This window comes from Lactuca sativa, chromosome 7 (genome assembly GCF_002870075.4).
Source record: "Lactuca sativa cultivar Salinas chromosome 7, Lsat_Salinas_v11, whole genome shotgun sequence".
Classification (NCBI taxonomy): Eukaryota; Viridiplantae; Streptophyta; class Magnoliopsida; order Asterales; family Asteraceae; genus Lactuca; species Lactuca sativa.
This window is the reverse complement of record NC_056629.2, coordinates 150,508,198-150,580,286: the sequence shown is the minus strand read 5'-3', so window position 1 is coordinate 150,580,286 and position 72,089 is coordinate 150,508,198.

The window sequence follows — 72,089 nt, the reverse complement described above, 5'->3', positions numbered from 1 at the left end:
AGATCGACGCCGGTTGGTGTAACTCTTCTGCCAACTTTGAGCAGTCTACAGTCGATGCCTAATTTTTTGAATCCTCTCGGTAGTCTATAGTACTACCTCTGTCCGTCTTATCACTCTATGGCTAACCTCATCCCAACAGACCGGGGTGCGACATCTCCGTCCACACAACAGCTCATAAGGTGGAGAGCCAATGCTCGAGTGAAAGTTGTTGTTGTAGGAGAACTCTGCAAGGTGTAGGTAGGAGTCCCAGCTCCCACCGAAATCAATAATGCAAGCTCTCAGCATATCCTAGAGGGTCTTTATAGTTCACTCACTCTGATCGTCAGTTTAAAGATGATAAGCTGTGCTAAAATGTAGCCGCGTGCCCAGATCCTCATGGAACTTCTACCCTTAACAGGAGGTGAACCGAATAGCATGGTCTGATACGATAGAGATTGGAACTCCATGGTGAGCAATGATCTCACAGATATACACGTCGGCTAGCTTCTCGGCCGATGAGCTCTCCCGGATGGGCAGAAAGTGGGTACTCTTGGTCAGTCGATACACGACAACCCATATAACATCATATCCCTTCGTCGTCCTCGGCAACTTGGTGATAAAATCCATCATGATCTGCTCCCATTTCCTCATGGGAATCTCCAGAGGCTGTAGCTTGACATGCGGCCTTTAGTGCTCGACCTTGACCATCCTTCAGGTCAAGCACCTCTTGACATACCAACCAATCTCCCTCTTCATGCATGACCACCAATAGCTCAAACTCAGATCCCGATACATCTTGGTAGCCCTAGGTGAATAGAGAAGCGAGACTTATGAGCCTCCTCCACTACAATATGTGTGACCCCACCAGACATTGGGACCCATACCCGACCACAACGGGTCAACAATCCCCGACTGTCCTGCACAAATCGGGTGATCTCACCTCTAATCCACTCAAGCTTTCAGTTCTCCTGTTGTACACCCTCAGCCCGAGCTTCCATAATCAAGCCTACGAGTGGAGAATCCACTGATATCCTCGTATATGTAGATGGAACAGAAGATCCAGCTGACTTACGGCTTAGGGCATCTGCAACCACATTCGATTTACCAGGATGGTAAAGGATCTCACAGTCATAGTCCTTGACTACGTCAAGCCACCTGCGCTGTCTCATGTTCAGGTTCGGCTGATCCATGATGTGTCTAAGACTATTTTTGTCCATGTATATGGTACAACGGACCCCATATAGGTAATGTCTCCAAATCTTGAGAGAGAATGCCACAGCGATGCATATGCTATCAGCTACCACGATGTCTCCAAATCTTGTGTGTGGGATATCTCATCTCGTGCGGCTTTAGCTGCCGCGATGCATATGCTATCACTCATCCTATCTGCATAAGGACAGCTCCTAATCCAGTGATCGATGCATCATAGAACACCACAAAATCCTCGACTCCCCCAGGGAGTGTCAACACTAGCACCTCGCAAATTCATTGCCTCGGCTTCTCGAACGCAGTCTGCCGCTCAGGGCCCCACCGAAAATCCACCCCTTACTCGTCAAACGAGTGAGGGGTATCGCAATCTTGGAGAAATCATGTATGAATCTCCGGTAGTACCATGCCAATCCTAAAAAGCACATGATTTCTGAGGGAGATTTCGGAACCTCCCACTGCATAACTGCCTCGATCTTTGTCGGATCGACCAAAATCCCCTCATGGTTAACGAGATGTCCAAGGAATTGAACCTCTCATAACCAAAACTCACACTTCGAGAACTTTTCATATAGCCGTTCTCGTCTCAAAACTCCAAGTAGCTCACATAGATGCTCATCATGTCGCTCTCTGGTCTTGAAGTACACCAGGATATTATCTATAAACACGATGATCGAGCGATCGAGCATCGGTATGCATACCCAATTCATTAGGTCCATAAACATTGTCGGCGCATTGGTGAGCCTAAACGGAATCACCACGAACTCATAATGTCCATAACGAGTCTGGAATGAGGTCTTCTCCACGTCCTCCTCCCTAACCCTGACCTGATGGTATCCGGACCTTAGGTCTATCTTGGAAAACCAAGATGCTCCCTGCAACTGATCGAAAAATCATCTAACCTCGGTAGTGGGTAACGGTTCTTCACTGTCAACTTGTTCAACTCCCGGTAGTCAATGCACATTCAGTGTGAACCATCCTTCTTCCTGACGAAGAGAATCGGTGGTCCCCATGGAGAACTGCTCGGACGAATGAACTGTTTCTCCAACAGTTCCTTCAGCTGTGATGACAGCTCCTGCATCTCTGGTAGTGCCAACCGATACGACGCCTTGACGATCGGGGTCGGACCTGGCACTAGGTCGACCCTGAACTTGACCTGCCTCTCCGGAGGCACTTCGGGTAACTCCTCCGAAAACACATCAACGAACTCTCTGACAACCGGAACATCCCAAACCATAATCTGATCCCTGACCCGTGTATCCACCACATACGCTAATAACTTGCATACCCGTGCTGAAAGTACTGTCGAGCCCTGGCAGCTGAGCAAAACCTTGAACCACTCCGGTACCCTCACCATAGATAATCAGCTCTCCTCCACTTGGGGTTCGAACTTCCACCCGCTGACCCTCGCAGTCAATCATGGAACCGAAGCGACTGAGCCAATCCATAACTGCAACCACACATACATCCCCATGGGAATCACAATCAAGTCTATCGAGAAAGATACCCCGAAGATATCTAACACGGAACCCTGATAGACTAAAGAAGCAGAAATCCCATGTTCGTTGGCGATAGAGACTCGCAACGGACACTCTAGCTCTCCTACTGGAAAATCAAACTCCCTACTGAATGACTGAGAGAAAAATAACCGACTCGCTCCCGAGCCAAATAATACAAAAGCAGGTAAGGAGTTCACTAAGAATGTACCTAATCATAGGTACAAACATTTAAGCAGAAAACATATACAATCAATAAGATAAAGGATGGAAACATACCAGCAACCACATCCGGTGCTGTCCTGGCCTCCTCAGTTGTAAGCTGGAAGGCGCGTCCCCAAGCCTTCGAAGGCTTTGCTCTACCCTGACCCCCGTCAGTAACCCTTAATGTAGCCAACACTGGAGCTTGCGCCGGTCTGGCACCGAGTTGTTGACAATTGGTCTTCATGTGACCAACCTGATCGCAGTGATAGCAGATCCTCATATCCTGAATCGGGGCTGGCTGGTGGCAATCCCTTGCAAGGTGCCCCTCCTTTCCGCATTTTTGGCACACACTATATGATCTACAAAACTCCCAAATGCCCTTCCCTCACTTCTCACAAGTATGGCCGTGCTAGCCCCCAGATATAGAATCAACGATCTTGGGCTGCTATGGTATAGGCTGTAACTGCGTCGGGGACTGCCTCTGCTCCTACAACTTTAACTTAATCTCCATCTCATGCCGTCTAGCGCCCTCTTGTAACTCCAATAGTGTATCAAAATGTTGGGTAGCAACAAACTATCGAATGTCGGTCTTGAGCATGCTCAGATAACATGTTATCTGAGCCTGCTCGGAAGCAAACTCCGGGCAGAACATCGCCAAAGAAATCTGAGATATTAGAGAAATCTACATGAAAGCAAGTAATTTTGACAATCCCAAAATTACAAATATGTTCGCAAAGAAAAATCTTCCAATCAAAATGCGAAAGCTCGTTCGCATGTGAATCCCAATAAATGTTCATACTGTCATTCTTGCAATCCACAAAAACCCAAAAAGAACTTTGTTCAAAAACCTTTTCTTTCAAAGAAGCCCATTGAGAAACCAAAATCTCATCATTCTCATCCCACAAAAGCTTCGTTCAAAGATGTCAAAGGAAAGGGAAAGTTAGTCTCGGATTCTGAAGGTCAAACCAAGAAATCGACTACTTACTCAAAGAAAATTGAGAAAGAATTCATCAAGAATCAAATCAAATATAAACAAAAACAATATGATTCAAAAGAAACAAAAATGAAAAATAATAAAGTAAAAGTTTTCACAATAACTAAGAAAGATGAAACCACATTAGTTAAACGAAATTATACTGTTGATCTTGCTATTACTTTTCCTCTTTCTGTAAAAGGCTCACAAGGACACAAGCAACTTTGGGTTCCTAAATCTGCTTAATTTTTGTAGGTTATACGTGGCGTGCAATTTGAGACTGAATGGTACATCGATAGTGGCTGCTCACGTCCCATGACTGGGAGGAAGGAGGAGTTGCGAGCGTTTCGAGCTCTCAGAGACGGTGGAAATGTTAAGTATGGAAACAACTCGTTTGGAAAGATCAAAGGCTATGGGATGATCACGAATGAAGATTTTTCAATTCGTAAGGTGGCATATGTGGAAGGTTTACAACACAACCTAATTAGCATTTCACAATTGGTTGTAGGACGGGCTTCAAAGTATCCTTTGACGATGAAGGATCTGAGATAATAAAAAAGAAAACGAAAGTAGTTCTCTTAAAGTCGTAGCGAAAAGGAGAAATGTATCCTTTGAATCTGAACCCAATATAAGGGAAGCCTGCAATATGCTTGCTTACGAAAGCTCACTTTGATGATAGCTGGCTATGACATAGAAGACTTTCACACCTCAACTTTAAAGACATCAACAAGCTTGTTCTTGGTGATCAGGTGTGAGGTCTTCCTCTCTTGAAGTATGATAAGGATCATTTGTGTGCAGCCTGTGAGATGGGGAAGCAAAGCAGAAAGAGTCATCCAACTATTGTAAACACGAAAGTCATTGAACCATTGGAACTTCTACATATCGACCTTTATGGATCTTCTGCAATTGAAAGTGTTGGTGGCAGTAAGTACATTCTTGTAATAGTTGATGATTTTTCATGTTTTACTTGGGTAATTTTTTTAAACAGAAATATGAAGCTACTTCTAAACTCAAGGATTTTATAAAGCAAATTGAGCTTCAACTGCAAAAGCTGGTTCGCAATGTTCGCAACAACAATGGGATGGAATTCAAAAAACCAAGCGTTTGAAGAATTTCTTGCTGAAAAGGGAGTCTCACACAAATTTTCTCTTCCTTACACTCCACAACAGAATGGTGTAGTTGAAAGGCAAAACCGCTCTTTGTGTGAAGCTGCACGAACTATGCTCACTTTCGCATGTCTACCTTTATATTTATGGGCGGATGCTATTGCAACTGCTTGTTTCACCAAAAATAGATCTATCCCGAATAAGCGATTCTTTATTACTCCCTATGAAATCGTAAATAATCGTAAACCTAATGTTAAGTTTTTCCATGTATTTGGTTCCAGGTGTTTCATTTTCAATTCCAAGGAACAACGAAATATATTCGATGCGAAAGCTGACGAGGGAATATTTTTGGGATATTCACTGACCTCCAAGGCATATAGGGTTCTCAACAAACATTCAAAGAAGATGGAAGAAACCTAGTATGTTACATTTGATGACAACTACTTGAAGAGGATTCAGTCGAATCAGAGTCAATCAGAGGAAATCTTTCCTAAGCCAAGTCCAGTCACTCTTCTAATCTCCAATTTGCATGACGAATTCATGCTACTCTTTGATGAGCTAGAGAAGGCTATCACATCTAAAGCGAACGCAATTGAAAACAAAGAAGATGAATTGAAGAAGATAATTGATGATGTTGCGAAAGACATGCACAATCAGCCATCAACTGCAAACGTGCCTAAAGACACAAGTACTACATTCCAGGGGGAGAATTTTGATTCCAATTCAATTCCTCATGTGGAGCAATCTACACCACAGGATATGAACATTCCATCACAGGGGGAGGGTTACACTTCGTCTCTATCCTTTGACCCACCCTCTGATACAAACGACTCACCTCCCATAATGATTCACGAACCTCCATTCGCAGGAGATACTTCAGTTCTTTAAGAAGAGAATCTCTCGTTATTCGAGGGGGAGAATAAGAATGAAAATGATGATTCTGACGTTCAATCAAAATTCGAAGAAGTAAACGCTGAATTGGATCCCTCTTATGATCCAAATTATCCTTAACTAGCCAAATGGACCAGAGATCACCGGAAAACCTAAGTTATTGGTGAATCTTCTGCAATTGTTCTCACGAGATCTCAGAGAAAAGTGAAACAAACTGCATTATTCTCTAAAGTGGAATTTTGTATTTTTAACTCATTTGTTTCCCAAGTAGAACCCCAAAATGGTTAATGTTTCTCTCGATCATTTTGATTGGGTGCAAACGATGCAAGATGAACTCAACGAGTTAGAACTAAACAAAGTTTGCAGGTTAATTCCAAGTCCACCAGATACATCGGTTGTAGGTTTAAAGTGGGTGTTTCGCAACAAAATGGATAAAGAAGGGAATGTTATAAGAAACAAGGTGAGACTCATGGTTAAGGGGTATTGTCAGAAAGAAGGCATCGACTATGAAGAAACCTTTGCACCCGTTGCAAGGTTGGAATCTGTTCGCATTTTCTTGGCATACGTAGCGCACAAGAACTTCGAGGTGTTTCAGATGGACGTTAAATGTGGTTTCTTAAATGGAGAATTAGAATAGACTTTATATGTGGAACAACCACTTGGGTTCGTAAATGAGAAGTATCCTAATCACTGCTAGATCTTAGACAAGGCAGTCTATGGTCTGAAGCAAGCTCCAAGAGCCTGGTATGATACTCTCGCTTATTTCGTTAAAATGTCCAAATTTAAAAAGGGTTTGATTGACCCAACGTTTCGCAAGAAAGAGGGTGACCACTTGATGATCATCCAAATTTATGTTGATGACATCATCTTCGGTTCTATGAATCCCAGATTAACAGCTGAATTCCAAAAGTTGATGGAAACTGAATTTGAGATAAGCTTCATGGGTCCAATTAACTTTTTCCTTGGATTGAATATAAGACAGGGACCAGAAGGCATTTTCATAAATCAGGAAGCATATACGAAGACCTTACTAGATAAGTTTGGCATGGTGGGAGACTCTAATGCGAAGGTTCCAATGGCATTCAGAACGAAACTGACACCAACTCTAGAAAAACCAGCTACTGATATGACCATTTATCGTCAAGTGATAGGATCATTGATGTATCTAACAGCTAGTAAACCAGATATTATTTTTTCCGTTTGCTATTGTGCTAGGTTCCAAGAAAATCCTCGCGAACCTCATATGGTGGCCGTCAAGAATATTTTCAGATGGTTGAAACAAACCTCATTACTTGGCATATTGTACCCTGTGAAACCAGGCTTCTTCATACAAGCGTTTTCGGATGCTGACCTTAGGGGATGTGGATTAGATACAAAAAGCACAACTAGAGGATGCCAATTTATCAATGGCAAACTTGTCACTTGGCAATCCAAGAAGCAAACGTATGTATCCTTGTCAACAGCTGAAGCTGAATATATAGTTGTTGCCTCATGTACATCTCAAGTCATTTGGATTCAAAGTTAGCTTTGTGACTATGCCTTAAGCATGAAACGAATCCCACTATATTGTGACTCTGAAAGTGCCATTTGCATTTGTCACAACCCAGTGCGACACTCAAAGACGAAACACATAGCACTAAGGCATCATTTCATTAAGGATCATGTGGAAGACGGGAACGTTGAAATTCATTTCGTGAGATCCTTTGATCAGTTGGTTGGCATATTCACAAAGCCTTGCCTAAAACAATATTTAATAGAATTATTCAAGGCCTAGGAATGATGGAAGCTGAATCTGTTCCAAAACCACTTTCACACACATAATGATTACACTGTGAATTGGTGCGAATGTTTGCAGTAGTTCGTAGTCCACTATTCATTCGAAGTCTACTTTAATACTACGAATTGGTGCGAACGCTTGCAGTAGTTCGCAATCAAATGTTCATTCGTGGTTCAAATTTTCCAATATCCTTTTGTACATTATGTATATTATTTCTTATCCTTCTTTCATCTATCAATCTTTTCTGTTTTTATTTCTATTTCAGAAAATCTCAAAATATAAAAATATTGTGTGTGTTTATTTTTATTTCGTTTATTTTCACAAATCTCAAAAACACCAAAAATATCTTAAGAAGATCTTGGAAGCACAGATTCATATCATATCTAAATTCGTTTGATAGGGCAGGTATAAGTTTCTTTATCTATGTATTAGCTAAATTCACATTAGTCATGAGCTACCTTACTCTTCTCACTTTCACATAGCAGAGGTACATTCGCTTCTCTAGAACCACCTTCACAATTCTCCATTGCCTTCGTACTCATAAATGTAACCCTTGAGACTCTCAGCTACACCACTAAGGTTTATGGTCACACAACTTCTATGTTAATGATCTTAGCTTCGTTCACCACGAACTACGTGAAACCCAAAGTCCAACACACTTACATTAATTGATGGCGAACAATTAAATGTTCAAGTTTTTCACCATGGAATTAACGAAAGCCATTTTTATGGTTTGTACCAAGAAATCTCTTTTTTCTTTTGCGAGATCTTAATGATTTGTTCTTATCCCAATACACTTCTTCCCATAAGATCCATTTTTTTTTTAGATTTCAAGATTTAATCTTGTCACCAACATAATTCCAAACATAGTCGTTTAACTGACTACACTAGTCACACGAGTACTTCATCCAACATTCGTACTTATATCAAGTTCGTTGTTTGGTTAGAGATTTAGCCACCCATTAAGCCTAATTAAATGATGTCTTTCAATGTTTCTCATCAAACACTTGATCGTATTTCAACGGGAAACCACACAGACACTTCTTAGTCTCTCTTGACTTTGAAGGAAGAGATCTTTGCCCCGGATCCACAGTTTCGTGTCTTTATTTATACCTCACAAAATCTCAGTAAAAATATTGTTTTATTTCTTTATCTTTGACACTCTTGCACGAAGATCCTAGTGATTTTCAAAAAGTCAAGTTCGTTGTACTTATGTTTATTTTCAAGTTCGCAATTCAATCAATGAAGTTCGTTTCGATGCAAGACAAATGAAATCACTCTCAATGCGAAAGGGAAAAGCTGATGCAGCAATTCATTGTCGATAAGAATTCAAATGGGTGCATGAAATTTTTGAATCGACAGCTACTTTACCGCCGCATGACGTATGGGACTGACATCTGTAGTTGTCAAGTCACACTTTTTCAGGTGACGTTCCAGTAACTGATGCATTCTCTCTTTGGATTTTTCTCACAAATCAAATGGTATATAAGGATTTTGACGACTCTCTATTCATTACCACTCACAAAATCCTCTCAAAATCTCTGGCGATCAAAGCACTCCTCTATTCATCTTCTTCTTTCAAAAAGCTTCAACAATGGTGGGTTCCTCTGAAAGCATCTCTGCTCAAGATCAAACTACACACTCTTCTGTTCTGGCAGTCAAACAACATCAGGACTTGGTGATTGATCTCGACCCAGTAAAGTATGATAGCTTCATGCTTCCTATGATTGAATGCCTCAAGTATTCTCCACTAAAAATCACACTATCCAGAATAGAGAATGTTCCGCTCTCGATCTTGTCTAAAGCTTATTCTTCTACAAACTATATTAAGGAAGAACAGAGGATCACGTTTGAGATCCACAATTGTAAAACTTCCATCACTAAATCTCGATTATGTTCTCTCATACAGCTTCCTCAAACTGATGACACGATCAACCCTGAGTCGGTATCTAGTGTCGTTCTTCTCGAAATGTTCTATCAAATGGTTTACAAAGAAACCCTAACTGCCGTTTCAAAGCTCAGGAAACCAAATCCGCCTCCTTAGTGGAATGGTCTTTTCACCTTATTGTTTAAGGGTTTTTCTAAAAAAGAAACCGGATCGGATTGTGCAAGCAAGTTGTTCATGGCGATTCTCTATGGTCTCTTGTCACAACTAGGAAATTCGATGCCTTGTAAACATTTAACAATGATAACAAATATGAACAAACAATGTGAAAGCATGTAGGATGCTTATTCAATAACAAAAGAATTTCAATCAAACGCTTCATACAAGCACTGCAAATAGTCATCAAATAATTAGAAACCCTAGAAATCCTTGTTTAAGTCCATTTTGGACTAGGATTTCCTTATTGGGCCCAATGGACCAATAAGCTTCCAATTTGACTACTTTGGGCTTAGAACTCTTAAATGGGCTCTAATTGGACCCACTTCCATTTATTTTAAAATTTTGGGCCATATTGGGCCTAGAATGAAATAAAATACCTAAATGGACCTTATTGGGCCATAACTAACCTAATTTAGCCCTAATAGGTCATAAAAATCATATTTATATTTAATTGGGCCAAAAATCACTCAACTTAACCATAAAATAGACTTAAGCATTCAAGGCCCAAATATTCTTTTCTTCCCTCTCCATTCTCGGCCCAAGTCCAACCCAAGAAGAGGAGTTGACTCTTGGATGCCACCTCACTTTTACACATAGGACTTCTATGCTTATAACTCATATTCCCATGCAACCATCTCATCAAAGTCTCTCTTCCTCTCTCTCTTTCTTGCTCTCGGCCGAATCCAAACACACACACCCACACTTTACTCAAAAATCCTCTGAAGAAAACTCTCTCCACTCCTCTCCGTACTTTCAAGATTTAAGGGCTTTGCAAGGAGGATTCTTCACAAAAATCATCATCTTAGGTAAGTTGATGCTTGGATCCACACTCTAGACTCTTTGTTCTATCAAAAATCTCTTCTTAACTCATATGAATTCATGATCTTGCATCTTAGAACCCTCTAAGTTCGAGATCCATCCAAGAAACTTGCTAGGGCCACAAATAGCAACAAACTCTTCTCTTTTCTTCTTCAAATAGAAACCAACAAGCAAAGGTGAGCTTTATACCCCTTTCTTTTTGGTTTTTATGAGTTTTATGGGGGAGAATACAAGAAAATGTGTAGATCTATGTGTTGATGTATGCTATGTGTGATTTGATGCATGTATGTGTGTGATTTCATGTGTTTTGTGATGAATATGTTACCAAAAAGGGTGTAAACCCGAGATCTAAGACGTGAGAAAGGAAACAAACATAACTTAAGCTATCTTACACTAAACAAGTCAAGAATAATAGCTTATAAGGTCATGATGAACAAATTCTAACATAAAACCCATTTTTGGGCTTAAATTGTCAAAAATACAAACTTGGGGTAAAAATCAACAAGTCACGGTTTCTTGAAGGTTAAAAGGGTCAAAACAGTTTCTATAAATACTTTTCTGAACATTAGGAATTTCAAGGGACTTAAAATGAATTTTTTTAGCCTAATGGGCTAATTATGGGCTTCTCGGCCCAATAAGCCTCAAAATGCGAAAATGATAAGTTTGAGGGGCTGAAAATGTAACTTTCTGTAAAACAGGGGGTAATAAGCATAACAAAATGTTTATAAGGGTCAAAAATGTTTTCCACTATCAAAAAGGACCAAAAATGTAAACTTTTTATATTTTGGGTCAAAACTGTAAAAGTTGTGAAAATGAGTTCCTAACTGTGAAACATTATTTTGAAGGGGCTGAATCTATCAACAAAGTAAATTTTGGGTTAAAATTGTGTTTTCATCAAATAAATAATACAAAAGTGTCAAGAAAAGGGTTTTAAGGACTAAAAATGAAATTCTTTTATATAAAAAGGACCAAAAGTGTTATTTTTATAAAAGAAGGGTAGTGAAAAGGGTCAAATTCCACTTTCAAACAAATTAATTCATTAATACAAAATACAAGATCCACGACTACCGACGAAACGGAAAACAAATACACTCTCAATAACAAATATCGTTACAAAACGAATTGATTCAGTCTCGAATCAATAACAAAACAAAATCGTTAAACCAAAGCATTTCGATAAACACGCGATAACTATGATGAGCTAACCTACAAAATTTGGGCTTGGATGTTTCAAATCATGCTTGTTAGGCCTTGCTAGCCCATTAACATGATCTTTGGGCCCAAAGGGAATATGCTTACGTGTTATTGGGCCTCCTATAACCCAATTCCATGTAAAAGGACTTTCAATGGCTCTAATGTGCTATTGGGCCCTAGTCAAATGCGAGATGGGCCAAGTGTCTTTCGCATTCCCGATAGCCTTGAATAACTCATGGAAATAAAGGGACTTCGTACTCTCATATCTCCTCGGTTGTTGGGCTTATGAGAAATCAAAGTAAACAGATTCAGGAAGATAAACAAGAGTAATCACGGTGGGTGGATTAAGTGAGTAGTAACGCCGACGCCTTTAAGGATCGTTCCTAATCTGTAGTTATAAACTAGTAATTTTCCTTATTGCGTGATTATAATAACTCACAAACCTTAATTAATTCAACGCCACCTGGGCAATCAAAATCATTCGATGTATCAGTATAACAATAGACAAATTATTATATTTTATGTATTGGGAAAACATCGGGTTTTCCTTGGAAGTTCAACATTTTCACTTGCGTGATTTATACAAAGGTTCAACAATTATACATGTTTTGAAAATCAACAAGCATATATTCACGGATCTTCACACTTTTTATAAACAATGATCTTTTAGGAAAATATCGGATTTTCTGGGTTTGTACAGCAAATCATTTTACCTCAACATTACTTATGAACTCACCAACATTTCATATGTTGACGTTTTCCAAAATAACTTTTATTCTCAGGTAGCAGGTAAACCGAAGAATAAGTAACCTGTAATGTCATGGTGTTTTGCTTAGACTATCTATCAGACAGTTTATGTTATGAAATTGTAATGTCTAAAACAATGTACTGGATGTAAACAATATCAGTTGTAATATTTCAATGCATGGTGATGAATTATATTATGATTCATGTATATTCATTGTGATGGTATTCAATTAAAGTCACAAGAGCCCTCGGACGTTTCTGCCGTCTGGTTCGGGGGTGTGACAGGTTGGTATCAGAGCTCTGTTTATAGTGAACTAGCATGTCTAACCACACATTGATATGCAACTATAAACCAAAAGAGGGACGAACGCAACTCTGAACAAAACAAGTAAAACACAACGATAAAACATTGTTACTTGTGAGAATTAGGATAAAGAACATAATACCGAACCAAACAAGATAATGCTAGCATATCGGTTAAGCCAGTACTGCTCATAGTCGTAATCAAGGAGTGGATGTAGCCTGATCAACTACATTTCCTCCAAGGTACAACTATCACATGTCCTGAGGAAATCGTGATGGCTAGGGAACCTAAAAACATACCCCTTTATCACCAAGAAGAGAACATCCGCTCAATCTATACAATAATTGTAGAGTCATAGGAATAATATTAGCATATTTATACACTCTCGCAGACAGCATGGTTGGTTTCCATCACCCCGGAAATCCTTATTTCCCTAACCAGGGGAATAATGGATGGTTGGAAGAACCTAAGGAGGAACCCGAGGAAGACCCTGAGGAGGAATCCGAAGGGGAACCTGAGGCGGAAGCCGAAAGCGAACCTGCCGAGCCAGTGGTGGACCAAGAAGAAGAGGAAGCCGAAGGAAGTCTTGAGGAGGAACCCAGCGATAATGAAGAGGGTGATTCGGACACAGAGTCTGAAGTCTTCAACCCCCCTTATACGATTAGAGTGCCTGCTTACCGGGTGGGCCCCATGGGTCCTACACCCCCTAGGGTATTGATCTTTGGAGGTGGAGCAGACAGCAGAGACAACGACCCCCGTTCAGCATGTAACGCGAGTTCTTTGACCTGAGGGACGGAGGACCGGCCGATCGTGCCATTCCAGTCATGGTGAGACGATTACGGAACACAGGCGACCTAGCTCAGAGTACCACTGATCAGGTACGCCAGATGTGGACTGGGGTTGAGCGTGCGGAGCACGAGACACGAGACGTTCTCCGAGAGTCCCACATGAGGTAGGTAAGGTGGGAGTCCCGACTCCAGGATGCAGAACGACAGGTGGCTCGTCTTCAGGGAGCATCCACTTCCTCAACACCATCCCCTGGCACATCCCACCGCGACTAGGGTTAGCCGTATCAGTCCTTAGTACTAGTACTATGATCTATGTTATGTATCCCGACTCTATGTTTAAGTGATTACACTACTCATAGAGTTGTTATGCTGTCGAACTTGTACCGCTTATTTATGCTCTTTCGAGCAAAATTTTCATGTATCAAAGTGCGGATAATAGTAATGAAAATTTTTATATGATTTACTGTGATGTTATAATCTGCTATGTGTTACATATCCATGATTGTGTGGTAATTTGTGAAATTACTTAAGTTCGTGCCCTCGTGGGGAAATTCAGAAAATGGAACAAGAGCTGTGGAATCTCACCGTCCGGAACGCTGATATAGATGCATACATATCACGGTTTAGCGAACTGTCTCTGCTATGCCCTGGCATGATCACCTCATAAGGAAAGAAGATCGAACGATTCATCTGGGGACTAACCTCCCCGATCCAAGGAAACGTGATAGCTGCATATCCCGAAACTTTCGATAGTGCCAAGAGATTAGCCAAGAAGTTGTATGACCACAACAACAAGAAGGGTGAGAGGCCAGTGGAGGCTGGACTTAAGAAAGAAAATGACAACAAAAAGGGAAAGAACAATAAGAGGAAGAGACGTCAAGGCTCTGAATCATCCAAGAAGCAGCAAACAGTGGCAGTTAATGCTGCAACCACTCAAGATCCACCCGCACCACATGCTTCAGCCTCAGCTACTCCAAGTGCCCCTAGGCCTTATTCTAGTAATCTTCCCAAGTGCAACAAGTGCAGGCTCCATCATAATGGAGAATGTAGGGAGATGCAGTGCACCAGTTGCAATCGGAAGGGGCACACGGAAAAGTATTGCAGAACCTACCCTCCTCAGAACCAACAACAAGGAAACAACAACAACAATAACCGCAACAACAACAACACCGACATTGGCAGCAACAATGCAGGACCAAGCTACACCTGCTATGGATGTGGAAGGACTGGGCATTTCTGTCGAAATTGCCCCAACAACAACAATCCCAGAAATGGAGGAACAGGAAGGGTACTGACCATGGATCAGGGAGAAGCGATTCAGGATCCCATTGTCGTTACATGTACATTCTACTAAACCATACTTATGCATGCATCCTATTTGATACCGGAGCAGAACGAAGTTTTGTGAGCAATAAGTTTAAGCATTTGTTAAAACAACAACCCCAGAAGCTCAATGAAACCTTTACGGTGGAAATGGCTAGTGGGAAAACATAATCTATTGGGGAGATTTATATTGGGTGTACCCTAACCCTAAATCAACACGTCATGAACCTTTGTCTGAAATTATGTGTCACGAGAAGGCCGTTCGCCTTCACCTTCCAAATCATGAAACCCTAGTTATTTACGGAGACAAACCCTGCATGAACCTTTGTCTCATCTCGTGCGTCCAGGCACAGAAGCATCTGCAAAAGAAAGATGTGACGTTCCAGGCGCACATAGTGGATAAATCCAAAGAAAAGGTTAACATTCAAGACATTTCTGTAGCTTGCGAATTGCCAAACATCTTTCCTGAAGATCTTCCTGGAGTACCCCCAGAAAGGCAAATTGAGTTTCAAATTGACCTGGTGCCACGAGCTACTCCCATCGCTAAATCGCCTTACCAATTGGCTCCTGCTGAGATGCAGGAATTGTCCAGCCAACTCAGTTGTAACATCCCAAAATATCAAGAGTAGAGTTGAAAGGCTAAAAGTGTAAGTGTGAAAGGGCAACTCAGCGAGTCCACGAGTGGACTCGGCGAGTAGGGTCGCGACTCTAGTCGCGTGTTAAGTGACCAACTCGGCGAGAAGCTTGGGTGGACTCGGCGAGTTGGTGCTGAGTGGAGAAAACCCTAATTTCGGGGGATGAGCCCTATATAAAGAACATAACACTTCTTCCCCAGCCTCTTTACCTTCCCTTTGAGTTCCATAAACCCTAAATTCGTGTGAGCCTTCCTTGGTGAGAGATTAGATCCTTGGAGGAGGTAATCTTGGAAGGAAATTAAAGAGCAAGAAGAGTGGAGCAAGGGGACTTGTAGAGAATTGGTTCATTCATCAGTGGGAGCCTTCATTTGAGTTAATAATCTTTAGTTTGAGCCTTTGTGCATCTAGATCTATCATTTGTGGGGGGGGGGGGGGGGGCATAAATGAGGTCCATCTCAAGTTTGGTGTAAGATCTGAGGTTGCTACCTCAGATCTAGGTTGTTCATGATCCAGAAAGCCATAAAGTCCATGCTCAAGAGTTGTTGGTGAAGTTCTTTTGTCCCAAACCCTAGCCCTAGAGTATAAAATGCCTAGATCTCCTTGGATCCACGTAAAGTTTGCCACTTTACGTGATGGATAGCTTGTAGAAGGGTAGATCTATGGTTTAGAGCTTCTGCATGGCTTGGAAAGCCTCTGTATGGTTTCAGATCTAGGGTTAGTCGGCGAGTCACAAGGGTGTACTCGGCGAGTTGTTTGAAGATAGGCTAGAACTCGACAAGTTGGAAGAACAACTCGGCGAGTTGGATGAAGATAGGCAGGAACTCGGCGAGTTGGAAGAACAACTCGACGAGTTGGTTGCAAATAGCCTTGGACTCGGCGAGTCTGTTCTTGGACTCGGCGAGTTTGGTTGTGAGGTCCTAACCTTTCTTTTGGTTGAGCTGTGAATCGGTGAATCAAGGGATGACTCGGTGAGTCGAGTGTGAAAGGATTCAGAGTTGTTGGACTCGGCGAGTCTCGGGGTGACTCGGCGAGTTGAGTCGTGGATTGGGGAAGTTTTGTGCATGGGGACTCGGCGAGTCATCGGTTTGACTCAGCGAGTAGAGTCAGTCAGGGGTTGACTTTGTCTTTGACTTTGACCAAGGGTTGACCAGTCGATTTCCAGGGGCATTTTGGTAATTGTTGGCATTTGTTTTGAGTTCAGTGTTTTGGTGTTGGCCAGTGGTGGAGATCATATCAGTGGTCGGAGCAGCTTGGGTGTATCTGTTCAGTCGGCAGTTGCGAGGTGAGTTATCCTCACTATATCAACAGGGTCTACGACACCAAGGCCGACCCTTTATTGGATTGTGATCCGGGTATCGTTGTTATGTTATTGCTTTGCTATGTTGCATCCTGGTAGTTAGGATGGTATATGTTAGAGACCTGGTTAAGGTCGGAATCCTGGTATATAGGATGATGCTATGCTAGTGACCAGTTAGGTCGGTATCCTGGTTAGGACGATGTTATGCTTTGCGATCTGCTAGATCGGTTTGATTGGATGCGAATTGTTATATGTTTGAATGTTTATGTGCACATGGTTGTTTGGACTGGGGTTGGGTTGAGACGGGACTTGCTTAGTGCTGTAGGCCAACATACCCAGGGCGGACCGGTTATCCCGAAGGCCCAGCGAGTGGTCCGGATAGGCTGTAGGCCCCAAGAGGGCGGACCAGACGTGCCGAGTCTCGGAGAGTAGACCAGGCCGATTGAAGGCCTAGTGCGGGCAGACCAATCATACTGTAGACTCAGAGAGTGGACCAGGTGGATTGAAGGCCCGGTGCGGGCGGACCAATCACACTGGAGACTCGATGTATATGGTTAGACTCGGAGGGTGGACCAGGTGGACTGAAGGCCGGTGCGGCGGACCAGTCACACAGTAGACCCAAAGTGCATGGTTGTTCTGTGTTTTGTTATGATATGGCATGTTATGCGTGTATGGTATATGTGGTTGGTATTTTGGGGATATCTCACTAAGCTTTCAGGCTTATAGTTGTGGTTTAATGTTTTTCAGGTTCTTCAGGAGACCATGGCAAGGCAAAGGCGTGATCGTACCGCTGCTCATGATTATGTTTTGTGATGTGATTCTGGGAAGACTTTGAAATGATTGTATTGAAAACCTTTTTGTAATAAATTTATGAAATCGGGTTGTTTTTGAAAAGTTTAAATTGGTTGGAATTTTATGGTCGTTACAAGTTGGTATCAGAGCCTTGGTTTGAGTGAATTGGAGGAACATTCGTGTGAATCTAGTCTCAAATCGAGGAGGGTTTTCAAAAGAGAATTTAAAATGGTTTTCAAAATGAGTAAAGGAGGACGTGGAGGTACGATCAGCCAGAGCCAGTAAGTAACCCCAAGATACCATACATGATATTTGTTTTGAGCTTTGATAGAACAGCATGCTAGTACTAGGCTAGGGATCTTCAAGATTTCATGATAATGTTGCCTGATTTATGATGCATGTTAGCCTAGAGTTTCCTTTGTGGGAGATTTCCAGTGTTCCTCTAGGAGTGAGGGTTGAGTGCTTGTTATGTATGTTTTTCACTAAGGTGTTGTGGTAATACTTGATACAAATGTGGGTAGGTGTGGAAGGTAGTATGGGCCCGTACTACTGAAAGCACAGGACCCATATACGTATCAAAGAGACCATGACCTCTAGGGTTGGGTTGGGGGTTGGTTCCCGGGATAGTGGGAAGTATCTGAGATCTTGTGATGTTTTTCAGTATGGTGGTTACAAGGCATGCTGGGAGCGGATCCGGGTCAGGATCGGGAGCAGGAGAGGGCGTTCAGGGCGGGTCAGTACTGCCCGAGGTTATTGCTCAGATGAGCACGTGTGAGTTGGATGCGAGGATTCGTGAGATCCTGCATGATGAGGTTGTTGCGTTGTTCCGGGCTGAGTTGCCGGAACTGTTTGGGTCGATCAAGACCGCCATGGTTGAGTATTTTGATGAAGGCTATGTGGCTCTCACAGAGATGGCTGCCGCGGCGGCTACATCGGCTGTAGCAGCGGCAGGGGGAGGAGCCGGTCGAGGTTTTCAATATCGGGACTTCGATAATACGAAGCCCCCTACCTTCGATGGAGTTCAGGACCCGATTGTTGCTATGAGATGGTTGTCGGACGTGGAGGGGTGTTTCTTCATGTGTTCATGCCCTGCTGATCAGAGGGTGAGGTGTGCTCTGAACCTGTTGAGGCTCGGGGCGAAGGATTGGTGGAGATTGACCACGGGGTCATATTCGGATGCGTAGAGGGCTGCGGTTTCTTGGGATCAATTTCGAGAGATGTTTAGCACTTGTTATGTTTTGCAGGTTGAGAGAGAGAGGTTGGCTCAGGAGTTCCTGGAGCTGAAGCAGGATTCAGAGTCGGTGACGGAGATCACAAGGATGTTCACGGAGAGGGCGATGTTTTGCCCTGATTTCGCTTCAGAGCAGGCTCAGATGTCCCGATATCTGAGTATGCTCAAGAGGGAATCAGGCAGTTTGTGTCTACGCAGAGGTGCAAGACTTTGTTGGAATTGCAGGAGGCCACCAGGCGGCGTGAGTTGGAGATTGAGTTGCAGTTGCGAGAGCTGAGACAGGCTACGGTGCCGTCGCAGCCGGCGCCGAAACGGTCCAAGACCGTTGGTTCTAGATTGGGAGATCAGAGCAGCCACACTTGTGGGAAGTGTGGGAAGGGTCACACCGGGGTTTGTAGGTCCGGTGGTGCATGCCGCAAGTGTGGAAAGGAGGGGCACTATGCGAGGGATTGTCGGCAGACAGCCCCGGTTCGGGATCTTAGGATTTGTTATCATTGCCCTCAGGTTGGACACTTGAGGGTCAACTGTCCACAGCCTGCTGCAGGACCGGTGCAGGCTCTAACACTAGCCACTTTGAGGATTACGGGTGGAGGTCAGGGTGGAGCGGAGCCCCCAAGGGCTCAAGGTCATGCTTTTCAGCTTACAGCAGAGGAGGTCAGGGCAGTGCCGGATGCAGCTGCGTGTATGTTTATTTCTTGATGTCTTGTTATCTTGTGATTATTTTGGAGTATTGTATAATTGCTAGTCTTGTTGTGTGGTTTCTGGTATTGCCATCGTTGTTCCTTGAGGGTTATGGTATGGTTAAGCGTTTGGTGTTGGGAATTTCGTTGATTATCTTTCATGAGGGTTATTAGTGGGAATCTTGCATTTGGTCTGAATGTTGGGCAACATCTGCAGCCTGAGGAGTGGTTGGCTGAAGGTTGGGTTTCTTTCGAGCCGTGATGATCCGTGATAATATGTGATTTTGTGAAGGTTGCTCGTTCTAGTGGGAACCAGATCACGTGTAAGGTATTGTGTTGTGTAGGGTTGATAAGGGAGGTCGGTGATGGCGACCGGTGGTTGATAGTCAGTGCTCTAAGTGGGGGAGAATTGGAAAATTCTCCAGAAGATCGATGGTCATGAGAGGTTGATTAGCTGCTTGGGATTCAGCAGTGGTTCTGTTAGCCAAGAGTGTAGGTTGGTATGAGTAAGTGGCAGGCATGCGGGGCGGGATACAAACCAAGGGTGATTGATTGTGGAAGGCCTGGGATCGGGCCGGGATTGAGTATGTAGGGTGGAGATAGAGTTCGGAACCCCTAGAGGGCTAGAACAATATGCATGGGAGAGTTTTACTGGAAGGATAATTCGGGATGTTGGATGCTGGTTTAGCGGTCCGGATAGACTGAAGGCCGGTGGGCGTACCAGTCAGGCCGAAGGCTCGTAGAATGGTCCAAACAGGCTGAAGGCCCTGGAGGGCGGTCTAGACCTGCTAAAGGTTCCGAGAGTGGTCCAGATGGGCTGAAGGCCTGGAAAGGCGGTCCAGTCATGCTGAAGACTCTGCATGTGTTGATAGATCGGTAAGACAAAATGAATTGAGTATGTCATGACGTGTTAGCGTCAGAAGGTCTGGCCCCGGGTATTGATCATGGTGAGTGGAAGGTAGAGCATGGACTTGAGAGTCCTTACGAGCGGATCCAGAGCATGTGTGGTGCATGGAATAGCGGTTATGCTATAAGAGAATGGTGTAGTATTGGGTGAGCACCGAGGCACTTATTGTAGTGACAAGACGGCCAAGTGGATTTTCTTGGTAAGGAAAGGGAGAGGAATGTAGCTCCGAGATGGAGTGTAAATTCGTGGAAGTGAAAGCAGTAGTGTAGAGTTATGATTTGGGTGTCCTAATCATGGTTGATGAGCAGTGTGTCTGCGACTGTGGTATCGGATCACATCCGGGTTGGATGTTTGCTGAGGTTACGGAAGGAATTTCCGAGGGTAGAGCCAAAATGCTCGGAAGGAATGCAGGGATGGAATCTTGGATTTCCAGTTAGATTTTGATCAACGATTTATGTATGTGGTGAAATTCATCCTAGGGGATGTTTGCAGGTGTCGTAAGTGTACCGAGTTTTCCCAACTCGAAGATGCTAGAGCCAGTTCAGCATGGGTATGAGATTGCGGTGGAGAAACTCATGGGAGTTGCTCTGAGGCTGAAGGATGTGTCATCCTGTCAGCATGGAATGAATAAAGTTGGGCTCAGACCGGGAATTTCAGTGGTTCATGGTTATTTCTAGCTCGTATGAGTCGAGTGATTGTTGTGATTTGGAGCGAGTGATGTATCATGGGGTGGTACTCATTTGATAAGTGTGGTTATCAGAGAATGAGGTCGGTGGCCGGCTTGAAGCGGTGGTCAGAACACCGCAGGAAGGAAAATTGGGTCTGGGTTTCGGTGGTTGTGCTTTGAGGAACCTAATCTGGTCAATGCCAGGTGGTGCATTGAGAGAGTAATTCTGGAGTTGTGTTGCCGCAGGCTTCGAGGACGAAGCCTAATTTAAGTGGGGGAGAATTGTAACATCCCGGAATATCAAGAGTAGAGTTGAAGGGCTAAAAGTGTAAGTGTGGGAGGGCAACTCGGCGAGTCCACGAGTGGACTCGGCGAGTAGCATCGCGACTCTAGTCGCATGTTAAGTGACCAACTCGGCGAGTTGGTGCTGAGTGGAGAAAACCCTAATTTCGGGGGATGAGCCCTATATAAAGAACATAACACTTCTTCCCCAGCCTCTTTACCTTCCCTTTGAGTTCCTGAAACCCTAAATTTGTGTGAGCCTTCCTTGGTGAGAGATTAGAGCCTTGGAGGAGGTAATCTTGGATGGAAATTAAAGAGCAAGAAGAGTGGAGCAAGGGGCTTTGCAGAGAATTGGTTCATTCATCAGTGGGAGCCTTCATTTGAGGTAATAATCTTCTTTTTGAGCCTTTGTGCATCTAGATCAATCATTTTTTTTTGGGGGGGGGGGGGGGGGGTTGGGGCATAAATGAGGTCCATCTCTAGTTTGGTGTAAGATCTGAGGTTGCTACCTCAGATCTAGGTTGTTCATGATCCAGAAAGCCATAAAGTCCATGCTCAAGAGTTTTTGGTGAAGTTCTTTTGTCCCAAACCCTAGCCCTAGAGTGTAAAATGCCTAGATCTCCTTGGATCCACGTAAAGTTTGCCACTTTACGTGATGGATAGCTTGTAGAAGGGTAGATCTGTGATTTAGAGCTTCTGCATGGCTTGGAAAGCCTCTGTATGGTTTCAGACCTAGGGGTAGTCGGCAAGTCACAAGGGTGTACTCGGCGAGTTGTTTGAAGATAGGCTGGAACTCGACAAGTTGGAAGAACACCTCGGCGAGTTGGATGAAGATAGGCAGGAACTCGGCGATTTGGAAGAACAACTCGGCGAGTTGGTTGCAGATAGCCTTGGACTCGGTGAGTCTGTTCTTGGACTCGGCAAGTTTGGTCGTGAGGTCCTAACCTTTCTTTTGGTTGAGCTGTGAATCGGTGAGTCAAGGGATGACTCGGAGAGTCAAGGGATGACTCCGAAGGCCCAGCGAGCGATCCGGATAGCTGTAGGCCCTAAGAGGACGGACCAGACGTGCCGAGGCTCGGAGAGTGGACCAGGCCGACTGAAGGGCCAATGCGGGCGGACCAGTCATAATGTAGACTCAGAGAGTGGACCAGGTGGATTGAAGGCCCGGTGCGGGCGAACCAATCACACTATAGACTCGATGTATGTGGTTAGACTCGGAGGGTGGACCAGGTGGACTGAAGGCCGGTGCGGCGGACCAGTCACACAGTAGACCCAAAGTGCATGGCTGTTCTGTGTTTTGTTATGATATGGCATGTTATGCGTGTATGGTATATGTGGTTGGTATTTTGGGGATATCTCACTAAGCTTTCAGGCTTATAGTTGTGGTTTAATGTTTTTCAGGTTCTTCAGGAGACCATGGCAAGGCAAAGGCGTGATCGTACCGCTGCTCATGATTATGTTTTGTGATGTGATTCTGGGAAGACTCTGAAATGATTGTATTGAAAACCTTTTTGTAATAATCTTATGAAATCGGGTTGTTTTTGAAAAGTTTAAATTGGTTTGAATTTTATGGTCGTTACATCAGTGAACTCCAGGACAAGGGATTCATCCGACCCAACTTCTCGCCATGGGGAGCTCCAGTCCTCTTTGTCAAAAAGAAGGATGGAACTTTTAGGATGTGCATCGATTACAGACAACTGAATAAGCTCACTGTCAAAAATCTCTATCCACTCCCACGAATCGATGATCTATTTGACCAGCTCCATGGAGCTAGTTACTTCTCTAAGATAGATCTGCGATCCGGGTACCATCAACTCAAGGTCCGGGAAGAGGATATTCCCAAAACCGCTTTCCGAACTCGATACGGACATTATGAATTTGTCGTAATGCCCTTCGGTCTATCGAATGCCCCTGCCGCATTCATGGACCTAATCAATCAAATCTGCCGACCATTCCTCGACAACTTTGTTATTGTTTTCATTGACGATATTCTATTTTATTCTCGAAGCGAAGAAGATCATGGCTAACATCTCCGACAAATCTTGGAAACCCTGCGAACTGAGAAGCTATACGCAAAACTCTCCAAGTGTGAGTTTTGGATTCGTAGCGTGAAATTTTTGTGTCATGTTGTTAGTCGGGAAGGAATACATGTGGATCCTTCTAAGGTCCAAGCCATCGAAGGATGGGCAGTCCCGACAACACGTACATAAATTCACCAATTCTTAGGTCTAGCAGGTTACTACAGAAGGTTCATTCAAAACTTCTCTAAGATCGCCAAGCCACTTACCTTGCTTACACAAAAGGGCATACCATTCAAATGGACGGACAAACAAGAAGCTGCATTTCGAAGTCTGAAGCAAGCACTCTGCAGTGCCCCGATACTATCACTACCGGAGGGAACGGAAGATTTTGTAGTCTACTGTGATGCGTCAAATCAGGGTTTAGGTTGCGTTCTCATGCAACGTGGAAAGGTGATAGCTTACGCGTCCCGGCAACTAAAGACACATGAAGTGAATTATACAACCCACGATCTAGAATTAGGAGCAGTGGTCTTTGCCCTGACGATTTGGAGGCACTACCTTTGTGGTACGAAGTGCACCATCTTCACAGACTACAAGAGTCTCCAGCACATCTTGAATCAAAAAGAGTTGAATATGAGGCAACGAAGATGGGTTGAACTATTAAATGATGATGAGTATGAAATCAAGTACCACCCAGGCAAGGCTAACGTGGTAGCTGATGCCTTGAGTCGGAAAGAGTACTCTAATCGTCGTTTGAAAACTCTCTCAATAACCATGCAATCTCACCTAGCCACTCAAATCAGGGCAGCCCAGTCAGATGCCATGAAGGCGGAGAACAAAACAAGCGAAGCTTTAAGCGGAATGGAGAAGAATTTCGAGATGAAAGAGGGCGGAGTATATTATTTCATGAACCGTATTTGGGTCCCTAAACTTGGAGGATTTAGGGAGGTAGTCATGAATGAAGCGCACAAGACACGATACTCCATCCATCCGGGTTCGGAAAAAATGTACTTGGATATTAAACAACATTATTGCTGGCCTAACATGAAGGCAGAGATTGCCAACTATGTTAGCAAATGCCTTACTTGCGCCAAAGTAAAGGTGGAATACCAGAATCTCTCGGGGTTATTACAGCAACCAGTAATTCCCAAGTGGAAATGGGAAAGGATTACTATGGATTTTGTAACCAAGCTACCCAAGTCGCCAGATGGATTGGAGACTATATGGGTAATAGTCGACCGACTGACGAAATCCGCTCATTTCCTGCCGATAAAAGAATCCTACAAGATGGAGAGATTGACAAGAATATACATTCGAGAAATCTTGAGACTTCACGGAGTGCTAGTGTCTATCATCTCAGATAGAGATAGTAGATTCACTTCACGTTTTTGGTAATCACTTCAGAAAGCACTTGGAACCCATCTAGACATGAGCACTACTTATCACCCACAAACGGATGGTCAAAGCGAACGAACCATTCAGATGCTTGAAGACATGCTTCGCGCATGTGTGATAGACTTTGGGAAGTCCTGGGATACCCACTTACCCTTAGTTGAATTCTCATACAACAACAGTTACCATTCGAGCATCAAAGTTGCTCTTTTCGAGGCACTATATGGACGTAAATGTAGATCACCGCTGTGTTGGGCTAAGGTAGGCGACACCCAGCTAGCGAGGGAACTAGCATCAGACAAGACGTTAACGGGACCGGAGATCATACCTGAAACCACGGAAAAGATAGTTCAAATCAGAACTCGACTACAAGCATCACGCGACCGATAAAAGAGCTACGCTGATAAACGGAGAAAGCATCACGCGATCGAGTACTGCTAAAAGTTTCTCCTTGGAAAGGAGTTATTCGTTTTGGAAAACGGGGAAAATTGAATCCACAATACATTGGACCTTTCGAGATTCTTGCCCGAATTGGTCCAATAGCGTACAGACTGCAGCTACCCGCTGAGCTCAGCAGCGTACACCCCGTGTTCCATGTTTCCAACCTAAAGAAGTGTTTATCTGATGAAAATCTAGTCATTCCCCTTGATGAAATTGAAATCAACGAGAATCTCTTATTCGTAGAAGAACCAGTCGAAATCATGGACAAGGAGGTGAAGCGTACCAAGCAAAGTCGCATTCCGATTGTGAAGGTAGGGTGGAATGAGAAACGTGGGCCAGAATTCACGTGGGAACGCGAAGATCAAATGAAGCAGAAGTACCCTCATCTATTCTAGCATTCTCAAATCTAGCTTTCAAAAGAATTTCCGGACGAAATTCCCTCTAACGGGGAGATGATGTCACAACTAGGAAATTCGATGCCTTGTAAACATTTAACAATGATAACAAATGTGAACCAACAATGTGAAAGCATGTAGGATGCTTATTCAATAACAACATAATTTCAATCAAACACTTCATACAAGCACTGAAAATAGACAACAAATAATTGGAAACCCTAGAAATCCTTGTTTAAGTCCATTTTGGACTAGGATTTCCTTATTGGACCCAATGGACAAATAAGCTTCCAATTTGACTACTTTGGGCTTAGAACTCTTAAATGGGCTTGTAACATCCCGAGTTCAGAAGTGCAAGTTGAGGGTTCAATGTGTAAATGTGAAAGGGCAACTCGGCGAGTCCATGGGTGGACTCGGCGAGTAGGGTCGTGATTCTGGTCGCGTGTTAAGTGGCCAACTCATCGAGTCGGTGGCTGGACTCGGCGAGTTGGTGCTGTGTGGAGAAAACCCTAATTTCGGAGGATGAGCCCTATTTAAAGGACATTATACCCTCTCCCCAGCCTCTTTACCATCGAAGTCCAGAAACCCTAGAATCGTGTATAACCTCCATTGATGAAGAATTAGAGCTTGGGAAGAGCACTTGAGAAGAAGAAGGTTGAAGATTAAGAGGCTAGCATCTGGATATTATTGTAGATCAGGGATCTACTCCTCCTTTGGATCATTTCTGAGGTAACAATCTGTTACCTTGAGTTTCCTTCTTCTTGATTTGTTCTTAGTTGCTATTTAGGGGATTATGGCTTGAGTAGATTCAATTGCAAGTTTTGAAGCTAGATCTGAAGTTGAAACTTCAGATCCAAGCTGGTAATGATCATATTTGTTGTGAAGGTGCTGCCCAAGAATGGTTGATGAAGCCCTTTTGTCCCAAACCCAAACCCTAGAGTGTAAAATGCTTAGATCTACTTGGATTCACGTAAAGTTTGCCACTTTACATGATGGATGGCTTGTATAAGAGTAGATCTATGGATTTGAGACCGTGCATGGCTTGGAAAGCCTATGTATGGGTTATGAGCTAGTGACACTCGGCGAGTCACATGGGTGTACTCGGCGAGTTGCATGAAGATGGGCAAAGACTCGGCGAGTTGGAAGAACAACTCGGTGAGTTGGTTGAAGATAGCCTTGGACTCGGCGAGTCTATTCTTGGACTCGGCGAGTCTGGTTGTGAGGTCCTAACCTTCTTCTGGTTGAGCCGTGAACCGGTGAGTCAAGGGAGGACTCGGTGAGTTGAGTGCGAGGGGACTCAGAGTGGTTGGACTCGGCGAGTCTCGGGGTGACTCGGCGAGTTGAGTCGCAGATTGGGGAAGTTCTGAGCTTGGGGACTCGACGAGTCATCAGGTTAACTCGGCGAGTAGAGTCAGTCAGGAGGTTGACTTTGACTTTGACCTTGACCAAGGGTTGACCATTTGACTTCCTAGGGAATTTTGGTAATTATTAGCATTTGTTTTGAGTTCAATGTTGATGTTGGCTAAGTGGTGGAGATCGTGTCATTGGTCAGAGCATCTTGGTATTATCTTTCAGTCAGCAGTTGCGAAGTGAGTTATCCTCACTATATCGATAGGGTCTACAACACCAAGGCCGACCCTTTATTGGATTGTGATCCGGGTATCGTTGTAATGTTTTCCTTTGCTATGTTTGCATCCGCTAGTTATGATGGTATATGTTAGAGACCTGATTAAGGTTAGTATCCTGGTATATAGGATGATGCTATGTGTGACATCTCCAAAATCTCGGCCAGAAAAGACTGGTTTCATTTATGCTTTTTAAAATAATTTCAGAGTAAATCCTTTTGATTTAAAAGAGTTGTGGAATTTGTTCCCAAAACAAAATATGATAAAATAATATTTATCAAAGCATTTCATCAAGAGATGCATTTTCATTATATAATCAAAACTCGGGATGTCATGTTCCGATACAGACCATAAACCATAAACGATAACATTACAAGTCATTCAACAAATATATACATATACAGACTTGTAAACAAAACAACTCGATGATTCATCAATCTTATGCCCTTGCGCCACTTCCTGTAATACAAATAAAACTGAGTGGGTCAGGCTTGGGAGCCTGGTGAGCATATAGGGTTTTCAACCCACAATAAATAAATTATATTTAATTTCACCAACCAACGATATCCCGATTACCCATTCCCGTTATCCTCACTTTACGTCCCTAAAACAACATCTATCTCAAGGGACCTAATTTAGGATTTTCATCGGGACGGACATTACTGCTAAGGGGTTTCCTCAACAATAGATATCCTAAAGGCAACCATGAAGGGGATAGAGTACACCGGTGAACACATCGTTCACAACACCTACAAGTTATGAACCTGCTAGAGTTCCACTGGACTGTCTAGAAAGAGTTCGTGGTCGTTATCCATACTCTGCTGAATAACTAGATCAACAACAGCAACATCAAGGCCTCTCATCTGTTTATTACACACCAACTATCTACCCATGTTCTTGATGGGTTTTAGCCATAAGAACTTTCCTATGTGCGCATGCAAAACTCTAATGCTTGGATCTAGGCTTTCTAATTAAACATGCTTTGAATCCAAGACTTATGTTGACTATTTAGGTTAAATAATAACATTGAAACATATCTAGAATCATACCTTTGAATTCCTTGTTGATCTTGTTGTCTTGGAGCTTCTAGAGTCACAATTGTCACTCCTCTAATGGCTTACAAACACCAAATAACAAGGAGGATGATTTGGGAGAGAGGAGAGGGGAGGAATTCGGCCAGGGTTTCTCTACTTTAGGTGAAGTCCCGAATTCCTTATGCCATAGGGTCTATTTATACTTGTAGACTCCTTAAGGGTTACAACCTAAACCCTAATTGGATAATCTTCTCTTAAGGCTATCCAAATCCATTCCTTAGATAAGTCTTGGACGATTTGAGATATCCTTTAGCTTCTAGAATCCGTCCAATCTATATGGATTTACAGTCTAAAGATTAACTATCAAACAATTGACAGTTTATACCCTTTTACTTAATTAATCTCTTTAAGTCACCAAATTAATTCCAATTAATTCTATGACTTATATTAATCAAATAACAATATTATTATTCTTTATATTATTCTCATAATATATTAATAATATTTACTCTCTCTTAATAAATCATCCTATCAAGTTGTTATGGTGAAGGCAACGCAAAAGGACCATGCACAACCGGGTCAAGTACTTGCCTAATATAGTTGTAGCCTTAGACACTATTCCAACAGTCTCCCACTTGGATAAGTCTAGTAACTATATACACAAGTACAATTCGGTTTGCAATCGTAGCTCTCAAAGACGCTGTCAAACTCTGATATAATCAATCTTGTCCTTTAGATAAGGGATCGTACAGTCCTCTGTTAAATATCATGCTGACAATCCTATGGAATGGTTAGTCAAGCATTCAGGTTTCTCGATCTCTAATTTATTTGACATAGAACTTAATCTAACACATCAATTCAGTTCTGACCGGGCCCGACACATAAGTCAAATCAAATCATCGAGCGGCCGAGATATCGCTTTTACCTTCTTAGGTAAAAGTTATAGATAAACTTCGACTTATATGCATTTACTTATTCATTAACCAACTATACACAACAATGCATTTTATAACACCGAGTTACTGATACGTTTTCGCATTATCAATGTACAATCAATCAACAAATAACAAACCATATATCTAGGTTTTAAGACTATATGATATTATCGTCTTGCGATCACCCTTTTATATCTTATTCCATAAGGTGATTCCAGCAAGCGCGGGTTTGTTCCAATGCTCAAAACTAGTTCATAAGCACTCATGAACGTTGCAGCAACCCTTTGCTATGTCTAACACCATTTAGACAATCTACACACCAATTCATGACAATCTTCATTCATATCTACTTCCAACATATGAACGATTGTGGACAATTTGAACAATTCGATTATTCCTAATAAACTCAATTATTCTGGAAGTCAAAACATGCAAAGTGAAACAATAGTTAAACAATTAACATAAGACAATAACATTACTCATAAATAAAACTCCTTTATTTAATCATCAAATGTTAATTACATTTATCTATTACACGTTTCTAATACTATCTAATCTATGCTAATATCATCCTTCAGCCCAATACTCCTAGCATGCTGCAAGTGCTTAACCCTACTCAGTCCCTTCGTAAGCAGATCTGTTGTGTTATCTTCTGATGATATCCTCTTCACTATGAGTTGTCCTTCTTCTACACGATGTCTAATGAAGTGATATTTTCTGTCGATATGTCTTGATCTACCATGATCCCTTGGTTCCTTGGTCAAGGCAACCGCTCCTTCGTTATCACAGAAAATCTCCATGGGCTCCTTTATGGCAGATACAACTCCAAGATCACCGATGAAGTTCTTTAGCCATATTGCCTCCTTAGACGCTTCGCTCGCTGCAATGTACTCTGATTCGCACGTTGAAGCAGCTACAGTTTCCTGCTTGGAACTCTTCCATGTCACTGCTCCTCCATTTAGGGTAAAGACCCAGCCTGACTGTGAACGGTAGTTGTCCCTGTCGGTCTGAAAACTGGCGTCACTATACCCTTGCACCTTCAAGTCATCACTCCCTCCAAGGACTAAGAACCATTCCTTCGTCCTCCGAAGGTACTTAAGGATATTCTTCACCGCAATCCAATGTGCTCTGCCAGGATTCCCTTGATATCTGCTAACCATGCTCAATGCGAAGGCTACATCAGGGCGAGTACAAGTCATAGCGTACTTGATTGAGCCAACTGCGGAAGCGTATGGTACTCGGCTCATTTCTACTATCTCAACTTCGGTACTCGGACTTTGAGTCTTACTCAATTTGGCATTACTTTGTGTCGGTGATTCTCCCTTTTTTGAGTTTTCCATACTAAAACGTTTTAGTACCTTCTCTAAGTAAGTATTCTTACTAAGTCCAATTAGTCTTTTACTTCTTTCTCTTACTATCCTTATTCCCAAAATGTAAGAAGCCTCTCCGAGGTCCTTTATAGCGAAGCACTTCCCGAGCCAGGACTTGACCTCCTGCAGAGTCGGGATGTTGTTTCCTATGAGTAATATGTCATCGACATATAGAACGAGGAAGCTTACTATACTCCCACTGGCTTTGACATATACACATGATTCGTCTTCGCTTCGTACAAATCAAAACTCTTTGACTTTCTCATCGAAGCAAAGATTCCATCTGTGAGACGCTTGCTTAAGTCCATAAATGGACTTCTCAAGCTTACACACTCTATTCGGATGCTTCGGATCCACAAACCCCTCTGGCTGAGCCATGTAAACATCCTCAGCCAACTTTCCGTTAAGGAAAGCGGTCTTGACATCCATTTGCCAAATCTCATAATCATGAAATGCGGCAATCGCTAGCATCACTCTAATAGATTTTATCTTCACAACTGGTGAGAAGGTCTCATCATAGTCAACTCCAGGAGTTTGAGTAAAGCCCTTCGCAACCAACCGCGCTTTATATGCGTGTATGTTTCCATCCACGTCGGTCTTCTTCTTGAAGATCCATTTGCACCCAACGGTCTTACGTCCGGGCACATAATCAACCAAATTCCAAACTTGGTTATCATACATGGATTGGATCTCGCTATCCATTGCCTCTTTCCATTTTGTAGACTCCGGGCCTGCCATGGCTTCCTTATAGCTATTAGGTTCATCAAGATTTATTAGTGTACCGTCACTAATATACGTGTCCCCTTCGGTAGTAATATGAAAACCATAAAACTGGGGATGACCTCTAACTCTATCGGAACGTCTAAGAGGTAAGGACTCGTCAATCGGTTCAACCAGAGTTTCCTCCTCGGGTTGAGTGCCAGCGGTAGAGGTTCCTTCATCTATCGACTCTTGAATCTCTTCAAGTTCGATTTGCCTCCCACTGTCTCCTTGGCTTATGAGTTCTTGCTCTTGGAAAACTCCTCTCCTCACAACAAAGACAACATTGTCCTTCGATCTATAGAAGAGATATCCAAAGGATGTCTGCGGGTAGCCGATGAAAATACATCGCTCACTTCGAGGTTCGAGCTTGTCGTGAGTATCTCGTCTTACGAAAGCCTCGCAACCCCAAACCTTGATATGTGCTAACGAGGGAGCTTTCCCTGTCCACATCTCGTGAGGTGTTTTGGCAACCTTCTTAGTAGGGACTCGGTTAAGGATATGGGCGGCAGTATCTAAGGCATACCCCCAAAAAGAGATAGGTAGTGAAGCACGACTCATCATAGAGCGAACCATATCCAATAAGGTTCGATTACGCCTTTCTGCCACACCATTCAACTATGGTGTCCTAGGAGGCGTCAATTGCGAAACTATTCCACACTCCTTGAGATAATCGTGGAATTCAAGACTTAGGTACTCTCCTCCTCAATCGGATCGAAGCATCTTGATTTTCCTGCCCAATTGATTCTCCACTTCATTCTTGAACTCTTTGAACTTTTCAAAGGTTTCTAACTTTTGCTTGATTAAATAGATATACCCATATCTACTATAATCATCGGTAAAGGTCACGTAGAAGCGGTTCCCATCCTTCGTGGTTGATCTAAATGGTCCACATACATCGGTATGTATTAAGTCCAATAGACCCTCACCCCTTTCACACGTACTCGTGAAGGGTGACTTAGTCATCTTTCCAAGTAAACAAGACTCGCATGTGTCGTCTTCCCTAAGGTCGAATGACTCCAACACTCCATCCTTTTGGAGTTGGGCTATGCGTTTCTTGTTGACTTGTCCAAGACGACAATCCCACAAGGATGCCTTATCCATACTATTGGAAGAATCAATATTCAAAACATCATTTCCTAAGTTATCAACAATCATAACAGTTTCATAAATTCCATTACATGGTATAGCTTCAAAGTAAAAGACACCATTTAGATAAGCCAATATAGAACCATTCTCATTATTAAAAGAAAATCTAAAGCCTTGTCTATATAACCATGAAATGAAATGATGTTTCTAGCCATTTCTGTCGAATAGCAACAATTGTTCAAATCTAAACATAAATTATTCCTAAGCACTAAAGAATACACTCCAATCTTGGTCACAGGTGACGATCTTCTGTTCCCCATGATTAGATTGATCCTTCCTTGCTCCACATCCCTACTTCTTCTTAGTCCCTGCACATTAGAACAAATGTGGTAACCACAACCGGTATCAAGAACCCAAGAAATAGCATGATTAGAATCGTTAGATTTAATTGTGTATATACCTGCGAAAGACGGCTTGATCTTTCCTTCCTTGATGGATTGAAGGTACTCTGGGCAGCTTCTCTTCCAATGTCCTATCTTGTGGCAGTGGTGGCACTCTGCCTCCTTAGGGTTAGGGCAGGGCTTAGCGGGATCAACTTTGGTCCCACTAGAAGAGGCACCATCTCGGGCTTTAACCTTGCGATAGTTCTTAGACGAAGCCTTCCTCTTCTTTCCCTTTCCTTGACCAATAGCCAATACAGGAGCAGCAGGTGGATTCGGAGTTGGTGCAACAGACTTGTCTTTGAAGTTGCTCTCAGCGACCCTCAAGAGACCTTGGAGTTTGCTTAGGGTGACCTCTTCTTTGTTCATGTGGTAGGTCATCCTAAATTGATTGTACATCGGAGGCAAAGAGTGAAGCACCATGTCGATCGCCAAGTCTTCCCCAAAGTCAACATTTAACTTGTGAAGGCGGTCGACATACCTTTGCATCTTTTGCAGGTGCACGGTAAGAGATTCTCCATGACCCATCTTAGCGGAAATCATGTTAGTGAAAATCTCATAACGCTCTTGTCTCGCGTTCTGGTGGTATCTCTCCAATAAGTCTTGATGCATCTTGTACGGGTACATGTCCTCGTAGGACTTTTGGAATTCGGAGTTCATGGTGGCTATCATGATGCAATGTACCTTCGTTGCATCTCACTCATGAGTTTTAAAAGCGGTAATTTCAGCCGGAGTAGCAATTTCAGGGTTGATCTTCTTGAGCTTCTCATCGAGGACATACTCCTTATCCTCATAGCGAGTAATGGTGCGAATGTATCTTATCCATTCGCTAAAGTTCGTTCCATCGAAGGTGACCTTTTGGCAAAGGCTCATCAACGTGAAGAACTAGCAGCAGCGTTGTTTGCGTTCGACATCTACAAAAGGAAGAAAGGACAAAGATAGATTAGAATAAGAATCCCTAATTATCACCCAATAAGAAAAATTAGGGCTAGGATCCAACAATAACATTAACATACTAGAAAACGGATGCCGTAATCTAACATGCAAATAAATTGAAGGTAAGTGAATGACGATTCACTAATTCTCCATTTCAAAAACTTAACTATTAGTCCTAAATGTATTGAGAATTCCTAGGTTCGGATGAGATTCATTGAAACTATTCAATGGCATGTTTAAATCTCGATATGCCCCTCTTGTTTGTGACTGGGATACCGAGGATCACAAAGCGGGTGTGAATTACCATGCAAATTCACATGGTGCCTTCATTGTAACCATCACCTATTCGATGTGCCGGTAAACCACACACGCTCCATCAAACTATGATAAACAATGAATCACCCTTCGCCACCTTTGCTTAGAACCAATTAGTGTGCCGGTAAACCACACACGCTCCACTAACTTCTTAGCAAGGGTGCAAAGTATAATTTCATGGGATTGCATCAATTCACTTTTCCTAAAGTAACTAAGATTGGGAAATTTTAAAAAAATGTGTAGTTACGTTGTATTACTTATTATACTTTTAATGAGAGGATGAGGTTGCCCTATCCTACCCGTTCGGCTAACGACCCTCCACCGACCAAGCAAGCGGTGGGTGTGAGTGTACACCCATTAAGCGCCATTTTATAGGCCGCAACCTTATACCCACCTTTTAGATCGGCTTCTTGAATGAGGCCTACTAACGGTAAGACTAGCATTTTAGTTATACATATATATATATATATATATATATATATATATATATATATATATATATATATATATATATATTATTCTTGTAATATTATCTTAGTATAGGGTTGTATTTTAAACTTTTTAAAAGCTAGGGTTTGAAATTTAAGTTGTCTAAATTAAAACTTTTAATCACAAAATATAAATTTCAAAACTTGAGGACAAGTTTTAAACATTTAAAACATGGAGGATCAAATAACAAATAATTTTTGTTAACAATTAATTTCCTAATTATCTATATTTGATTTATTCAAGATTTCTTTTAAGATAATTACCAAAATAATCAAAATAATTAATTAATTATCATATAAGGAAATTAAATATTTTATTAGTTGATAAATATCTTTAATTAGATCAAGATTATAGTCATATATATCAAAAAAATCGGATTAGGGTTGATCTAATATGATTAAGGTAAGTTTCCATAAGATAATCATGAAGAAATCCCGAATCTGGCCATTCCTGACGCTTGGACTCGCCGAGTGCACAAAGGGACTCGCCGAGTCAGGCCAACTCGCCGAGTCCACTTTGGAACTCGCCGAGTCCATGACTCAGAAATACAAAAATCGAATTTTGAAGTTTAGTTTCATACAATTAAGCAACAATTTAATGAAAACCAAGCTAGGCTCTGATACCACTGATGGGTTTTAGCCATAAGAACTTTCCTATGTGCGCATGTAAAACCCTAATGCTTGGATCTAGGCTTTCTAATTAAACATGCTTTGAATCAAAGACTTCTAATGACTATTTAGGTTAAATAATAACATTGAAACAGATCTAGAATCATGCCTTTGAATTCCTTGTTGATCTTGTTGTCTTGGAGCTTCTAGAGTCACAATTGTCACTCCTCTAATGGCTTACAAACACCAAATAGCAAGGAGGATGATTTGGGAGAGAGGAGAGGGGAGGAATTCGGCCAGGGTTTCTCTACTTTAGGTGAAGTCCCGAATTCCTTATGCCATAGGGTTTATTTATACTTGTAGACTCCTTAAGGGTTACAACCTAAACCCTAATTGGATAATCTTCTCTTAAGGCTATCCAAATCCATTCCTTAGATAAGTCTTGGACGATTTGAGCTATCCTTTAGCTTCTAGAATCCGTCCAATCTATATGGATTTACAGTCTAAAGTTTAACTATCAAACAATTGACAGTTTATACCCTTTTACTTAATTAATCTCTTTAAGTCACCAAATTAATTTCAATTAATTCTATGACTTATATTAATCAAATAACAATATTATTATTCTTTATATTATTCTCATAATATATTAATAATATTTACTCTCTCTTAATAAATCATCCTATCAAGTTGCTATGGTGAAGGCAACCCAAAAGGACCATGCACAACCGGGTCAAGTACTTGCCTAATATAGTTGTAGCCTTAGACACTATTCCAACAGTTCTACCCAACATATTAGTAGATAAAATATATATTTTTATACATAGTATAAAACCTGTATAACATTTTCATTCAATACATATTCCATATAACGGATGAGGCACACCCACATAACACGTATTTCATAGAAAATAAATCAGATCTATGAGATAGAAGAGAGTGAATATACATTCACACACATAACAAAAAAATTATACACATAACATGTATTTCGTATAAAATAATTCATACTTATTTGTTAGAAGAAAGTAACTACACTTTCACTTGATCAGAAGATGATCGGACAGCACTACGACTTGCAAAAGTAGTATTCTTCGGTAGATCTGGAAGATCTTCACAAAAACCGGGCTTCTCGCGAGCAGAGCTTCGGCTCTGGAATCGAACTTCTCGGGATCTTCGGGGGCGTGAAACTTCCTTCTTAACTTGAATATGAGATCCGGGGTGTCGGGATGGCTTCAGGGGTTTACACGCAAAGCTTCGGCACAAAAAGGAGGAGAAATGAGCAAATATGCCCGGAACCCTTGCATCCTATTTATAGGAGGCTGAAACCTCGCAGTACGTTGGGCGTGCAGCCGTACGTGGGGCGTACGCGTCTGAAATCATCACTGCATGCGTCATCCGAAGAACTCGAGTGCGAGGCGTTTCATGCTTCGCTGTACGCTGGGCGTACTTCGGATAAGTCCGATGACTCCCCTTCGGATAATGTCGGATTTAATAATTAAATTTATATATTAATTATTTAATAAACTTCAAAAATTCATATCTTCTTCATACGAACTCCGTTTTCGACGTTCTTTATATCCACGCGTAGGTGAGACTACGCTCTACAACTTTAGTTTAGACTCCGTCGGCTAATTTTGAATTTATTTTTATTATTTATTTTTAGTAGGCCGGGACAGGAAAACTTCGTTATAAATTCATAACTTCTTCGTCCGGCGTGCGTTCTCGCCTAACTTTTCATCGCTTCGCTACCACTAACGAGATCTTCTATTCTCGTTTAGATTGTTTCGGCTAAAAACCGCTCGATCTCAAATCGAGTATTCGGGCTGCATACCGCTAAGTCGAAACTTCATAAAATCATAACTTCCTCATACGAAGTCAGATTTGGGCGTTCTATATATATATATATATATATATATATATATATATATATATATATATATATATATATATATATATATATATATATATTCGGAAACCTCGTTTTGGCCATTACAATTTTATGTAAAGATATCGAGTTTATTTTACACTTAAATTTTGACGCTTATTTTTACTCTTAATTAATCAAATCACATAATTAAGCAATTAAGCACAAAACACATAATACTCAAATAATACACTCCTATTATTTCAAAACGGGTTACAAAGGTTAACCTAGACTATTATATCAACATTAATGACAAGCCTAGAAACACAGCCGTTACAATTCTCTTCACATTAGAATGATTCCATCTCCGGAATCACACATCAACAAACAAATGTGGATAGCGACCCATCATGTCACTCTCCGTCTCCTAGGTGAGATTCGGCCAATTCGCGTGTTTCCATCGGACAAGCACTAACTCGACCATCTTGCATCGCAACTTCTTAGTCTTTTGATCAACTATTGCCTCTGGTTCTTCAATCAACCTTTTGTTCTCATCGATTCTCAACTCCGAAAGTGGAATCATGTCGGGAACTTCTCCCGTGAACTTCCTCAAATAACACACATGAAAAGTGTTATGAATTCCATTCAGTTCTTCTGGTAGTTCGGGCTTGTAAGCTTGGTTCCCAATCCTCTGAAGAACTTTAAACAGTCCGATAAACCTTGGACTTAACTTTCCCCTTTTACCAAATCTTATAAGTCCCTTCCACGACGAGACTTTAAGCAAAATCGAATCTCCAACTTCAAAAGTCATCGGTCTTCGCTTGTTGTCAGCATAGCTCTTTTGACGATCATGAGCTGCTAAGATTCTTTCCCTAATTATTTTCAACTTTTCAGCAGTTTGATGGACTATCTCCTGTCCCATAAACTGCTTTTCCCCAACCTCAAGCCAACAAGACGGCGTACGACACTTCTGTCCATACAAAGCTTGATAAGGTGCCATCTTTACGCTCGAGTGGAAACTATTATTGTAGGAAAATTCTACCAAAGGTAAATGTTCATCCCAATTACCTAGGAATTCCAGGGTACATGCTCTCAGCATATCTTCAAGTGTTTGTATCGTTCGTTCGCTCTGACCATCAGTCTGCGGATGATAAGCTATACTTAAACACAACTTGGTACCCAATTCCTCTTGTAGACTTTTCCAAAATCTCGAGGTGAAACGGCTATCACGATCTGATACAATCGTTAACGGAACACTGTGAAGCCTCACAATTTCCTCCACGTAAGAATTCGCAAGGTTATCCATAGACCATTTCTCCTTGGCTGATATGAAATGCACACTCTTAGTGAATCGATCAACGACCACCCAAATCATATCGTGACCATTCTTTGTTCTGGGCAGTTTAGTGACAAAATCCATAGCAATGTCTTCCCACTTACCCATAGGCACAGGCAATGGTTCTAAATTCCTATACGGTTTCTGATGTTGTGTCTTGACTCTCGCACAAGTCACACACTTACCAACATACTTTGCAACATCAAGCTTCATCGTCGGCCACCAGTAGTAGGATTTCAGGTCCTTATACATTTTAGTGCTACCGGGATGAAACGAGTACATGGTCTTGTGAACTTCTTCCATCAGAAGATCTCTGACTCCTCCTGTCTTAGGTATCCAAATCCGATCTTGAAACACCTTCAGTCCATGACTGTTTACACTGAACACCAATGTTTTGCCCAAACGTTCCTCCTTTCAGTCATTCTTCTCAGAAGCTTCCTCTTGAGCTTTCTTTATACTTTCCACAATTGTCGAGACAACTTCAATTCTCAACGCTCTTGGACTTTTCCTTTCAAGATTGACTTTCCGACTAAGAGCATCAGCAACTACATTAGCTTTACCAGGGTGGTAAAGTATTTCACAGTCGTAGTCCTTAAGTAACTCTAGCCAGTGTCGTTGCCTCATATTCAATTCTTTCTGATTAAAGAGATATTGGAGACTCTTATGATCAGTGAAAAGTTTGCACTTCATGCCATAGAGGTAATGCCTCCATATTTTTAGAGCGAAAACTACCGCTGCCAACTCCAAATCATGAGTCGGGTAGTTCTTTTCATGCTCTTTCAATTGTCGAGACGCATATGCGATCACCTTTTCTAGTTGGGTCAAAACACAACCGAATCCAACCCCAGACGCAACGCTATAAACAGCGAAGTCTTCAACTCCATCGGGTAGAGAAAGTATCGGTGCCTCACATAGTTTCTTCTTTAGCTTCTCGAATGCTTCTTTATGCTTATCACTCCAAGCATAAGTAGCTCCTTTGTGGGTCAAAGCTGTCAATGGACTAGCAATCGAAGAAAAGCCTTGGATACACCTTCGGTAATATCCGGCTAATCCCAAAAAGCTTTGGATTTCCATGGGACTTTTTGGTTGTTCCCACTTCATTACAACTTCAATCTTTGCTGGATCAACCATTATCCCTTCTTGGTTGACCACGTGACCCAAGAATTGGACTTCTCGAATCCAAAAATCACATTTGGAGAATTTTGCATACAGCTTCTCCTTCTTCAAAACTTCTAACACTTCTCGCAAGTGTCTGCCATGCTCCTCTTGGCTTTTCGAATAAATCAGAATGTCATCTATGAACACTATCATAGATTTATCCAGGAACGGATTACAAACCCTGTTCATTAAATCCATGAATGTTGCTGGAGCATTGGTTAGTCCAAACGACATAACCAAAAACTCGTAGTGTCCATATCGTGTTCTGAATGCAGTCTTCTCTATATCTTGCTCTCTTACCTTCAGCTGATGATATCCTGACCTCAGGTCGATCTTTGAAAAATAACTTGAACCTTGTAGTTGATCGAACATGTCAACAATCCTAGGCAACGGGTATCTATTCTTTATCGTTGCTTTATTCAGCTCTCTGTAATCAATGCAAATCCTCATACTTCCATCTTTCTTCTTTACGAATAACACTGGAGCTCCCCAGGGCGATGAACTAGGTCTAATGAAACCTTTGTCCAATAACTCCTGAACTAGGTCTGATGAACTAGGTCTAATGTGCACGTGGTTGTTGGACCGGGGTTGGGTTGAGGCGGGTCCTGCTTTGTGTTGTAGGCCGACATACCCAGGACAGACCAGTTATCCCGAAGGCCCAGCAAGCGGTCCGGATAGGATGTAGGCCCCAAGAGGGCGGACCAGACGTGCCGAGGCTCGGAGAGTGGACCAGGCCGACTGAAGGCCCAATGCGGGCGGACCAGTCATACTGTAGACTCAGAGAATGGACCAGGTGGATTGAAGGCCCGGTGCGGGCGGACCAATCACACTGTAGACTCGATGTATATGGCTAGACTCGGAGGGTGGACTAGGTGGACTAAAGGCTGGTGCGGCCGACCAGTCACACAGTAGACCCGAAGTGCATGGCTATTCTGTGTTCTGTTATGATATGGCATGTTGTGCGTGTATGGTATATGTGGTTGGTATTTTGGGGGTATCTCACTAAGCTTTCAGGCTTACAATTGTGGTTTAATGTTTTCAGGTTCTTCAGGAGACCGTGGCAAGGCAAAGGTGTGATCGTACCGATCCTCATGATTGTGTTTTATGATTTGGTTCTGGGAAGACTCTGATAATAATTGTATTGAAAACCTTTTTGTAATAACTTTATGAAAATGGGTTGTTTTTTGAAAACTTTAAATTGATTGAAATTTTAGACTATTACAAGTTGGCAGCAGAGCCTTGGTTTGAGTGAATTGGAGGAACATTCGTGTGAATCCAGTCTCAAATCAAATAGAGTTTTGAAAAGAGAATTTAAAATGGTTTTTAAAATGAGTAAAGGAGGACGCGGCGGTATGATCAGCCGGAGCCAGTAAGTAACCCCAAAATACCATACATGATATTTGTTTTTGAGCTATGATAGAACAACATGCTAGTACTAGGCTAGGAATCTTCAGGATTTCATGATAACGTTGCTTCTTTTATGATGCCTGCTAGCCTAGGGTTCTTCTGTGGGAGATTTCTGGTGTTCCTCTAGGAGTGAGGGTTGAGTGATTGTTATGTATGTTTTTCACTAAGGTGTTGTGGTAATACTTGATACAAATATGGGTAGGTGTGGAAGGTAGTATGGGCACATACTACTGAAAGCACAAGACCCATATGTGTATCAAAGAGACCATGACCTCTAGGGTTGGGTTGGGGGTTGGTTCCCGGGATAGTGGGAAGTATTTGAGATCTTGTGATGTTTTTCAGTATGGTGGTTATGAGGCATGCTAGGAGCGGATCCGGGTCAGGATTGGGAGCAAGAGAGGGCGGTCAGGGTGGGTCAGTACCACTCGAGGCTATTGGTTAGATGAGCACAGGCAAGTTGGCTGCTAGGATTCGTGAGATCCTGCATGATGAGGTTGTTGCGTTGTTCTGGACCGAGTTGCTGGAACTGTTTGGGTCGATCAAGAGCACCATGGTTGAGTATTTTGATGAGCGCTATGCGGCTCTCATAGAGACGGCTGCCGCGGCGGCTACAACGGCTGTAGCAGCGGCAGGGGGAGGAGCCGATCGAGGTTTTCAGTATCGGGACTTCGATAATACGAAGCCCCATACCTTCAATGGAGTTCAGGACCCGATTGTTGCTATGAGATGGTTGTCGGACGTGGAGGGGTGTTTCTTCACGTGTTCATGCCCTGCTGATCAGAGGGTGAGGTGTGCTCTGAACCTGTTGAGGCTCGGGGTGAAGGATTGGTGGAGATTGACCACGGGGTCATATTCGGATGCGCAGAGGGCTGTAGTTTCTTGGGATCGGTTTCGAGAGATGTTTAGCACTCGTTATGTTTCACGGGTTGAGAGAGAGAGGTTGGCTCAGGAGTTCCTGGAGTTGAAGCAGGATTCAGAGTCGGTGACGAAGATCACCAGGATATTCACGGAGAGGGCGATGTTTTGCCCTGAGTTCCCTTCAGAGCAGGCTCAGATGTACCGATATTTGAGTATGCTCAAGAGGGACATCATACAGTTTGTTTCTACGCAGAGGTGCGAGACCTTGTTGGAGTTGCAGGAGGCCACCAGGCGGCGTGAGTTGGAGATTGAGTTGCAGTTGCGAGAGCTGAGACAGGCTCCGGTGCCGTCGCAACCGGCGCCGAAACGGTCCAAGACCGTTGGTTCTAGATTGGGAGATCAGAGCAGCCACACTTGTGGGAAGTGTGGGAAGGGTCACACCGGAGTTTGTAGGTCCGGTGATGCATGCCGCAAGTGCGGAAAGGAGGGGCACAATGCGAGGGATTGTCGGCAGACAACCCCGGTTCCGGATTTGAGGATTTGTTATCATTGCCATCAGGTTGGACACTTGAAGGTCAATTGTCCACAGCTTGCTGTAGGACCGGTGCAGGCTCCAGCACTGGCCACTTTGAGGATTACGGGTGGAGGTCAGGGTGGAGCGGAGCCCCCAAGGGCTTAAGGTCGTGCTTTTCAGCTTACAGTAGAGGAGGTCTGGGCAGTGCCAGATGCAGCTGCAGGTATGTTTCTTTCTTGATGTCTTATTATCTTGTGATTATTATGGAGTATTATATATCTGCTAGGCTCGTTGTGTGATTTTGTTGGCTTTGTATTTGTTGTTCCTTGAGGGTTATGAGTTTGGTGTTGGGGATTTTCGTTGGTTATCATTCATGAGGTTTATTAGTGAGAATCTGGCTTTTGGTCTAAATGTCGGGGAAAATCTGCAGTCTGACAAGTGGTTAGCTGGAGGTTAGGTTTCTTTCGAGTCCGAGAGGATCAATGCTGATATGTGATTTTATGAAGGTTGCTCGTTCTAGTGGGAATCAGTTCGCGTGTAAGAGTTGTGTTGTGTAAGGTTGATAAGGAAGGTCGGTGATGGCGACCGGTGGTTGATAGTCATTGCTCTAAGTGGAGGAGAATTGGAAAATTCTCCGGAAGATCGATAAGCATGAGAGGTTGTTTAGCTGTTGGGATTCAACAGTGGTTTTGTCAGCCGAGCATAGGCTGGTATGAGCAAGTGTTAGACAGACGGGGTGGGATGCAGACCAAGGGTGATTGATTATGGAAGGCCTGGGATCGGGTTGGGATTGAGTATGTAGAATGGAGATAGAGTTCGGAACCTCTAAAGCGCTAGAACAGTATGCATGGGAGAGTTTTCCTGGAGGGATAACGCGGGATGATGAATGCTAGTTGGGCGGTCTGGATAGACTGAAGGCCGGTGGGCGTACCAGTCAGGCCGAAGACTCGGAGAACAGTCCAGACAGGCTGAAGGCCCTGGAGGGCGGTCCAGACCTGCCGAAGGTTTTGAGAGTGGTCCAGATGGGCTGAAGGCCTGGAAAGGCGGTCCAGTCATGCTGAAGACTCTGCATGTGTTGGTAGATCGGTATGAGGAAATGGAACGAGTATGTCACGATGTGATAGCATCAGAAGGTCTGGCCCTGGGTATTGATCATGAGAAGTGGAGGTAGTGCGTAGACTCGGGAGTGCCAGCGAGTGGATTTAGAGTATGTGTGGTGCATGGGATAGCGGTTATGCTATAAGAAAATGGTGTAGTATTGGGTGAGCACCGTGTCACTTGTGGTAGTGTCAAGGCAGCCAAGTGGATTTCCTTGGTAAGGAAAGGGAAAGGAATGTAGCTCCGAGAGGGAGTGTAAGTTCACGGAAGTGATAGCAGTAGTGCGGAGTTTTGATTGGGGTGTTCCAATTATGGTTGTTGAGCAGTGTGGTGCGGCGGTGGTATGGAATCACATCCGGGTCGGATGTCTGCTGAGGTCACGGAAGGAATTATGCGGGTGTATGGAATCACATCCGGGGATGCTAGAGCCAGTTTAGCATGGGCGTGAGATCGCGGAGGAGAACTCATGGGAGTTGCTCTGAGGCTGAAGGATGTGTCATCCTGTCAGCATGGAGTGGATAAAGTTGGTCTCAGATCAGGATTCCAGTGGTTCAGGGTTATTTCTAGCTCGTATGGGTCGAGTGATTGCTATGTTTTGGAACGAGTGAAGTATCATGGAGTGGAACTCGGTTGATAAGTGTGGTTATCAAAGGATGAGGTTGGTGGCCGGCTTGAAGCAGTGGTCAGGACACCGCAAGAGGGAAAGTTGGGTTTTGGGTTTCGGCGGTTGCGTTTTGAGGAGCCTGGTCTGGTTAATGCCAAGTAGTGCATTGCGAGAGTAGTTCTGGAGTTGTGTTGCTACAGGATTCGAGGATGAAGCCTAATTTAAGTGGGGGAGAATTGTAACATCCTGAGTTCAGAAGTGCAAGTTCAGGGTTCAATGTGTAAATGTGAAAGGGCAACTCGAAAAGTCCATGGGTGGACTCAGCGAGTAGGGTCACGATTCTAGTCGTGTGTTAAGTGGCCAACTCGGCGAGTCGGCGGCTGGACTCGGCGAGTTGGTGCTGTATGGAGAAAACCCTAATTTCAGAGGATGAGACCTATTTAAAGGACATTATACCCTCTCCCCAGCCTCTTTACCCTATCTTGAAGTCCAGAAACCCTAGAATCGTGTATAACCTCCATTGATGAAGAAGTAGAGCTTGGGAAGAGAACTTGAGAAGAAGAAGGTTGAAGATTAAGAGGCTAGCATCAGGATATTATTGGATATCAAGGATCTACTCCTCTTTTGGATCATTTCTGAGGTAACAATCCGTTACCTTGAGTTTCCTTCTTCTTGATTTGTTCTTAGTTGCTGTTTTGGGGATTATGGCTTGAGTAGATTCAATTGCAAGTTTTGAAGCTAGATCTGAAGTTGAAACTTCAGATCCAAGCTGGTAATGATCCTATTTGTTGTGAAGGTGCTGCCCAAGAATGGTTGATGAAGCCCTTTTGTCCCAAACCCAAACCCCAGAGTGTAAAATGCTTAAATCTACTTGGATTCACGTAAAGTTTGCCACTTTACATGATGGATGGCTTGTATAAGAGTAGATCTATGGATTTGAGACCGTGCATGGCTTGGAAAGCCTATGTATGGGTTATGAGCAAGTGGCACTCGGCGAGTCACATGGGTGTACTTGGCGAGTTGCATGAAGGTGGGAAGAAACTCGGCGAGTTGGTTGAAGATAGCCTTGGACTCGGCGAGTCTGGTCGTGAGGTTCTAACCTTCTTCTGGTTGAGCCGTGAACCAGTGAGTCAAGGGAGGACTCGATGAGTTGAGTGCGAGGGGACTCAGAGTTGTTGGACTCGGCGAGTCTCAAGGTGACTCGGCGAGTTGAGTCGCGGATTGGGGAAGTTCTGAGCTTGGGGACTCGACAAGTCATCGGGTTGACTCGGCGAGTAGAGTCAGTCAGGAGGTTGACTTTGACTTTGACCTTGACCAAGGGTTGACCATTTAACTTCGTGAGGCATTTTGGTAATTATTGGCATTTGTTTTGAGTTCAGTGTTGGTGTTGGCTAAGTGGTGGAGATCATCTCAGTGGTCGGAGCATCTTGGTATTATCTTTCAATCGACAGTTTCAAGGTGAGTTATCCTCACTATATCGACAGGGTCTACGGCACCAAGGCCGGCCCTTTAACGGATTGTGATCCGGGTATCGTTGTTATGTTTTGCCTTGCTATGTTTGCATCCGGTAGTTATGATGGTATATGTTAGATACCTGATTAAGGTCGGTATCCCGGTATATAAGATGATGCTATGCTAGTGACCGGTTAGGTCGGTATCCTGGTTAGGATGATGTTATGCTATGTGATCTGTTAGATCGGTTTATTTAGATGCGATTCGTTATATGATTGAATGTTTTTGTGCACATGGTTGTTGGACTGGGGTTGGGTTGAGGCGGGTCCTGCTTTGTGCTGTAGGCCGACATACCCAGGATGGACCGGTTATCCCGAAGGCCCAATGAGTGGTCCGGATAGGCTGTAAGCCCCAAGAGGGCGGACCAGACGTGTCGAGGCTCGGAGAGTGGACCAGGCCGACTGAAGGCCTAGTGCGGGTGGACCAGTCATAATGTACACTCAGAGAGTGGACAAGGTGGATTTAAGGCCCGGTACGGGCGGACCAATCACACTGTAGACTCGATGTATGTGGTTAGACTCGGAGGGTGGACCAGGTGGACTGAAGGCCGGTGCGGCGGACCAGTCAGACAATAGACCCGAAGTGCATGGTTGTTCTGTGTTCTGTTATGATATGGCATGTTGTACGTGTATGGTATATGTGGTTGGTATTTTGGGGGTATCTCATTAAGCTTGGGCTGTGGTTTAATGTTTTCAGGTTATTCAGGAGACTGTGGCAAGGCAAAGGTGTGATCGTACCGATCCTCATGATTGTGTTTTATAATGTGGTTTTGGGAAGACTCTGATAATAATTGTATTGAAAACCTTTTTGTAATAACTTTATGAAAATGGGTTGTTTTTTGAAAAATTTAAATTGATTGAAATTTTTAGACTATTACAGGGCTCTAATTGGACCCACTTCAATTTATTTTAAAATTTTGGGCCATATTGGGCCTAGAATGAAATAAAATACCTAAATGGACCTTATTGGGCCATAACTAACCTAATTTAGCCCTAATAGGTCATAAAATTCACATTTATATTTATTTGGGCCAAAAATCACTCAACTTAACCATAAAATAGACTTAAGCATTTAAGGCCCAAATATTCTTTTCTTCCCTCTCCATTCTCGGCCCAAGTCCAACCCAAGAAGAGGAGTTGACTCTTGGATGCCACCTTACTTTTACCCATAGGACTTCCATGCTTATAACTCATATTCCCATGCAACCATCTCATCAAAGTCTCTCTTCCTCTCTCTCTTTCTTGCTCTCGACCGAATCCAAACACACACACCCACACTTTACTCAAAAATCCTCTCAAGAAAACTCTCTCCACTCCTCTCCGTACTTTCGAGATTCAAGGGCTTTGCAAGGAGGATTCTTCACAAAAATCATCATCTTAGGTTAGTTGATGCTTGGATCCACACTCTAGACTCTTTGTTCTATTAAAAATCTCTTCTTAACTCATATGAATTCATGATCTTGCATTTTAGAACCCTCTAAGTTCGAGATCCATCCAAGAAACTTGCTAGGGCCGAAATTAGCAACAAACTCTTCTCTTTTCTTCTTCAAATCGAAACCAACAAGCAAAGGTGAGCTTCATACCCCTTTCTTTTCGTTTTTTATGAGTTTTATGGGGGAGAATACAAGAAAATGTGTAGATCTATGTGTTGATGTATGCTATGTGTGTGATTTCATGTGTTTTGTGATGAATATGTTACCAAAAAGGGTGTAAACCCGAGATCTAAGAAATGAGAAAGGAAACAAACATAACTTAAGCTATCTTAGACTAAACAAGTCAAGAATAATAACTTATAAGGTCATGATGAACAAATTCTAACATAAAACCCATTTTTGGGCTTAAATTGTCAAAAATACAAACTTGGGGTAAAAATCAACAAGTCATGGTTTCTTGAAGGTTAAAAGGGTCAAAACAGTTTCTATAAATACTTTTCTGAACATTAGGAATTTCAAGGGACTTAAAATGAAAATTTTTAGCCTAATGGGCTAATTATGGGCTTCTCGGCCCAATAAGCCTCAAAATGCGAAAATGATAAGTTTGAGGGGCTAAAAATGTAACTTTCTGTAAAACAGGGGGTAATAAGCATAACAAAATGTTTATAAGGGTCAAAATGCTTTTCACTAATAAAAAGGACCAAAAATATAAACTTTTTAGATTTTGGGTCAAAACAATAAAAGTTGTGAATATGAGTTCCTAACCGTGAAACACTATTTTGAAGGGGCTGAATCTATCAACAAAGTAAATTTTGGGTTAAAATCGTGTTTTCATCAAATAAATAATACAAAAGTGTCAAGAAAAGGGTTTTAAGGACTAAAAATGAAATTATTTTATATAAAAAGGACCAAAAGTGTTATTTTTATAAAAGAAGGGTAGTGAAAAGGGTCAAATTCCACTTTCAAACAAATTAATTCATTAATACGAAATACAAGATCCACGACTACCGACGAAACGGAAAACAAATACACTCTCAATAACAAATATCGTTACAAAACGAATTGATTCGGTCTCGAATCAATAACAAAACAAAATCGTTAAACCAAAGCATTTCGATAAACAGGTGATAACTATGATGAGCTAACCTACAAACTTCGGGCTTGGAAGATTCAAATCATGCTTGTTGGGCCTTGCTAGCTCACTAACATGATTTTTGGGCCCAAAGGGAATATGCTTACGTGTTATTGGGCCTCTTATGACCCAATTCCATGTAAAAGGACTTTCAATGGCTCTAATGTGCTATTGGGCCCTAGTGGCCCATTAGTACTGCTAGTGAGGCCGAGAATTCAAATGCGAGATGGGCCAAGTGTCTTTCGCATTCCCGATAGCCTTGAATAACTCATGGAAATAATGGGACTTCGTACTCTCCTATCTCCTCGGTTGTTGGGCTTATGAGAAATCAAAGTAAACAGATTCAGGACGATAAACAAGAGTAATCACGGTGGGTGAATTAAGTGAGTAGTAACGGCCGACGCCTTTAAGGATCGTTCGTAATCTGTAGTTATAAACTAGTCATTTTTCTTATTGCGGGATTATAACAACTTACAAACCTTAATTAATCCAACGCCACCCGGGTAATCAAAATCATTCGACGTATCGGTATAAAAATAGACAAATCATTGTATTTTATGGATTGGGAAAACATCGGGTTTTCCTGGGAAGTTCAACATCTTCACTTGCGTGATTTATACAAAGGTTCAACAATTATACATGTTTTGAAAACCAACAAGCATATATTCACAGATCTTCACACTTTTTATAAACAATGATCTTTTCGGAAAATATCGGTTTTTCTGGGTTATACAAACTACACCAAATCATTTTACTTCAACGTTTCTTATGAACTCACCGACATTTCATATGTTGACGTTTTTCAAAATAACTTGTATTCTCAGGTAACAGGTAAACCGAAGAATAAGTACCCTGTAATGTCATGGTGTTTTGCTTAAACTATCTATCAGACAGTTTATGTTATGAAATTGTAATGTCTAAAACAATGTACTGGATGTAAACAATATCAGTTGTAATATTTCAATGCATGGTGATGAATTATGCTATGATTCATGTATATTCATTGTGATGGTATTCAATTAAAGTCACAAGGCCCTCGGACGTTTCCGCCGTCTGGTTCGGGGGTGTGACATCTCTACACGGGTTCGAACATCGATTACGACTCTGTTCATTGGGCTCATGTGGTCCAGAGCACACTCTCTACCAAACGTCACAATGAAGCCTCCTGTGCACGTTTTTGGACCCTTATTGTCCACCGGTCCATTGACAAGCTCAAAATCCCACTTATTCAAGACACGTTGATGGCATCAATCTCTACCTTTCACACTACTGGGATTATCGTTTCAGATTCTTCAAAGTTTTCCTTCATTGGTTTAATCCCAGAAGCAATGTTTCGAGATGTGCCTACTTCTAGCAAAATCTTGGAGGGGTACAGGAAATTGACTCCGTCTAGGCCTCGTATATTAACTGAAGAAATGCAAGCTATCATAGTTGCAGTTGACAAACCCAAAAGGGGGGGGGGCAAAAAGGTTCAAAGAAGGATGAAAAGAAAACTACTGATATGGAAGGGCCTTCTACGGCTGCAAAACCTCCTTCCAAGAGAAAGGCACCAACGGGAACTTTTGTTGTTGCTCCCAAAAGGCGAAAGCAACTTGCTCGCAAGGGAAAGTCTCCCACTCCAAGTGAAAGTGAAAGTTCGGACTCTGAGACACAGTCAGAGATTCGCATCAAGGAGGATGATACCATTCACAACGAGGATGATAACGTTCGCAACGAAGAAGAGACATCCAATCCTCAGGTAACTCAAAAACTTAACGATTATGTTCCTTCTCCTCCTCCTTCGCCTAAAACCACTTCTACCCCAATTACCATTGCACCATGCCCTCCACCAATCTCTTCGCAGCAACAAACCAGCATTCCTCTTTCTACCCCACTGTTCACTGATTTTACAATCCCATCTTCTACCTTTACCGAACCTCCTGTTTCGGTCAACGTATCTGATACGGGGCTGAAAATTCAGGTTTATCAACCCATTTTTCACCTCTCCTATTCCCCCTCTTAACCGAGATGACCTTGATATGATCTTTGGTGATGATGAAGACGAAGATCTTGGGGGATTCACTTACAGTCCTTTCTAAATACGGACTGAGAGTAAAGATGATGTGTCTCTCACGAAAGGGTAACTTCAGTCCTTACATGAAAAGATTGACCAACTGATTCTCTCTTCCAAGGAGTCATCTTCTGACGCATATGCTAAAGTAGCAGTTGAGTCTCTCTTTGAACACATCACGAAGGAGCATTCTGCTAATGCTGAAAAGATGAATAAGGCAGTTGTTGATTCTGCTAAAGTTTGCAAGACAACGACCTAAAAAGTCGATAAACTAATTTATGACACTACTACCTTCATGAAGAATTTCCAAACCACCTTTAACTCAAATACCACAATAGCCAATGAAGCTCTAAAGAGTCTGGGTTCTCTCTACAAATCTAAGAAGGAAAAATTGCAAGAAATTCGTACTGGTCTAAAAACTGACTATGAAAATTTCAAGCCTCCATCTCGTCACAAATTTCCAAGCTTCAAGACTAAATGGCAACAGAGAGTAACATCAAGGACTCTCTTGCCCTCAAGATAGAAGAAGTAAAGGTGTTAAGTGCCAAACTGGAAGCTTCAGAGAAACAGGTCAACGATTTGTTATCTGAGAGAGCTGTCATGCGAAGCTATATTACAACTTTTACAGGCATGCTCTTGGATATCCTTGAGACCAGGGACTCAATGCTCACCATCACAGTACAAAAGCATATGCATGAGAAAGTGAGACCCGTTTTTTCCATGCTTCACAGGCTAGAAGGTGTTTCAGATCAAATCTTTAATCATAAATAAAAGGAAGAAGGTGTGTCTGGTGGGTCAAGAAAAGAAGAACCTGTTGCTCCAATTAAACCCGTTGTCAAGAAAGAACCTAAGGGCAAGGAAATTTTTTTTAGTGAAGAGCCCATCTTCGATAATAATGAAGACGAAGAAGAGATGGATGAAAACAAGCTTAAAAAGCGAAAGGCTCGTGAAGCCGAACTGGATGAGCACCAACGAGTCATCCGAGAGGCTGAAGAAAAAGAAAGAGATAAGAAAGAGGCTCAGGCCACTCATCAAACCAAGAAGCTTTTATTTCCCAAATGAACAATGAAGCGAATCCAGAATGATGTTGTCGATTTACCTAGCCAGTATTGGTTAGAGCCAATTATGCCATTTGATCTTCAAAACACACAGGATTCGCAATTGGATCTACCAATCACTCCATAGGCTTTCAGATTTCGTGCTTTTGTGAAAGTTGCAAACATTCCAATCACAGATAACTAGGTTGATCACATGTTGTTCTATTTTTATCTAAATCATATGAAGCCGCAATATGAAACATGGTCATCAAGGAAAATTACTGGTGTGAAAGTCATAGGACAAATCGAGACTGACAGCTATCCAAACGTGAAGTTCAAAGTGGCAAGAGGTTCAGTCAGCCAGTGCTGTGAGTTCACTCTCGCAGACTTACCTTATCTTAACCCCAATGACTGGTTCATTCTTTACAACATGTTATTGAAAGACAAAGAAAAATATGAACCTTTCATGTCTGATCTCTAGTTAATGATCAAGTCTTACATTCAATAAATTGGGGATATGGACATACAGATAGCAATGGTGCTGCAAAAGAAGCCTTCTGATGTTCGTAAGGAATCTCCAAAGGACATCGAAAAGCCTAATCTAGGGAGGATTTAAATTAAGGAATGGTATGTAGTGTATCAGGCTAGGGAACAAACTAGTGCAGAATTTCGCAGGGGATGTTTCTTCCTTTCTGGCAAGCATTTGTACACTACATCCTTCCTTGAGTATATATTGGACCTGGTGAAGAAATTCAAGGGCAACAATAAGGATCACCTCAAGTGCTTCACTGATATGATTTTGTGGTACATGCAAATTTGACAGGTAATTTTTGGCATCATTCCAAAATTTTACAAAGTTCAGAAGTGAATTCAAGGCTAATGGGTTCGGGCCTCAATTGACGCAAAGGGGGAGATTGTTGGGTATTATATGTTGCATGATTGGGCTTTTAGTTTAGTCTTTTATGTTAACGAGTTGGACCTGTCTACTCGTCTTTATTTCTAGGGTTAGATTATTTAAGATGCATGCATGTATCGTGTTTTAGTTAACTTTTGATCATTACGCTATAACCCTAATCACGCCTCTACAGTAGTAATTCTTCATAGAGTTCTTGTGATGCGTGACACTTAATCATTATACATTCTTTGAATCATCGTTGTGTTCTTACTTTACTTGTTTTGAATCTAATCGATATTTAAGGATTTCAATCCTGACAGAAACCTTACTGTCTGGATTCATCTTGAAAGTTTTTTCATGAGTTTTTGGCTAGTTGTTTTGAATAGTTTACTTCTCTTTTTTCATTGTGAGTGAAACCACTCTTATCGTCCCTCTTCTTCTTGTCTTTTTTGCAGTAAGTTGAACAATGCTTAAAATTACTTCTTCTTTAGTGCTTATTTGAGTTAAGCACTTAAAAGCTTAAGAAGTACTATATACAAGAAGGAACTAGCATTCTAAGTCTCTTAATCTTGATGGTGGACACTTGTAGAGAAAATCAACCCTTTGATTTTATTTTTCTATCTTCATCAACACTCCAAAACCAAGTAGGTTTAAATGCTCCAATGGTTGTCATTCTAAACAACTCTATGGTTGTTTTTAATATCATTACAACCTCTATAAATAGATCCTGGATGGTTTGATTTTGTTATAAACTCAAAAATAAACTTGTTATTTTTTAAAAGCTTCCATTGTAGTTTTTATGAAAAACAAACTTTTATTTTTATCAAAACTCGTCAGTGGTATCAAAGTCATCTTTTATATGATAGAATGAGTTGTTATGGTTGATAATCTTTGGCTTCTGGAAAAAGAGAATAGATTTCTTTTGGTTAAGAAAGATCCATATTTGTCTACTTTGACAACTTGTAGTTCAAAATTGTTTATTTTTATACCACACTTCACGCATTTTCATTATATAAAAGGTGATTTATATAAAACAAAGAGTTTTTTATTAGTGTATGGTGGTTGTCGAGGCCAACAAAATAAATAACCCTAAATCTTTTACACTAAAATAGTGTAGTGGTAAAGGGGTCGAATCAACGGAGATTGGTTTAATTTGTTACTCAATGAAAAATCTCTTTGTAAAAATACTTGTAAAATAACATTAAAAATAAAAATGGGGGTTTTGGTCTTTTAAAAATAGTTGTAATAAAACTAGATTTAAACTAAGATTTAAATGAACAATTCAACAAAATAAGAATTTGATGTAAAATCAATAAGGGAAAGATGGTTGACTTAAGGTTTCCTCACTTTGACTCTTGATGAAGATATAATTAGAATCCAATGTTACAGTACTTGTTTTAATTTCTTAATTTGTCTATAGTAATACAAGAAACTTGAGATTACCTAGACTTTTCTTAGTTATTGAAATGGTTAGAGAAGCTCATAACAATTTCCTTAGTCAAAGTCACAATTCCCATTAAGCATGTAGTTAGTGAAAGTCAACTAGCATTAAGAATCATAAAGTCACCAAATCCAAGAGGATTCAAATGCTTTCACTACCATGTTGGAGAAAATGTTTTTATGATTATGTGAAGTAAAACTAACACAAAAATCACTTGTTGCTTGCTAATTTGAAGATCTTTTACTTAATCAAGAAATTAGCCAACTAATCACCACAAGCATATTTAAACTCATGAATAAAAACATATAAGTAGTGATAAGATGTTAAAACACAAAACGTTCTCATAAAGATTCAAACGCAAGTTCATAGAGTCTTCAACATTCAACCAAAAAGTCAAAGGATTTCACCAAAGTCAACCAAAATTTGTCTAGCCAAGCATGGCTAAACTTAAGAAAATAAAGTTAGTAAATATTGTACCAAACATTTAACAAGAATCTAGAGGTGAAATGATGAAGTTCTTGTGGGTTCTTGGCCTTCAAAAATGCTCCAAAACTCTAGAGAGAATGTGTCAAAATTGGATGTTCAAGATAAGGCTAAAAAGGCACACCAACCTTCTCAATATAGAGCTCTAGAGAAAATACCGAAATTGCCTCTTCAGGAATCCGCGCGGGCCACGTGAATGTGAGGGATTTTTGGGCTTCTTCAAGTCTTGGGCCCCTACAACTATTCCATTGGCCCAGTTCGAGTCTAATCAGCTTCTAGCCCATTTTTCATAAAGATTTCTTCAATTTGAATCCAATTTGCCTTCTCCAAATCACTCATAGCTTCTACAAATGCCCGATCATCGATCTCAGCACACTTGAAAATTCTCACTCGTCTTGCAAATTTAAAGTCCAAATATTCCAAGCCTTCAAGCAATTGACAATCCCACTCCATGAATCACCTCCATAGCCACCAAGCTCGAAATCCTCATTGCCCTTCAAGTCTAATCGCCTCCCAAAAATCCTGCTCCGTTAGTCTCCAAAAAAATCTGCAATAATGCTCAAGAAACTAGAAAGTACCCGAAATGGTCATAAAATAACAAAAAGAAAAATATGCGTGGAAATTAACTAAAATGCGAATGAAATGTGCTAAAATAAACTATAAAAAGAAGTAAATAAAATGAAGCTATCAGTATATTTGATATGTTGTGTAATAACAAGCCATTTAGACTTTTGTGTTGTGTTTGGTTGATATTTATTTATTCATAAGATGTAATAGATAAATACGTATTTTTTCATTTGTTTATTTGTTGTAATAAATTAGTAAGACTAGTTGTATTTTTTTAATGTAACAAAATGAACAAATGACATTTTGAAGATGACTTAACCACTTGAGACCATAATCCCAACCATGACCTTCTACTCTTGGTTTTCGGATTAATTATAGTCTTAATGGTTTAAGTGTTACAACATTTATAACATGGAGATTTGAATTTCTTTTGCAAGAAATAATTGTCTTGGAAAGTGGGAGATTGAAGACCTTTTGAAATATCTCTTAAGTCCTTTTAGAAACACTTAATAATTCTTGTGATAGTTCACAAAAGTTATTACTAGACGTGGCTTGGTTTATAGACAATATAATGCATGAATGTGATGTTTATTTTATGTTGTTGTATGTTGTGTTTTATGTATGAAAATAGTTTTTACATTTCAAATAGCATTTTAATATAAGATAATATCACATGGAGTTTGATTAAAAAATATTTAAAAGATAACATAAGATGTTTATAAATGAATATTTATAAAAACGGTTTTACCAGTTACCGGTTAAAAATCGATTTTTTATTAAAAATAATTTTATTTAAAACTTATAAATAGACAACTTTAAAATATTTTCAATGGTTTAAAAGGTGTTTAAACATTATTTGAACTCCATGTCTTTATTATAAATAAGAAGTTTTTATTAAAAAGACTTAAAATCGGTTTATAGCGTTATAATGGCAAATAATAAAACTAGTAATTATTTTTATGTCAAAACATAATATATGATATTATTGGTTTAAACATAACGCAACAAGTTGATATTATGTTTTATGCATGCTAAATGAAATTTAAAACCTAAATATCATCACCCATGTTTTGGTTTATCAAAATATGACTTTTATCATAAGATGCATAAAAATTGAGTTTATAAAATAAAATGAGTTTATTTTACGAATTCATAAAGTCATAAGATTTTGATTGTTAAAATGACATTTAACAATTTGATTTTAGAACTTATCTGAAACTCACAGTCTTGAATGTAAAATGAAATTTTATTAAATGACTAGAAACCGGTTCTTAAGCGTTCTACGACTAAACTTTAAATATTGAATTTTAGTTTACAAATGATCGCAGCTAATGGTAAATAAAATGAAGTTTTATTTGGTACCTAAAGAACCTTATAACAAGTGCTATGATTTTTACAAAAAGATACATGAATTGTTGGATGCATGCCATATTCCTGAGACCATGTTTTTTATAACTGTATTTGTAAAACACATATATAAAACCTTTACTTAAAAATTCAAGTCATTGCCATCCTTTTGAAAAACAATTGGGCATTGTTTATATGGTCTTAGTGGGCGATGGGTCACCTAACCATTAGGATTGTCTTATGATGTTTGGGGTAGTTTTGTAGTTTCTGGTGGTGTAAGGGTCACCTTGTCACTAGTTAGCTGCAATACTACAAGTAGTTTCAAGTAGAAAGACTTGATCGAAATCTTGTGTGATAAAGTTCACCTAAGCATGAGAGGTCTGAGGCATAGATGAGATCAAACATGCTAAGAATAACAACAGTTGTTTAGGATCCCATTATCTAGGAATTGCATAGCTTGTGTGATTGGTAATCACTACCTACCGAGTTTGATTAAGTGGATGCGATAAAGGGTCACCTACCATTTACTTATTTCGTTACATGGATCCTATACTTTTATAAATTAATGTTTTAGAAACAATAAAAGGTACTAATTTTTAAAAACTTAATATTGAAAATACTAAATGAAATTTTGTTAAATTCTATTAATAACTGTTAATATTCTTACTCTCATGTAAAACCTTTTCTCTTGTTAAGTTTCAAGAGATAGTAAAACATTTGATGGTTTTTATTTCTATAACTGATATAATACCTTGAGGTTCTTCCTTATGGATAAATAGAAATTATATATACTAAAAGATCCCATGCTTTAACAACCTTTGCAAACTAGTTAGTTTGATCATGATGCTTTAATGGAAGTATTATTGTGATGATATTAATGTGTCTCGCATCATACTTAAGTAATTAACCTTGACTCGCAGAAATTCTTGGATAATTATGAAACATATAAAATTTCTTATCAAGTGAAGCATATATTCATTATGAACAGTAGAACGTGCTTCAAACCTATTCAAACATTGAATAGAAGGAAGATCTAAGAAATTGTGCACTTTAATAGACATATAGTCCAGTTAAGGGAAATATAGCATAAACCCAGAACTCAAGAAAGATCAAATGATTAGTGTTGTTTCTATTGTGGAAGAAACTAGACACCGAAAAAGGAACTGATCCTTTAATCTCATTGAGCTAAGGAAGTCTAACTTGACCAAGACTTCAAATATCTATATGATAGATCTATTTATTTTTTCATCATGCACTTGAGTATATTATACTTAAGGTGATACTGATAATTGATATTATGTGCTAATCATTGGAAGAAATAATCAACTAACTACAAACTAATGACATTTCATGCTGAAGATATAACAAGTGTTGTTATAGTCTCTATTTAAACAATAGATGTTTTATACCTATTTTATAAGAACATGTAACAGTTGAAATTTGTGAATAAATCTAAATTTATTTATCGTTTAATGTTTGTTCACATTCATGTTCTGAAACGATGTATTATGTGTTAAGAATACATAGTGATATTTACGAAGTAAATCTATAAGTTTTCATTAAACTAATAGTTCTAAAGATAACACCTATAAAATCAAATGATATTTGATCAAACTTATCTATGTCATAATCATCATGACCATATACAAAAGAAACACATATACCAACTTCATAATGATGGAATTTTTGAAAGCAAATGAGTTTGATTTAATTGATATATGTGAATCCTATTTGTATAGGACGATGATTCGCAAGTTTCTTTATCTATTAGTAGTTAAAGAAAAAAAGGCTTGATAAAGAATTATACATAAGTGATGTATGTAATCTTTTCTATCCATGAATAGATTTGGTGATAGATACTTAGATCAATTCAGTGACGACTTTTATTTGTTTTTGTTGAAACTTTTGATTTGCTCAAATTGTTTCATGGTGAAGATTGAAAATCAACTTAATGAGACCATCATTAACCTTTCTTTATGATATAGAAAATTAGTATTATAAACCAAGTCTTTCTTGGAATATCTTAGGATTTGTGGAATCAATTCACGACTCATTCTGTCAAAAACACTCGCTCATCATTTGTATGGTTCTTGTGTAACATCCCAAGTCCTGGTATACCTTGTAACCCTTGGTCTTTTGAACACTTGTCCATTTTAGCCCTTTAATAAGAAAAGGTGGTGAATGAGTACGTGGGGCGTATGTGAGTGTACGCTCATCGTACTCGTATGTGTGCATTTGACACGGAAGCCACCTAGTATGCTAGGCGTAACAAAGGGTATGTTGGACGTACTAGACCCATAGTGAAAACCCTAATTTAGGATGACATCCCTATTTAAAGGATATGATGGCCCCATTTCTAGCCACCATTCTCAGAGTGAAAACCCTAATTTGTGAGTGTATTTGATAGCCTTGAGAGAATTCTTGTGTTTCTTTGAAATGAAGAAGGAGTGGGATTCCAGGCCTTGGATCTGAGCTTATCTAAGTGTGGATCTTTATTTTGAGGTATAAAGCTCAAAGCTTTCCCACTCTTTTGATTTGTGCATCATAGTAGAGTAGTTTAGGGTTTTGTCCCAAAAGTTGGAGTACTTATGATCAACCCCATTTAAGTGTATTCAGTGGTGTAGTGTCATAAAAATCCAATCTTGGACATTGGAATTAGGCCATGCATGAGATATGGGCTTTTTGGCATAAGAGAGTGAGTGCTTTTTGTGTTTATGACCTTTCCAAACATGCAAAGGCTTAAAGTCACTGACTTTATGGAGTAAGAGCTGTTAGGGAGTCCAAATATGTGATTTGAGCCAAGGTCTTAACTATTTAAGATTAAATGAGTGAAAAGAGTGAAACTGGGGTGTACGTTCGGAATAATCCCAATACGCACAACGTAGGGGTCACGCATCCCTGATGACTGGATGGCAGCTGAGTACGCCCAGCGTACAGAGCTAGTACGCGCAACGTACTCTCTATTGTTGACTTTTAGGGTTTGGTCAAATTGTGGACTATTAAGGCCATTGAGGGGTAAAATGCTCTTTTACCCTTCTTTGAGTGTGTAGAAAGGTTAGTTTGGCTTATTGAGAAAGATGTTTGATTATTGTCTAAGTCCATAATTATAATTGGCATGTACCTGACCCGATTTGGCATGGTTCATATGGGTTGCATGGTATCAGAACAATTTGGATAGACTTTTGTGAGAAAAGGATATTTATGATTTGTTAATATACTATAAGTTCTAATATATTAATATGAAATCATATTATTTAATTAGTATTGATCAAGAATTAATTTGGAATTAATTTTGTGATCAAAAGGAGACTAATTAAATATATGAGGATTGATTGTGTAAATTATTCATTCTTATATATGTGGGCTTATGATCCATAGTTCTTCATGTTAGGCTAAACACATGGAGTAACCCATGGATACTCCGTGGAGGTTTTAACCCATGGAGCATGAAGAATATGGAAAGAAATGAGTTACATGGTGTAACCCTAATAGCCACAACATGTAAGGGCCCCATGGCTCAAGAAATTGGCACTAAGGTGTGTACACAAGAGGGCTAGCCGATTTGAACATAAGAACTTCTCTCTCAAGTTATTCCAAGTTGTTGGTGGTGTTGTGTGAACCATTTGAGGTGTCACAATTGAGGCACTAGGCTCTTAAGCTCCATGGAATCAATCTACAACATCAAAAGGTATGTCATTCTACTAGATTCTTGTAGTATAGTTGCTTCATATTATGCTAGTTAGGATGAAACCTTGGAATATCAAATATTTGCATGTATAATAGAGAAAACATAGATCCAAGGTTTATAGGGTTGCATGTACACCGTAGGAGTGTTAGAATGCTCTAGACCCTTTAGTGGTATCAGATTCTAGGCTTGTTTTCATTTATACTTGATGAAAATTGCTGAAAATCGAAGTTTGGATGCTGTCTGGACAGCTGATTTGCCGAGTCCATTAAGGGACTCGACGAGTCCATGCCTAAATTCATCCAACTCATCAAGTTGGTTCATGCACTCGACGAGTTGGAGCCCCTGACAGCATATCTTCGAGTTTTAAGGCTGGAATTGATCTAGAATCATTACCTTAAACTGTTTTGGACCTATAAAACCTATTTTTGATGTGGTAATGATTATGTTAAACCAATTTCAACGTTGTTATCAAAATTTCAAGTTTTATGTATTTTTATGTAATTCTTGAAATTATTGATATGATTGTTCATACACTTATGAGTTTTGGTAGATCATAGGAATTATTTGCAAAATTGTTCGTTAGTTAATTCTTGATCTAAATGTGTTTTAATTGAGTCCATAATTTGTCCTCAAGTTATGGATTACCAAAATTCATTTCTTTTAAAGATCCATTAAAATGCATAGGTTACAAAAGTTGAAGAGTTTTTTTGTTTTAAGAACTCCATAACTTGTCCTTAAGTTATGGATGTTCAAGAGTCTCATCATTAAAGGTTTTAAAACCTTAATTAAACTCACAAGTTATGAAAATCCAAAAGTTTTTGAATAGTTCAAAACTTTCCCTCAAGTTTTGGAATTTGTAAAGTTTTCCCTCATGAATACTTTAATTCCAAGTTAAACCTTTAGAATTTTAAAAGTTAAAATTCAACCCTAATACTTTATAGTATTAAACATTAATAATATATATATATATATATATATATATATATATATATGTGTGTGTGTGTGTGTGTGTATAAGAACAAAGTCAGTCTTACCGTTAGTAGTCCTCATTCACAAAGCCGGTCTATAAGGGGGGGGGGTATAAGGTTACTGTCTATAAAATGGTTGTTTAATGAGTGTCCACTCTCACCCACCATTTCCTTAACTGGTGGAGGTTCGTTAGCCGAACGGGTTTGACAGGACTCTAATTGTCCCTTCATTATAAGTATAATGATAAATATAAAGTAACTAAATCTTTTATAAATTCCCAATCTTAGTTACTTTAGGAAAATGTGAATTTGGTGCTAACCCATGAAATTACACGTTGCACTAGGGATGTTCGTTTGGATGGATCAGTTTGATCCGATCCAATCACGTGAATCCAAATTAATTTCGGTTTCAGAACATGAATCCAAATAGTCCAAACAAAATTCAAATCCGATCCGAACCAATCAAATTACAATTCGGTTGGATCGGTTTTTACAATTCGGTTTTCAAGAAGCATGATATTTAAAAATATATATAACATAATACTAATCAACTTTAAAATAATTGTTTGGTGAGAATTAAAATTATGAACAACTATTAAATTTTTTATTATAATTCAATATTTTACAGATAAAAAGCTATTGAAAAGTATACATTAAAGTATTTTATTGGATAATACTTTCTAATCTGTTTAAAATTACAATTTAGCAGATTAATAAATAACTAAAAGATGTATATTTGAAACAAATATATATAAATAGACAAATAATAAACTCTTATTCGGTTTTTTTGGACTATTCGGTTTTAATTTTATAAACCGTAACCAATCCGAAATCCAAAATAATAATTCGGTTTTACTGGAAACCCATCCAAAAATCCGAACCAAATAGTCCAATCCAAATTGTCCAATTGGACAATTCGGTTTTATCCGAATAGTGAACATCCCTACTTTGCACTTTGCTTAAATCGTTAGTGGAGCGTGTGTGGTTAACCGGCACACTAACCTGGATTTAACAAGGTTGGAAAAGGGTAACTTAATGTTTATCATAGGATCGGTGGAGTGCATGTGGTTAATCGACACATCGATTAAGTGCTAAATATTAAGGGTACCAAGTATATTTGCATGGTTATTTATACCTTGTTTTGTGATCCTCAGCATCCCAGTCACAAAACTTGAGAGGGCACAATCGAGATGGAAACATCCCATTGAAAAGTTCAATGAATCTCAAAATATCTACGAGTTTCAAATCCAATTAAAACCTAATATATTATTTCGTTTTTCATCGTGGAAATTGTTGAATCGTCATTCGCCTACCTTCAAATATTTTATAGCTTGGATTACGACATCCCTCTGCCAAGTTATAAAATATTGTGTTTGGTCCTAGCCTTAATATTTCACATTGGGTGTTATATTAAGGACTTAATTCAACTAACTTGAATATCTCCCATTTTAGATGGCTGGTTCAGAAAACTATTATCTTCCCAAATATCTTGGAACAAGCTTTCCTAATGAAGATGATTTCCCATGGTTGGATCATGGAAATCATACTTCCATTCCTCCAACTCCTCCAATTATTCTCCCTATCCCACAAGTTCTTGAATAGTTCAAGGTCACTCAACCCTGTTGGGTATCAAAGTCTCGAGGAAGTTGGTTGTTGACTAGGTTCTTCAATCACTTTCTATGTCACATAGTGAGTTCTTTAAGGACTACTATGTAACAAACTATGACATGACCCTTAATGATCTTACCTATTTGCTTGATGTTGGTTAATTAGCAATGATTTAGAGCACTGGTAAAGCAAATTTGATTAGAAGATCAACTTTCCAAACTTCCATGGACTTTAACAATGGGTAACATTGGAAATCCAGGAAGCTTTCTCTTCCCAGTGGAAAGGGATCGGCCATTATCAACTCGATTGACCAAATGGTAAAGAGAAAGGCTAAGTCTGAGATTGTCCCGTGTACCATTCCCAGAGAGTCCAAATGTTTCTATTTCCAAAAGAAGGGGCATTAGTTTCGAAGTTGCCCTAACTACCTGAAAGATCTGAAAGAAGGTCAAGTCAAAAAGTTTGACTCTGCTTCAGGTAAGTCCACTATCAAACTCTCTTAAGTTCCTATTTGTAGGTTCTTAATACATTTTGATGTATGGCAGGATGAAGCAAAGGGAAGGAAGCTTAAAATAAGAGTATGTTGAATCTGATCGCGAAGATGGATTTCAATCGCATGGTTCGAAGATCGGATTCTTGAGCTACTACTTAGGAGTTATGATAGATTGCTAGAAAATATGTAATAGCATAGTTTTCATTTAAAGTTTCATTGTAAGGAAAAAGTTTTTTTCGCATTTATAAATAAATAAAATCCTGTTTTACTTTATTTTATATCTCCTTGCAATGGCATCTATGGAAAACTGACGTTTGTATGTTTCTAGCAATAACGGACATATGAATTTGATTCTTTCAATTGTGTTAGTGTCCAAATTTACCAAATAAGGAAAGATTCTCATCACCAAAGTTTCAGTTGGATAGAAACTTGGAATCGTGCAAGTCGTTTGATGAATGAGAATTTTCATCTTTGGAAAATTAAGACTAATTCTTTGTTCACATGTATATGTGAGTCAAGTGAAGGACTAAGGGATCGAGTACACATTCTTGTGCATTGGTCAAGTCCACCACAAAAGATCAATAGGACTGTTCGTCATGATTTACTAAAGTTTAGTAAATCTTGTTATACTTAAAAGTTTAAGTATAATTCTAAAGCATTGGAAAAGTTTCGATGTATGGCAGAACGAATGAGAAGAATCAAATTAGGCAGAAAGATAAAAGTATCTTAAATCTGAAAAGATGGGAGAGTACTTTAGTATCATGTTTTATGATCGTCTAAATGACTGTGAGACCATATCACAATTCATCCTCTAAGGACATCTTAGTGCATTCTTATGGCTAAAAAGAGGAATGATGAATTGTTGAAATGGTTAAATCAAGAAGATGAGTGATACTTCATTCCAAAACAAGTCTTAGAGTTAAACTCCAAGATTGTAACTTGACTGACACATCTTAAAGGAGGTTTATTAACACTTTTCAAATGTAAGAGTAAAATGTGTCCTACTCTTGTACATTTGAAATTGGTAAGTTGTGATGTTTTGGATAAAACAGAGACCAACTTAGGCCAATTGTGTGAAGTGTTTTTCTTGATAAGAATCTGCACCATCTCTTGAATATTTGTTTGTCAAGGAATGGGTCTTGGCAAGAGAATCTTATATGTCAAGAGGACAGTGGGAGTCTAACAGATCCTGAAAGAGTCTAATCAGGAATAAAACTTGTAGTTTATCACCAGCACACGACTTGAGGTTTATAACCTATCGTGTTGACATATTCCTATTTCTGTGCCCATTCTAGTTAAAGTTGGCTTTGCATATGAGTTCTAGGAGTTCTCAGTTTGTTGCATAACAACTTGGAAGCAGTGGCAGGCCCTTGTGATGTCAGGTGGCAAGAAGTTAAGAGTGCACATGTTCAATCCATATGAGTTTGGATTTGTCACTAACCTAGTCTTGTGATTATGGTTTTGACAGATTCACATGGATAGGAACACATACACCATAAAATCTAAGTTTCATAAGGTTTCTCTCCGATTCATGAAAATGATGGTGAGGAAACGCTTTCACTAAGTAGATTTTAAGTAGGTAGCAATTGTGATATTTGGATTCTCAAAGTCGTTAGTGGAGCGTGTGTGGTTAACCGATACACTAACATGGACTTGTGAGGAATGGAAAAAAGGTTGAAACATTATGATTACGACATCCCTCTTTGTAATTTTTTAGACACACATGTGAGCTATCTAAGGAAAGGTGTATGATTTTGATATAGTTTTATCAAAGCATCTTGGATCAGAAATCTAAACCTTGGTAAGAAAGTCAATAAAGTATTGATTTCTAGAAGTCCACCTGATTTCTGAGTAAACGTCAAAGCTAGTGGGAGCATAAGTGTTATGCTAATAATCATCATTTTAGTGGGAGGATGATAATTATGATAAGTGTTGAAAGTTAGCAATGTTAATTATAGAAAAAAAACTTCAATAGGGAAAAGTTGTTTTGCTATAATTAAGGGAGTGAAAATTATACTTCATTTCTAATCTAAAAGCTTAGATCGTGAGATTTTAATCAAATTTAGTCAAGTATATATATGAATGTTATGTTGGAATGGTTCAACATAAGGAAATTCTATATATGGGAACATTATTTGCGTTCTAAAATTTGATTATGATTACGACATCCCTTTTCATAATCTGAATTTTGAGAACATGGCAAATAGATATAGAAATATTATAGCAAAAGACTGGTCTATTATCATGTCTTTATGTGAGACATCATGAATCGTGTCCCATATGCTTCGGATATAGGATCGATTGCATGTGCTATAATATTCATTTGTTCTAAATTTTTCCAAATGCCTAGAGCATTAAAAGGGAAAAAGTACTAGAATTGGATATGACTAATTTGATTAAGCAATTGTCAAGAACAATCTAAGGTTTACCAAAGATTGGTTCCTCAGGGACAGAAGGAAGTATATTGTTAATTTTGAAAGGACCATATTGACATATTCTGAAAAGAGGCAACTCTTGTTCAGAAGTGATAGTCAAAGTTGGAATATGGAAATGTTTTCCATAGGTGGAAGTTATTCAATCTGTGTAAGATTAGAAAACTTAATGCAAGAAGGATGTTCAAAGAAATGTACTTTGAGTACTCTGTATTGACTGTTGACAAGTTTTTGTGACTTTGTGCATAATCATTACAAGAGGATCAGTGCATATAAGTTTAAAATCTAACAGATTTCGGCAAATAGTAGGAATTTGGAATTCTTACATTTACGAAAAGGATTTGGGATTGTGAGATGAGAATCATTAGAATTATGTTCAATCAATCTATTTCACAAAGTAAAAGATCATAGAAAAACTTAATGTGCATACTTGGTGTATGGCATAACTAATGTTTGGACAAACATAGTGTGCATACTTGGTGTATGGCATGACTAGTGTTTAGAAAATATAGTGTACATGCCTGGAGCATGGGACAACTATTGTCTTAATTCAAGTATTAAGTTGATAAATTCGAAACATTATACAATGAATAATGTGTAATCAATATGGTGATAAATAAAAGGTGTTCTATTTATATTAATAAGTTCTGAGATGATATTGGAGTCGATTATTCTTGTGTTTCACTTTGCATGTTTTGACTTCCAGAATAACTAGGTCATTCTTCCTGAATGACTAAGTTACTCAAACCATCAACAGTCGATAATACGTTGGAAGTAGGTATTAAGGCAAGATTGTCATGAAGTTGGTTTGTAGATGTCCAAGGTATTGGACATAGCAAGAGTTGCTACAACATTCATGAGTGCTCATAAGTTCTGAGTATTGGATTAAACCCATGCTCATTTGAATCACTTCATGGATTTTATCACGAGTGATCATGAGACGATAATATGTTATATTCTTCAAACCTAGAGATATGATTTGTTAAAAATGAGTTGGTTATACATTGATTGTACGAAAATGCATTGGTAACTCGATGTTTATCCATTCCTTTTACCCTTGATGAGATAAAAGCGATATCTGTGGGCCCCTCGCTGATTTAGTGATGACACCCCGAAGTGTTTGGCCAAGCCTGGACTGATTTGATTTGTTCAATTAGTCGGTCGTCATAAATCGGAAATCGAGAAACAACAAATGGACAGAGAGAATGATTATAATCCATGTCTTAGTCCATATGATATCTAGAATGGAGGAATATATGATCCCTTATCTAATCGACGCGCCATTGATTTGTTCAGAGTTCGAATGCAGCTTTTAAGAGCTACGATTGCTAGTTGGGTTGCAGAGTCATACGCAATAATAGTTTTAGACTTATCCAAGTGGGAGATTGTTGGATTAATGTCTATGTCCATAATTATAATTGGTATGTACCTGACCCGATTTGGCATGGTCCATTTGGGTTTCATGGCATCGGAACAATTTGGATAGACTTTTGTGAGAAAAGGATATTTATGATTTGTTAATATATTATAACTTCTAATATATTAATATGAAATCATATTATTTAATTAGTATTGATCAAGAATTAATTTGGAATTAATTTTGAGATCAAAAGGAGACTAATTAAATATATGGGGATTGATTGTGTAAATCATTCATTCTTATATATGTGGGCTTATGATCTATAGTTCATCATGTTAGGCTAAACCCATGGAGTAACCCATGGATACTCCATGGAGGTTTTAACCCATGGAGCATGAAGAATATGGAAAGACATGAGTTACATGGTGTAACCCTAATAGCCACAATATATAAGGACCCCATGGTTAAGAAATTGGCATTAAGGTGTGTACACATGAGGGCTAGCCGATTTGAGCATAAGAACTTCTCTCTCAAGTTATTCCAAGTTTTTGGTGGTGTTGTGTGTCACATTTGTGGCACTCGACCCTTAAGCTCCATGGAATCAATCTACAACATCAAAAGGTTTGCCATTCTACTAGATTCTTGTACTATAGTTGCTTCATATTATGCTAGTTAGGATGAAACCTTGGAATATCAAATATTTGCATGTATACTAGAGAAAACATAGATCCAAGGTTTATAGGGTTGCATGTACACCATAGGAGTGCTAGAATGCTCTAGACCCTTCAAAAGAGATAGTCGTGGTTAATTAGGGATAATTGTCATATATGTTAGGCAGAGGCTAGACCGGTGATTTGAGTTCGATATTAGCCGATTTCTTGCGAGGTGAGTCGTATCACTATACTTACCTTGAGTGGTACATTTGTGTGATTGAGATGTTTATTGTGCTTACCTATGTATTTTAATATTCTGCATTATGTCTTTGTGATTTATGCTGAGTATTGTTATTATAAGCTTACTGAGTTGAGACCGGAGGGTCCCACTCAGACACATTGAGTGGAGGGTCTTATTGAGTATCGCCTAGAGTGGCTAATGAGCTGTGTGTGGTATTTTGGGGAACTGACTAAGCTTCATGCTTACCGTGTTATGTGTTATGTGTTTCAGGTACTTCTAAGGATCACGGGAAGGCGTCGGCTTGATTGTACACACATCAGAGATTTAGTTATGATTGAGAGGATCTTGGAGTTTTGATATATATTGTTTTTGGATATGAGATTTGATGATTTGACAGTTGAGACTGTGACATTTTGTGATTTTATTAATGAGATAAACGTGTTTTTAAATTGAAATTTTGGTTTGAAAATTTATGTTGTTACATCTAGTGGCACAATATCACCTGGTCACTTGGATCTATCTAATGATGTTCGAGGTCACCTTCGTATTCTCTAGTGGGATAAGGTCACTTGGCCACTTCCTGAATGTCGACATTATAAATTTTTGAATAGGATAAACATAGACCTTGTAGTCTACTATATGATGTTTCTAAAGGAACTATTTACTTTATAATTTTTTTGGAACTATGCTCATTGCAACAAATATATCTTGAATATATATATATGTATATATATATATATATATATATCCAACCGAACAAGTAGATTGAATACTTTCATTAGACTAAGCATGTAATGGTTTATCCTTATATAAAAGGTATGGAGTTATGGATCCAATTCTAGACAATAAGCTCAATCACTCTAGCATCTACTAAATTGCATTTATGTACATTATTCTAAATGATTGTTTAGGACGAAGTTTCTACCATCCCACTTGTCATGCCTTAGCCCAGGAGATGCTTTTGATCAGTGTTATCTGCTATTTGCTTTGAGTATGTGCTGAGTTCTGAGTTAGAAGATAATCTAGGAAGAGATACCTAGATGAGCTTGAGATGGGTCTTCTGAGAGAGTAGTCTGTGATTTGTGAGATATAGAGTATTTGTGAATTAGGATCCTAGGAGGAGAACTTTGGGTGACTACAGGCCTTGTGTGGAAGGTCTAGGGTTTTGAGTATTCTAACACTCCTAAGGTGTACATGCAACCTTATAAAGCTTGGATCTATTTTTGTCTAAAATACGTGCAAAATTGATTTTCCAAGGTTCAGAATCCAAACTAGCATACATGGGGAACTTTAATCATAAAAGCTTGCTAGAACTACATACATTGTAGTAGTTTGGATTCCTTGAAAACCTTGAGAGCCTAGCACCCCAAGTGTTATGCCTCAAATGTCTCACACAACACCAAATACACTTGGAATAAACTTTGAGAGAAATGTCACACTACTCAAATCGACTAGCCCTCTTCTTTCTTGCTTAAGTGCCGATTTTGGTGAATAACATGATGCTTATATAGTGTGTTACAATTAGGGTTACACCATGTAAACCCTAATTGTCATGACCTTTCATTTCCAAGACCCATGGGTTATATAACCACCATGGAGCATCCTATAGGTTTTAGCCTAACTTGATAATCCATGGAGCTTTAGCCCACTATACAAGTATGAGTGATTTACACAATCAACCCATATATTTAATTAGTATTCTTTTGATCACTTAATTAATTCCAAATTAATTCTTGATCAATACTAATTAAATAATACTATTAATATATTAGAACTTATAATATATTAATAAACCATAAATGTTATTTCTCTCATTTTAGTCTATCCAAATGCATGATGCCATGTAACCCAAATGGACCATGCCAAACCGAGTCAAGTACATACTAGAAATAGTTATGGACTTAGACACCTTATCCAACAGTCTCTCTCTTGGATAAGTCTAATAACTATAACTGCAAGTATCACTTCAGGAACCGATCAACAATCGTAGCTCTTTCAAGGCCTCTCGGAACTGAGATGATGATGATACGCTATTTAAGAAAAGTGATCGTATAATCCTCTCTTCTAGATATCAACCGAACAAGTACATTGAACAATGTCTTACTTATTGTCCAACAGTTTGTTTCTCGATTTCCGATTTGTTTGACAAAGAACATAATCAAACACATCAATTTAGTTCTGATCGGGCCCGGTAGATGGGTCAAAAAAATCATCGAGGGGCCCAAATATCGCTTCTAATCCAAAAAGGAACAGATAAACTTCGACTCATATGCTTGTTCTACTACTTGTTGAATCATACATAAAAGTACGTTTTATAACATCGAGTTAGCAATGCGTTTTCATACAATCAATGTATAACTAACTCATAGGCAACAAGTCATATCTCTAGGTTTGAAGAATTATATGATATTAACGTCTCACGATCACTCGAGATAAATTCCATGAAGTGATACAAGTAAGCGTGGGTTGAATCCAATATTTAGACCTTATGAGCACTCATGAGTGTTGTAGAAATTTCCAACAACTTAGACCTCTGCAACCAACTCATGACAGTCTTGATTCATACCTACTTCCATCATATGACCGATTGTAGAGAATTCGAATAATATGATATACAAAACATAATTATTCTAGAAGTCAAAACATGCAAAAGAAATATAGTAAATGATTGACAAAAGATAGCAACACTTTACTCATAAATAAACACGACTTTTATACATCATCAAATGTCAATTACACTTTACAGATTTCAGAGCGATCTAACTACTAAAACTAATATCATCCTTCAGCCCTATGCGCCTCGCATGCTGGAGATGCTTAACCCTACCCAGTCCCTTCGTGAGGGGATCTGTCGGGTTCTCATACGATGATACCCTCTTTGCCACGAGGAGTCCTTCTTCTATTCGATGTCTGATGAAATGGTATTTTATGTCGATGTGTGCGGATCTACCATGATCCCTTGGTTCTTTCGCAAAGGCAACTGCACTTTCACTATCACAGAAAATTTCCATTTGCTCCTTTATAGCTGGTACAACTCTAAGGTCTCCAATGAAGTTCGTCAACCATATCGCCTCCTTTGCTGCCTCGCTTGCCGCTATATACTCTGATTCGCAAGTCGAATCAGCCACTGTCTCCTGCTTGGAACTTTTCCAAGTAATTGCTCCTCTGTTTAAGGTAAAGACCCAGCCTGATTAACAGCAGAAATTATCCCTATCAGTCTGGAAGCTAGCATCACTATACCCTACAACTCTCAATTTATCACTCCCACCGACAGTAAGGACCCAGTCCTTAGTCCTCCGAAGGTACTTGAGGATATTATTTACCGGGGTCCAGTGAGCCTTGCCAGGATTCCCCTGATATCTGTGGACCATGCTCAAGGCAAAGGCCACATCAGGACGAGTACAGGTTGTAGCATACATGATCGAGCCTACTGCGGAAGCATAAGGTACTCGGCTCATTTCTGCTATCTCAGCCTTGGTACTCGGACTTTGAGTTTTACTCAGTCTGGCGTTACTATGTGTTAGGCGTGTCAAACCCAACAAATAAAGGTTACAAATGACTCCTTAAACACTACTACTATGCACTAATAATGTACTACAAGGTAAGTAGGGTCAATCCACAGAGACACGGGAAAAGTGTTTATACCTTTTTTGCGGAAGGTACAATAATGTTCACATAAATGGGGGGGGTTGGTATGCAATGATTTAAACAAGTGGATAAAGCAATACGTAAATGATCAATTAAATGAAACAAATTCAGGATTTGTGATAACTCCAACTCTATGCAAGACAATTTAACAATGTGATTCCAATGATGAAATAATATCTACTCAATTTCACCTAAGTTGGTACTTCAAAGTGTTAACAAGTTCTAACACTTCCCATTCACCAAGTTGTCAAATTCAAAACAAGCTCTTTGAAAATAACCTAACCTTCTAATTTAAGTCTAAACAAGCTCTTAGATAGAAATCAAAAGGTTGCAATAAGATTTATGTGAATGTTCCCAACAACACCCAATACTCCTCACAAGCTTGGTAGTTTAAGAGTATGTGAATAAGATTTACACTAAATTCATTCAATGGAAATCAATTTAGTGTTTGTTACTTAGTCCAATTCACAAAATAATTACGTATTTTGCAATTAGATAACTTGAATGACCTAACCCTAATTCAAATGGCCAATAAGAATTACAATTAGAATCAAACATTCAATTGAAACAAAATCAAATTCACTAGGTAGGAATTGGAAGTAAACATCAAATCACATGATTGAAATCACAACTAAAAAGTCAAGACATAAAGTTGGAGAAACTAGGGTTCTAGCCACTCATGACTAGAACAAGATCACAAATCTAGAAAATGAAATTAAATTTCTTACAAAATGAAATCAAATGTTCCCAAGTGTTAATCGACTCCAAAATCCTCAAGAAATCGCCTTCTCTACTCCAAAAGTCGACCCCCTAAAGTAAAAAGTCGGTTCCCCCCTTTAAAAATGGTGAAAAACTGCTTTAAAACCCGCATTTACGTTTACACGGCCCGCATAAATTAACACTGTCATTTACACGACCCGCATAAACGCAAAAATATACTGCGCAGAAATCTACATTTACACGGCCCGCGTAAACGCAAGGCTTGCATTTACACGGCCGTGTAAATCTCTGT